This window comes from Phacochoerus africanus, chromosome 7 (assembly GCF_016906955.1).
Source record: "Phacochoerus africanus isolate WHEZ1 chromosome 7, ROS_Pafr_v1, whole genome shotgun sequence".
Classification (NCBI taxonomy): domain Eukaryota; kingdom Metazoa; phylum Chordata; class Mammalia; order Artiodactyla; family Suidae; genus Phacochoerus; species Phacochoerus africanus.
This window is the reverse complement of record NC_062550.1, coordinates 95600836-95672924: the sequence shown is the minus strand read 5'-3', so window position 1 is coordinate 95672924 and position 72089 is coordinate 95600836. Positions and strand designations below refer to the sequence as shown.

Below are 72089 nucleotides of genomic sequence, written 5' to 3'. Positions count from 1 at the left end.
TAGTCCGATTCATTTCTGCTGAGCCAGGACAGGAACTCCTATAGCCAAAATTGTAAAGATCAGTCTGGCAGATGTCTAGAACATAGATGCACTGAAAGGCAGGAAAATCCTGTAAGAATTCTCTCCTGACAATCCAGATAAAAAGTAATAGACACCTGGACTAACACAAAAACAAGGAAAGGTCTTTGGCATTTAAAAGCCATTTCCGCTACCCTCCAGCCTAATCTTCATCTTTCTCATTCTTCTTAGTGGGGAGGGGGCATTTAATTTTTTTTTTTTCTGATTTCTAAGTGAAAGACTTCTGTCTTTCCTTCTGTAACAACTGACCCACAGGATTATGCTGAGTCGATAAAACGGCACATCTGAACCCATACAGCGGCATATGCATATGCTATGCATTTTATATACTTTTCTACATTTGTAATATATATTGGTTGCTTTCACTTTCCGTGCAAAGATACTTTACTTTATAGGACCTCAGACTGTTCTTTTTTAAAGCAGATGGCTTGCAAATAACACTATTTACCAGTTTCTTCCATGAGCCACACCCAGTGTACCAGCCTCACACTCTTACATTTCCACTGAAATGTCTTTTGCTGGGTATATCTTGTAATGAAAGGGATTTGGTTGGTTGCTTCTCCTGAATTTCCTATGACCTTGAATGGTTCACATGTTCTTCTAGTGACTCAGGCTGCAAGGCTCAGCTTCCTGTGTACGAAACCTCCTTCCCACCTCTCCTGCCACCACTTCCACAGGCATCAGAATCTCTTAGGAACTCTATCCAAATCCCCTCACCTGCTCCATGAGTCCTGGAGGGTGGCACTTCCTAAAGTCAATGCTCCTCCTATCATTTCTCTGCTTAAAAACCTCCAATCACCTTTAAGAACACAACCTGGTTTTCAGTCACATTTGCTGTTTCTTACCTTCACCAAGTCTGTACTCAAAGCATGTTAGATGCTTTCTTAATATGCCTCATGTTTTTCAGACTTTGGATGTGTTCTCATGTTCCTTCCAAGCTCAGAACAAACATTGCCTTCCTTTGGAAGCTTTTTTCCGATATCCTTTTCCCCACTAGCAGGTATGGTCACCATTAAAACTCCATGGCATTTTAATCTCTCCCTTCTATGTCTGTTTACTGTACATTATACTAAATAATTGTTTTACCCTCAAAAATGGACTAGATTGTAAACTTCTTGTGGACAGAGGCTATGCTGTCTATAATTGATGTAAGCGCCGAGTCATGTATGGAGAAGCAGTTTACAAAACATCCGATTTATTTAATTATATTGAAGACACCCTCAAAGCATGTATTTTCCTAGCCTGGGTACAGCTGTCCCCTTTTAGGTGAATGTGAATGATTTGCTCAGGCACCTTTCTGCTTTTCATCATCAGCATCACTGCCAGTATATTCATTACCAAGGAAGAGCCACTGAATGCCTGCAAATGTAAGGGGTGCCCAGTTTGGTAGAATTGAATGTGGGCAGCACAGATCCAGTGCAGATAAATTTTACTCCTGGATTCCACTGGTACTGATAATCAAAGTTCAGCAAGGCTTGGCGACCATGACAGTGCATTGAAATTGAAGTGAGCGAGCTACAGCCACCCTTCACAGTGACGAAATGTAGAATTTAGGCCCTGCCTTGATTTTGTTTGGAGATGGAGCTCGTTTCTTTTTAGGTCAGCCTTTTTAATTGTGAAGCGTATCTAACACACTTATCTTCTCCATAAAGCGCATCGCAGCCTTCTCTTACCTTAGGAACACCAGACAGCACTTCGGCACTTTGCCTTGGGGCCATTTTAAGTAAGGAAAGCACCAAGACAAAACACAGCAATGCAAAGACACATGGCACTAAATAGACCTTGAAAAGGATACTTGTTTACAGGAAGAGAGCTAATGGAGACAGAGGAGTCCGTCGCCTCGTTTGATCACAGCCAGGAATGTGCAGGTTTGGTAATAAACTCTTCATCCCTGGACATGTCTAGATAAAAGCACCAATGTGCTGATGTGAGGGTTTCAGACAAATTTTCGTACATAGACAAAGTCACAAATATGGACTCTGCAAATAAAGATGTTCAGTTGTACTAAGGATGCTCCAACCACCAGGCAGCCAAAGGTCATATAATCTTTTCTTAGTTCCTTAAAGAAGTTGAAATGATGCTTATTAAGTTTCTCAGCTTGCATTTTATATTAATGTTAGGAAACTGTTTATAATCACCACACAGATTCACGGTTATAAGCCTCTAAACTTTTCTTACATAGCACCCTCTTCCTGGAATCCTGTACTATCTTCTTCAGTACTTAATTCCCATTCAGTCCTAACAGCTCAAGTTAGCATTATCTCCACCAGGAAGGCTACCAAGCCATCCCTTTCTGGACACATGCCGTCCTCTATCCTGATACATGGAATTTAATACATTTTTGTCACTTCTATTATGAAAACTTCTTCTTAAGACTCATGTTTACCTATTTTGTAGCATAATGCCTGGCACTAATAGATGCCAAGAGTGCACTGCATTGAACTGAACGAGGAAGGGCATAGGAAGAACTGCCAGTTTTAAAAAGGACAAGAATGTACCTTGAATATGTAGAAAAACAACTTAAAAAAACCAGGACTGAATGTAATCAGTTTGAATGAGATATCCTGTGAGGAACAAAAAATAAACTCAGCTGATTTAAGAAAGAATTTGTGTGCTCAAGTACTGGGGGGAATTGGCTTAATGCTCATCATATCATACACATTGATGACTCAGCAGCATGAAGCAATTATTTAAAAAGCTAACATTATGCTGGAGTATATATTAGGAGGATGGCAAGCTTATCATGAATAGTAATCTTTCTTCCATATTTGGCAATAATCAAGGCTTTCCTGAAGTATTTATGAGAGTTGTAGAGAAATTGGAGCTCATTCAAAGAAGATCAACAAAAATGAAAATGAGACCATTAGGAAAGATGAAAGAGACTCTGGGGACTCCAAGGAGGTCAGGGAACAGCAAGGAGGATCATGAATTAGAACTTGATATTAAGCCCAGGCCAAAACTTGGCCCAAGGCTCACTGAATAATTTGCTGATTAATTAAAGTACTCAAGTTGAGGCTCAGAAGACAGAGATCAGTGGTCCTGCGTTACTTTAGTATACTGGCCAAAATAGGGTGAAGTAGATTAAAATTCTAGAAATAGATTAAAAGTTATTTGAAGGTGAGTCTAATGATTCCGTGATTAAACCTGGAGCAAACTCCAGCAAAAGATCTTGAAAGATGCCTTTATATGTACTGTTCGTATCATTTAGATGACAAACTACCTTGAATGACTTAACTAAGTTCAGCCTAGGAACAGGGGGCTGGACTCAGTGACTTTTTAACCACTCTGACAGAATTATAATACTTACTGGTATATTACATTATTTTTCTGACCTAGAAATCTGTGACTCTAGTTTTATTGAATCTAAACCTGTGTCCATTATGACTCTTTTCATATGTCTCACTTTCACTCTCCCACATACTTTCCTAGGGAAGATAAAGTATTTCCATTTATTTCCTTTTTATTCTCACCTGGTAATAGATTTGAATCAAGCTACAGAAAAAAACTCTCGGTTTAGAAAGTTGTTTCCAGCTCTTGCACAAATAGTAACAATTGTAATTATTTTCATACCACCTATTAAGAATTTAAATGTACCAAGCACTAGGGTGGGGTTTACATCCTTTATCTCATTTAATTCTCACAAAAATCTCTGAAAGCGTACTTTTATAACCCCTTTCATGGATGAAGACTGGGCTACAAAAGTATAAAAAAACATGGGAGAGTACCTACCTTCATGATGCTTATTTGGTGGAGAAATGGGAGAAACTAATCCAAATAATATTTTCCCCCCTATGGCAGATGGTATACATTGTAAGGAAAAAAACAAAGCAGGGCAGAGAGAGTTCAAAGGTGAGGGCTGGATATGAAGCAATTTAGTTAAGCTTCACTACGCATTGGAGACATTTGAGCAAAGGCTGGAAGGAGGTGAGGAGGTACATAAGGACAGCTAGAGAAAGAGAGTTTATGTTGGAGAAAACAGGCCTGTGCAGAAGCCCCATGTAGGAGTGTGATGGCCATGTCTGAGGAATTGCGGGGTGAGGGGAGGGGGTGCCATTGGCCAGTATTGCTGAATCACAGTGTGCAAAGAACAGAGTGGTGAGAGATCAAAGCCAAAGAAATAATAGATATTGGAGCCCAAATAATGCGGGAGCTCCGTGACTCATTAAGGACTTTGGCATTTATTCTGAATGAATTTGGAAGTTATTTGAGGATTTTGAGCAGAGGTGTGAATGATCTGACAAATTTTAAAAGGCTCCCTCTTATGTGTTAAGAACAGACTGTAGGGAGACAGAGACAAAAATAGGAGAAGCGTTAAGCTATTGCAGTTGCAGAGGAGAACTGGTGATGGTTTGAACCATGATGGTTAAGAGTGAAGGTAGTGAGAAGTGGTTGGATTCTGGATACCCTTGGAAGGTGGAACTAAAAGAATTTGCTAATCAAGGTTCCACAACTTACTCATTTGCCCTTAAGCAAACTGCTTCCTTCCTTAGAGCCTTAGTATTCTTTCTTCAAATATGGGACAATGTGTCTACTCTACTGAGCAGACTGTGAGAATTAAGTGAAAAAATATATGTAATGTGCTTGGCATAATGCCTAGAACACAATGGATGCCCGATAAGTGTTTTTTCTTCTCCCCTCTCTTGTCTCCCACCTTTATCAACATGCTTTCACTTTCATCACTCCATTCAGTGTTAAAAAATATACTCTACAGTAGCACAGCAAACCTGATTAACTTTGATTTATAAATGAAGACAAATAATGCCATTAATTTAAATGATTTATATGAAACTACAGCGAAAGTTAAACTATCTCTGGACTTAGCATCTATGACAGTGAACCTTCAGGGGTAGAGAGAGGCTTCTTGGATGTTGATGTTTGAATCCTTCCAGATAGCTCATAAGTCTCTTAAGAAGCAAACTTCACCCTACTTTTGGTGGCTTTTAAGAGTGTGCTCTCCAAATTTTAATTTTAAAGGTTTCTTTTAAAGAAACATATGCTCTACCAGCTGTCTACATCTAATAAAGCAGCCACTGACAGAAGGGGGAAAAAGGAATGGAATAAAACATTTCAGGGGTTCTTCAGATACACCGAAGACTTTTGAATAATACAAATGCCATTAAATCAGGTTGACATGAAGTTTAGGGGTTGTGAAAGAATGAAACCCCCTATAATGCATATAGAATCTCAGATTTCCAAAGGCAATACTGTTTATTATAGATACATTATTGACTAGACAGAAAAATCACAGGTTATTAAACAAAAATAAGATGCTAGATGTTTCTGCCATTGATGTGTTTAAAATCACAATGTGTTTATTTGTAAAATGTTTATATAAAAATTCATTACAGGGAGTTCCTTTGTGGGGCTCAGCAGGATAGGGATCTGGCATTGTCACGGCAGAGGCTTGGGCTGCTACGGTGGCGTGGGTTTGATCCCTGACCTGGGAACCTCATATGCCTAAGGCATAGCCAAAAAATTAAAAATAAAAAAATAAAATGGTGGGTCCCCATTGTGGCTCAGTGAGTTAAGGACTCCACTTTTTCTCTGTGAGAATGGGAGTTCAACCCCTGGCTTTGCTCAGAGGGTTGAGGATCCAGCATTGCCCGTAAGCTGCAGTGTAGGTTGCGGATGAGGCTCAGATCCAGTGGTGCTGTGGTTGTGGCTGTGGCTCCAGCTGCAGCTCCTATTCGATGCCTGACCTGGTAACTTGCAAATGCTGCAGGTGCAGCCTTAAAAAAATTAATAAAATAAAAAAAATTCATTACAATAATATTTATAATGTTTCTCTAAAAATTTGTGAAACATAAGACAGTATAATTTGATGTGGAACAATTTAAAACCCTCAAACAAAATCAAAACCTAATTTGTATTCGAAGAACCTGTTCCTCTCCTCTGAAAACGGTGTCACTTTTTTTTTTTTTCTCACTGTTTCTTGGGCCTCTCCTGCAGCATATGGAGGTTCCCAGGCTAGGGGTCCAATTGGAGCTGTAGCCGCCGGCCTACGCCAGAGCCACTGCAACGAGGGATCCAAGCCGCGTCTGTGACCTACACCACAGCTCACGGCAACACCGGATCCTTAACCCACTGAGCAAGGCCAGGGATTGAACCTACAACCTCATGGTTCCTAGTCGGATTTGTTAACCACTGAGCCACGATGGGAACTCCTGAAAAACCATGTCACTCTTGAAGAGTGTGAGGAGTTAGTGAACCGAATAAGAGAAGAAAGCTGCCAAAGCACAGGAGGTTAAAATATAAGATTTCATTGGTCTGGTGGCTCTCAATTCTGGCAAGTCAGAGGCTGTGATAACACATTGGCTCGATGGACTTGAAGGCCAGTGGGGTTGGAGCCAAGGGCCTGTGAAACAGGGATTGTTATACAGGTTTCTAACACAGCCAGAGGGATGACAGGGTTTGGGGTGGAGAGGAAGGTTATGCTCTAGAGGTAGTAAATGATCAGTGGAAGGTGGAGCGCCTGCAGGAGATGCTGGATCAAGGGGAAGAGAGATGCAGAGAGGCTGCAGGGTCGTGATGTGTACCTTAATTACATGAGGTTGGAAGAGCAGTGGTTTATGAGTGAGGCAGCATTGGGAAGCTGGGAGTCATGCCTCCCACCCCCACCCCAGTTCCCAGGAGCAAGTGACAGTAAGCAGGGCATGCTCAGGCTGCTTTGAAGGAAGCCAAGTTCCTCCGTGGAGCACCGGCGTGAAGACTCAGTCTGATAAGGCTGGGAGTGGGGGAAAGCTGTTATGGCTGGCAGGGTCCACTGGCTTCTTGTGTGTGGTCCTGTGCCCTCGAGCGCAGCCTCAGTCTCAAAAGGGACTCTACAGTCTGTGGATATCCCCTTGAAATTCTTAGCAATGTCATTTCTGAATTTGTGTTTTCTGACTGAAATGTGGTCTGCTAGGATGATGGAGAAGGCACAGGGGCCTTAGACGCCCAGCTCACCTGTTGTCCTGCCCCCTTGGGTAACACCTCAGACATCTGCCTCCCCTGCACCCGCCCCACTGGCCAGAGACTGTTGCCCCCTCCAAGAGACCTAGATGGAGGCTTGGGGAGGGATGGGGATCAGGAAAACAGGCCCCATACGCAGATTTGTGGTGGGACCTGGGCTCCTGTGCAAGTCCACACTTCAAGTCCCTTCACCTGAGGGAGCTTGACACTGGATGATAACAGCACAAAACCCCAGAATGAGCAGAGAGAGGTCGCAAAAGAAAGGAAAAGGGTTTCTTTTCCTTTTCTTTTTGCACAAGGCTACCTCCATTTACATTGCACTGGTCCCTACAAATTGCATGGTTGGAGGTTTGCAAAGGTGACGAGGGAAAGATTCTAGAAAGTGGGCAATGGTCAAGAGAGGGATGGGAGCGAAGGGACATTACTGAGACTTTAGGGGAAGAGGGGGGAGGGATTGATACCCTGAGATAACAGAGATGGAGGACTTTGTATTTTGAGCAGTGGCCAAGGAGCAGAGAGACGTGGAAATTACTGTCAAAGATCCAGATGGAACTCAGGGACATATGTTACCGTGAGTGCACTGAACTCCAGCGCTCAGCTTTACCACTGATGGCTTCTGCCCAGGGTACCAAACAGGAAGTCGAAAGGATTTCATGAGCTGGTTCAATAAATCCTTTCCCAGAAGCCATTTAGCTAGAGAAACTGCCCTTCAAGATGGAATACAACAGTAAAATCACGGTATGTGTGAGCAGGTCGAGGCCCAGGGAAGGTGATGCCAATAGTACGTGGGTCTATTGTGAAGAACTGGATGTAACCTGAGTCCTGGCTTTTCAGTTACCGATTTTTAACTCTGACTAAAGACCTTGATTTCTTTGAAATTTATCTATAAATTAGGGATAGTGATAACGCCTGCTTTCTAACTGCCCAGGATTATTGAAAGTGTTAAAGTATGTAAGAAAAGGGAAGTTGCCTTTCAAATAGCTACATAAATATTCATTGGTACTTTAATTCGATCCCTCTCCCCCCCCCCTTTTTTTTTCTTTTGAAGGATTATAGGATACTTCAGATTATTCTGTGACAGCTTTTAGGAGAGTCATGCTTCATCATTGCCAGCCTACATCTCTTGAAGGTTAAACCTTGGGATGGGGCAATGAAGAGTTTAAACAAACAAATTAAAAACAAAAGGTGAAGTTCCAAAGCAGAGGAAAGCTTAAGTCTATATATATATTATATATGTGAATGTCGTAGATATATGATATATGTCAAGTGTGAATGATGACTGTCCTCGAAGACACATATCAGGGTAAGAAGAATGTGGGAAGAAAAAAGTTTGTGAATTTTAGAATATTTTTCATTCCATATCATTTCTTTTTTTTTTTTTTTTTACCTCTAAGTAGTCTCTTTTTTTATGTTATTACCTCTCTCTCTTTTTCAACATAGTATGAAAGTATAAGATGTAAGTGAGATTCGTTCTTCTTACTCACCTTCTCTCATGTGCTGGTGGTATACCCACAAAAGGGCAACTGTGGGCACTGCTCGGGGCTGGGGGCGGGGGGGGGGGGAACAGTTATCAATCTAAAGAGATCAATGAAGCATTTCATTAAATAACAATGTGAGAAATAATGTCCTTTTTAGAACAGGCGTTTTAGACAGTTCAGAAACTACAATTTGAGTAAAATGTCTTAGTCACCTTCGGAAAACCCCAGCTCAATTCAAATCAATGTCTTTCAGTCTCTTTTCTTAAACGTGTTTACATTTTAAGTAGATAACACCCATATCTTCAATTTTGAGAGATTTTTGAGCTAGTGTTCAAAATAATATCGTGTCCCAAATTGTATTTTTCTTCTCTGGGTGGAGATGAAAAGAGCAGCTGGAGTAGGGTGTAAATATTAGGTGCTGATCCAGCTCAGTTCTTTTAGGTGGAGGTTCAAGTGACGCTTCTTTGAAAAGATTGCCACCTAGGGGAAATTTTGAGTCAAAGCAACATCTGCAATGCACCAGATGTGGGACACAGTACCTGGTTACATATTTCAAATTAAAAACACAAAATGTTCTCATATTTCAGTACATGAACTGAACTACCAATGAAACCCATACTAACTTGTGGGCCTGGAATGTGTGTTTGTGTCTACTTTTATATTTTTTTCCTAAGTAACATTAGAAGTGTATGTAGATTTTTCTTATGCATTAGGGCTTGACTTCTTAATTTTTTCCTCCATGTCTAGAAATACTTTCAGAAAATATACATCCCGACATTTGACTACAGGGATAAAAATTATATTTGGGGCAAAGTCTTCGATTTTAAAATAATCAGAGATTTTAGTTAGGACGCTGAACATGTTTGAGCCTAACATGTCAAAGATTTCTACCTCAGTTAAGTCTTAGAACTTAAGAAAAATTTTTTTCTCCTAATCTCATTTGCATCTGAGCATTTCTGCCTAGGTCCCAAATCAAAGAAAATGGCATGAGAGATAATTTAGTTGGCTGATTCAGATTAAAGTGGGCTATTTTTCTTTGCTACAATTTCTGATGTTTTTGAATCACTGCATTTTTCTGAAAGCATATTCAACATGTAATATGATTCATGTAGTAATCTTTACATGCTATGTTAAAATATGGGAACGTGAAAGAAAGTAACAAATCTTTAAGGTGGTTTTAAATAGATGATTTAGCAGCTGTGAGAAATTTATGTCCTGTTCAAAAAGCAAAAAAGAAAAAAGCTGCTGCCTTCAAGTTAACTCTCTCAAAAAATCCATAAAAAATAATTTTGAATCAAATCATATTCTAAAGATAAAAGCTTTTGGTTAGTTATATATACCTCTGGACTGTGGATTTTTTAATGCATCAAGAATTTGTGGGATAGGAGACGGGATTAAGATGGAAAAGTAGAAGGACTGGAGCTCATCTTCTCTCATAAAAATAACAAAAATTACAACTAACTGCTGAATAACCATAAACAAAATAGACTGGAAACTACCAAAAAAGATATCTTACACCAAAAGACAAAGAGGAGGCCACATCAAGATGGTAGGAGGGGCAATTAGTTGTTATAAGCAACCCCACACCTGGATGGGCAGCCCTGAGATGGAAAGTAATTATGTCACAGAGGCTCACCCACAGGAGTGAAAGTTCTGATTTCCACATCAAGTTCCCATGCCTGGGGAGCTGGCATTGGGAGGAGGAGCCCCCAGAGCATTTGGCGTTGAGGGCTAGTGGGGCTTATGCAGAGGAGCCACGAGACCAGGGAGATGGTGACTCCACTCCTGAAAGGCTTACACAGGCTGTTGTGTGCACTGGGTCCCAGGGCAAAGCAGAGACTCCATAGAAATCTGGGTCAAACCTGCATGCTGTTCTTGGAGGATGACTGTGTCTCATTGTAGGGGAATGACATTGGAGGCAAAAATCTCAGGAATAATAATTAGTGTGAACTCCCCTGGAGCTGACCATTTTGGAAAAATCTGGCCCACCCATCAGAGCTGAGAATCCCCAAGACAAAACAACAAAACTGGTGGGAACACAGTCCCACCCATCAGCAAACAGGCTCCCTGAAGACCCCTCAGGCACACAGCCACCCCTAATCACATCCAGGGACAAAGGCCCACCCACCAGAGGGATAAGAATCAGCTCCACAGACCAGTGGGCAGGTACCAGTCCCTCCCATCAGGAAACAGAGCAAGCCTCCCCTCCAGATTCAGCCACAAGGGGGTCAGACATCAGAAACAAGAGAGGCTACAACTCTATTGCCTGCAAAAAGGAGACCACACCAAAAATCTATACACAATGAAATGAAGTCATAATCCTGTAATTATGACTCAGATAATGGGACAAGGGAAAAAAAAAACAGAAAAACATCTAAGTGATCTGGAGATTACCAAACTCCATGAAAAAGACCTAAAGATTTTAGACTAATGATAGTATAAATGAGTCAAGATCTTGGAAATAAACTGGGGGCACAGATTGATAAATTACAAGAAACACTGAGCAAAGAGAGAGAAGATTTAAAGATTAAGCAAGCAGAGATGCAAATACAATAAATAAAATAAAAAATTCACAAGAAGGAACCAATAGCAGAATACAGGAGGCAGAGAAATGAAGAAGTGAGGTGGAAGACAGACTGGTGGAAATCACTGACATGAAACAGAAAAGAGAAAAAAAGATTGAAAAGAAATGAAAACAGTCTAAGAGAATTCTGGGACAACTTGAAATGCACTAACATCCATATTATAGGGGTGCCAGAAGGAGAAGAGAGAGAGAAAGGACCAAAGAAAATATTTGAAGAGATAATAGCCAAAAACTTCCCTAACAAGGGAAAGGAATCACTCACTCAAATGCAGAAAGCATAAAAAATGCCTTATGAAATAAATCCAAGAAGGAACACCCTGAGACACATATTAATAAAACTGACCAAAATTAAAAAGGAGAAATTACTGAAAGCAGCTAGGAAGAAGAAAGCAATAACATACAAGGGAATCCCGATAAGGTTGTAGGATGATTTTTCAGCAGAAGCTCTACAGGCCAGAAGCGAGTGGCCTGATGTACTTAAAGTGATGAAAGGAAAAGCTTCCAACTGAGATGACTATACCCAACAAGGCTCTCATTCAGACTTGAAGGAGAAATCAAAAGCTTTATGGACAAGCAAAAGCTAAGAGAATTCAGCACCCCTAAACCAGCTTTACAGCAAATACTAAAGGAATTTCTCTAGGTGGAAAAGAAAAGGCCACAACTAGAAACAAAAATATTATAAATGGCAAGGCTCAACAGTGAAGGCATACATACAGTAAAGGTAGGAAATCATCCACACACAATTATGCTACCAAAACCAGAAATCATGAGAAGAGGGTACAAATGCAGGATACTGGAGAAACATTTGCAATTAAGAGACTAGCAACTTAAAAAAATCATATATATATATAGAGAGAGAGAGAGAGAGAAAGAGAGAGAGAGAGAGGGTTCCATATCTAAATTTCATGGTAGACCAAAAATCTACACTACATAAAAACACAAATAAGGAAAAGCAATCCAAACACAACACTAAAGGTAGTCCTCAAGCCACAAGAGAGCAAGAGAAGTAGGGAAGAAAAACGATTAATAAAAGCAAAACCAAACAATTAACAAAATGGCAATAAGAACATACATATAAATAATTAGCTTAAATGTAAATGGACTAAATGCCCCAACCAAAAGACACAGACGGGCTGAATGGTTTCAAAAACAAGTCCCATACATGTGCTGCTTTAAGAGACCTACTTCAGTTCTAGGGACACACACAAACTGAAAGTGAGAGGATGGAAGACAATATTCCATGCAAACAGAAGTCAAAAAAAAGCTGGAGTAGTAATACTCATATCAGCAAAATAGACCTTAAAATAATATTAGACAAAGAAGGACATTACATGATGATCAAAGGATCAATCCAGAAGAAGATATTTATAGGATATTCCATCCAAAAGTATCAGAATACACATTCTTCTCAAGTGCACATGGAACATTCTCTAGAATAGGTCATATTTTGGGCCACAAAACAAGTCCTGGTAAATTTTAAGAAAATTAAAGTCATATCAAGCATCTTTTCTGAGCACAACACTGAGTAGAAATCAATAAGAAAAATCTGCAGAAAAACACAGACACGTGGAAGCTAAAAAAGCATGATACTAGACAACTGATGGATCACTGAGGAAATCAAAGAAAATACCTAGAAGCAACTGACAACAAAGACACAACAATCCAAAACCTGTGGGATGCAGCAAAAGAATTGCTAAGAGGGAAGTTTATAGCAATACAAGCCTACTTCAGGAAACAAGAAAAATCTCAAGTAAACAACCTAACTTTATACCTGAAGCAACTAGAGAAAAAGAACAGACAAAGCCTAAAGTTAGTAGGAGGAAAGAAATAAAAGAACAGAGCAGAAATAAATGAAATAGAAACAAAGAAAACCATAGAAAAGATCAATGAAACCAGAAGCTGGTTCTTTGAAAAGATCAACAAAATTGATAAACCCTTAGCCAGATTCCTCAAGAAAAAAAGAGAGAGGGCAAATCAATAACATTAGAAATGAAAATGGAGAAATTACAACAGACATCACAGAAATACAAAGGATGATGAGACTACCAAAAATGGCTATATGCCAATACAGTGGACAACCTAGAAGAAATGGACAAATTCTTAGAAAAGTACAATCTTCCAAGACTAAAGCAAGATGAAATAGAAAAGATGAACATAGCAATCGTAAGTAACTGAAATTGAAACTGTGATTTAAAAATTTTCAACAAACAAAAGTCCAGGACAAGACGGCTTCACTGGTGAATTCTATCAAAAAATTAGAGAAGAGTTAATACCTATCCTTCTGAAACTATTCCAGAAAATTGCAAAGGAAGGAACACTTCCAAACTTATTCTATTAGGCCACCATCACCCTGATACCAATCAGGGCAAAGATACCACAAAAAAAAAAAAAAAAGAAAATTACAGGCCAATATCACTGATGAATATAGATGCAAAAATCTTCAACAAAATACTAGCAAACCAAATGTGACAGTACATTAAATAGATTGTACACCATGGTCAAGTGGGTTTTATCCCAGGGATGCAAGGATTTTCAATATCCACAAATCAATCAGTGTGATAAACTACAATAGCAAACTGAAGAATAGAAACCGTATGATCCTCTCAATAGATGCAGAAAAAGCTTCTGACAGAATTCAACACCAATTTCTGATAAAATCCCTCCAGAAAGTGGGCATAGAGGGAAGGAACCTATCTCAACACAATAAAGACTATATATGACAAACTCAAAGCTAACATCATTCTCAATGGTGAAAAGCTTAAAGAATTCCCACTAAGATAAGGAACAATACAAGGATGTTTGCTCTCACCACTGCTATTCAACATAGTTTTAGAAGTCCTAGCCACAGCTGTTAGAGAAGAAAAAGAAATAAAAGGAATCCAAATTGGAAAGGAAGAAGTGAAACTATCATTGTTTGCAGATGACATTACAACTATACCTAGAAAATCCTAAGACACTGCTAGAAACATGTTAGAGGTCATCAATTAATTTGGTAAAGTTGCATGATACACAACTAATACACAGAAATCAAATGCATTTCTATATACTAACAATGAAAGGTCAGAAAGAGAAATTAAGGAAACAATCCCATTTACCATCACATTAAAATAAAATAAAATAAAATAAAATAAAATGCCTAGGCATAAAAATACCTAAGGAGAAAAAGACCTGTACTCTGAAAACTATAAGATGCTGATGAAAGAAATCAAAGATGACACAAATAGATGGAACTGTACACCATGCTCTTGGATTGGAAGAATCAATACTGTCAAAATGACTATACTACCCAAGGCAGTCTAAAGATTCAGTTCAATCCCTATCAAATTACCAATGGCATTTTTCACAGAACTAGAACAAAATATTTTAAAGTTTGTTTGGAAGCACAAAAGACCCAGAAGAGCTAAAGCAGTCCTGAGAAAGAAAAATGGAGCTGGAGGAATCAGGCTCCCTGACTTCAGCAAAACTGTATGGTAGTGGCACAAAAACAGAAACAAAGATCAGTTAGAAAGCCCAGAATTAAACCCACACATCTATAGTCAACTCATCTATGACAAAGGAGGCAAGAATATACAATGGAGGAAAGAAAGTCCTTTCAATAAGTGGTGCTGCAAGAACTGGACAGCTACATGTAAAAAAACACCATACCCAAAAATAAACTCAAAATAGATTAAAGACCTAAATATAAGACCAGCTACTATAAAACTCTTAGAGGAAAACATAGGCAAACCCTCTCTGACATAAACCACACCAATATCTTCTCAGATCCACCTCCAAGAGTAATGACAGTAAAAACCAAAATAAACAAATGAGACCTAATTTAAAAGTTTTTGCACAACAATGAAACCCTAAACAAAATGAAAAGACAACCCACAGAATAGGAGAAATTATTTGCAAATGAAGCTATTGACAAGGGATTAACCTCCAAAATGTCTAAACACCTCCTGCAACTCAATACCAAAACAAACAAAAAACCCCATCAAAACAGAAGATCTAAACAGACAATTTTCCAAAAAAGACATACAGATGGCCAAAAACCACATGAAAAGATGTTCAACATCACTCATTATTAAAGAAATGCAAATCAAAACTACCATGAGGTACCACCTTATACCAGCCAGCATGGCCATCATCAAAAAGTCCACAAACAGTAAGTGCTGGAGAGAGTGTGGAAAAAAGGGAAGCCTCTTACACTGGGGTGGGAATGTAAATTGGTGCAACCACTGTGGAAAACAGTATGGAGGTTCTTCAAAAAAATAAAAATAGAATTACCATATGATCCAGCAATCCCACTCCTGGACATCTATCTGGAGAAAACCATGACTCAAAAAGATACATGTACCCCAATGTATCAGCACTATATACAATAGCCAAGACATGGAAGCAACTTAAATGTCCACTGACAGGGGAGTGGATAAAGAAGATGTGGTACATATACACAATGGAATATTACTCAACCATAAAAAGTAATGAAATAGTGGAATTTGCATCAACTTAGATGGATCTAGAAATTATCATGCTAAGTGAAATTAAACAGTAAGACAAACATCATATGGCATCACTTATATGTGGAATCTAAAAAAAAGATACAATGAACTTATTTGCAGAACAGAAACGGACTCACAGACTTTGGAAAACTTATGGTTACCAAAGGAGACAGGTTTGTGGGTGGGAAGGGATGGACTAGGGGTTTGGGATGGAAATGTTGTAAAATCAGGTTGTAATGATTGTTGTACAACTATAAATGTAACATAAAATTCATTGAATTAAAGAATTTATGGGGTAGGCAAAAGTATGAATAGGGAGAAAACAACTCTTTGGATTATTTGAAGATGTTTTGTTGTCCTTTTTTTATCCTCATTAAATTAGATCAGTCCTCATACTGTACGGTGACTACCTCTTAACTCCTCAATCTTCCCCACTAAATGGTAAACTCCTTGGTGATAGAGACCCTGTTGTATTTTTTATTTTTTGTTTTATCTATCTATTTATTTATTTATATTTTTGTCTTTTTAGGGCTGCACCTGCGGCATATGGAGGTTCCCAGGCTAGAGGTCTAATCAGAGCTGTAGCTGCCGGCCTACGCCACAGCCACAGCAATGCCAGATCCGAACTGCATCTGCGACCTACACCACAGCTCTCGGCAATGCCAGATCCTTGACCCACTGAGTGAGGGCAGGGATCGAACCCGCAACCTCACGGTTCCTAGTTGGATTCATTTCTGCTGTGCCACGACGGCAACTTGGAGATGCTGTTTTATATGCAACCATTTCCAGGGTGCTATTTGGCCAGTACCTGTTCTGATTAATTGGTAACCACAGTATCAGTATTTAAATATTTTGAATATAACCCATAGATGTACCTTTAGCACTGAGAATATATAGAATGCCTGACATTTAGGAGGGACACATGTAATGAGTAAGTGAATGAATGGCCTTCAAATTGAGACCTACCCACTGCTTTAAGTGTATGTTTATTGAATGTGCCAGTTGCCACAAACAATTTTAAAAAAGGAAAAAAAACATGATGATGAAGTTAATCTACTGTTGAAGGCATAATTAATATTTGTAAAACAAAGGCAAATAGAAATTATTCTCCTCCCCTTTTAGGTTATCCCTAGCCTAAGCCAAACTGACTAGACAAATCCATGCTAATATATTCATCAGGCATTATTAATTGCCAGCTGTCTCCTGATATATTCAGAATCTAGTAGTTGACTTTTGAGGATAAAATTTGTTTTACCTGAAGGAGTGGTGGGGCTTACGGGGGGATGTTTAAGCTATAGAGAACATAAACATGTCACTGACCAGCAGCAACCATTTTAAAGGAAGTAGATTTTTAAGATACACCAAGATCTAAACGTGTCTTTCGCCCAGATGTGTGGCTGAGTCTGTTGATCATCTTTGGGACTTAGCAGTTGTAATACCTTACTTGGCATTATTCCTGGCTAAGTTCTTCTTTTAAAATTGCGTCCTTATTTCCTATTTAGATTCTTAATTTAATTCCCACTGCTTTCCTTATGACGAACCTGTCTCAGCATTTACACTTGGATTCTTCATTAGACCTACGTGCTTTCAAATGACCTCCTAACATTGGCTACTGCCTTTACTTTTCATACGGTATTTAATTTTTTTTCTCCTCTAACTGTGACTGCCATGTGGCAGCCCTTGGGCTCTTCTCCTGCCAGCACTAGCAATTTTTCATTTCCACCCACCTCCATTAGTGACAGCAGATTCCTAATTTAGAGAATTAGCATTCTGAAATCAGAGTGAGCTTTATACTTTCACCTTAGAAGCAAGAGGCCAGGAAACCTCTCTAATGATGTGGCCATTCCAGCAGTTTTGCACTCGGCTTCTTTTCTGTCTTTGAAATTTCTCATCCCATGAATAATTTATCCCAGAACCTTTGGACATCGATTACTGAGACTCAGCATTTTTCCAAGATGTTATTTCAATGTGCAGTATGACTGCAAAAGTTTGACTTTGAATATTGACTCAGAGCTGTATCCTTGAATAATCTGAACCGAATTTAAAATTTCATCATACTCTCATCCATTTCACAGAGTAGAGTTCATGATATATGGAAACAGACTGTGTGGCTTCTAGCCTCTGTCACCTATTAGCTGTGTGACTTTGGGTAGGTTGCTCAATAGCTGTTAGCATTGGTTTCTCACTGGTAAAGTAGGCACATCTGCTTAGCCCAGGCCCTGGCACAGTGTAAGCGTTCAGCAAGTGCTAGTTCAAACATGAAATAAAATAAGTACTGGCTGTTTTAAATTTCTAAACCAGGAGAGTTCCCACTATGGCTCAACAGGTTAAGAATCCAACTAGTACCCACGAGGATGCTAGTTCAATCCCTGGCCTTGCTCAGTGGGTTAAGGATCTGGCATTGCTGCAAACTGCAGTGTAGGCTGCCATGCAGCTGGGATCTGGTGTGGCTGTGGCTGTGGTATAGGCCAGCAGCTGCAGCTCCGATTCAACCCATAAACTGGGAACTTCCATATGCTGCAAGTGCAGCCTTAACAAGAAAAAAAGAAATTTCTAAACTAGGGCCTTGAAGCTGTAGAATTTCAATAGTAAACTTAATATGCATTTTCAAGTGCAGTTAAGAGGAGAATTGTTGCTGTGAGCTTTGTCAAGGAGGTTCATACTCATGATTCTGTGGCCCAGCAAGTTGGAGCCAAGAGCTCCCTATTTATATTAAAGGATTTTGTATTTAGGTCCTATGAGGCTCTGTCTGTCCATGAGGACCAATCTATTGTATAACAGAGAGTTGATTCTGCAAGAGATGTGGTTGGGTACCTGCTGCACTAACAGCTCCTTCCTTGCTCACTCTTCTTTATGCTTTCCTACTGAAAGTGGTTTTAGTCCACACAGCATGAATAAGTCAATATGCTTCTCTATTAGAACTACCTAATCATCGTAGTTCATTTCATAAATTTAGTTTTATTTTTTCATAATATTAAAAATGTTTATTGAGGGCTTATATTCAAGATTCTACTCTGGCAATACAGCATCAGTTCCTTGACCTATAGGATTTTCGAGGCAGCAAAGAACCACAGACAAGTATAATTTTTAAAAGCATAATGGAGTTATTTATGGAGTGTGAAGGAAGTACAAAGAAGGAGTACCTACTCTGGGACAATTGATGAATGCATTACTACAAAAGTTGTAAATCTGGAAACTGTTAGTCTAAGGCAAAGTCAGCCCTTAGCACTGATTTATGCTCCCAGTGGAAGTGGTTAAGCAGCTGGGAAGAACTGGAAAAAAGGTCAGTAATAAAAATATAAATTATCCTCTAGATACCAGACCAACAAATAAATAGGTTTGTCTCTTTCCTTAACAAATTGTGTTCTAATTAGTGGCTGTGGTCCTTAATAAATTAAATGACGGTCAAGTCCCAGGAGGTAATTGACTATTACAAGTCCTGGATTTAACCCTAGGCCGGTGGACATTTATTCTTATTTTTAGTTATCAGAATTAAAGTATTAAGCATTATTTAGTTTAGCAATTTGGATTTAAAACTTAAGCATATAAAGATAAATTCAAATTTTCTAATTTTCTTCTCATGTTAAAAGCAAAACACACAAGGTGTCAGTGCCAACTGCTAAGGTTAATTAGTGTAGTTCATGTCAAAGGGAATTCAAAATAGATTTTTTTGTAGTAATGCCTTTAAACTCGTTAACAGTGAAAATTATTGTAAGTATAAACATAAAAATCCATGGAAGTTCAAGGACTCTTATGTATCTGTTTTCCCTCTTTCCTTTACAAAGTTTGGTAGTTTATATTTATGGCTTAATATCATAGGGCAAAAAGATACTATTATTAAACACTACGGCATGTGGCAACACATTCACATAAACAGTATAAATATTTTAATATGATTCTTTGTGCCAACACATTTCAATACTCCTTTTATATGGATCAGTGTATTATGTGTCCCCAAAAAAGCATCTGTTAAATACAACAGAAACACCACGATCATTAATGTTTTTATTTAAATATTCTCCCTTTGCCACCAGGTGGCACCTAAATATTAATAGTTATAAAGCATATGTTCTGCCTAAGAAGGCGATATAGAAAGTAAATGAAAGTTAGCTATATTAATTTTGTTTTGTGTATAAATACTTGCACTAATAAATATTTTGAGGTCATGGGTTTATTGCAGAAAATAGGATGGAATACATAAACTTTTTTTAAGAAAAAGGCAAACAAAATATTCCTTTTTTAAGGAATAATAAAAAATCAACATTGACTTTGGAAAATCTACTGGGAGTGAGGGGAAGTGTATAGCCATTTAGTCTTGACCTCAGCTTGTCATTTTATATTATAATTTCTCAGCTCAAGGGAATGCTACAATCAATGGGAAAGTATACAAAATACAATTATATTTAGCAGCATTCTAATTTTGCTTTTGCTATTTAATGATGAATGTCATATAAATTACCTGACCTAGTCGTGAGCTTTGTGAGAACTGGTAAATTAACACTCTTAAATTACTGGAACTGAAAGTGACATGCTAAAAGGCTAAATATACTCAGGGAGGAGAGAACATTCATATATATCATGATAACAGAAGTTATAAAAGGTTCAAGGGCCCCATGAAAACATCAGAAGACGCTACTATCAAGAACTTATCTTTAGGTGTAGCACAAAACAGAACCTTCAAAAATGGGATAATATTTTGAATGTTAACCAGATATTTTATACACCTATAAAATTACCTCCAAATTTTTATAAATATTTTTCTAAAGTAAAATTTTGGGGCATTCCCGTCATGACTCAATGGTTAACGAACCCGACTAGCATCCATGAGGATGCAGGTTCGATCCCCGGCCTTGCTCAGTGGGTTAAGGATCCGGCATTGCCGTGAACCGTGGTGTAGGTCGCAGATGTGGCTCGGATCCTGCGTTTCTGTGGCTGTGAGGCTGGCAGCTGTAGCTCTGACTGGACTGGGACCTTCCACATGCTGTGAGTACAGCCCTATAAAACAAAATAAAAATAAAGTAAAATTTTGATTTTACTTTGGAGATGAACAGCACCACAAAAATATTGACTAATTTGTTGCACTCAGTTATTTTTTCCCACTAAATAGGTATTTATATTGGTACACATATACATAAAATATTATTTGTTAGTTTGCCATCATATGAATTATATAAGCTATTAAACTACTACTAAGAATTACAAGTGAGTCACAGATAACAGTATTGCTTCCTTGGGTGTCATCGTTACCAACCCCACACTGAAGAGACTAGATTTTTTTCTACCCACTTTAGAACTCAGGTCAAGCTTATTAAGGGAAATTTCATTCCTAGAAAGGTTGTTTTCAAATAAAACAGCAGGGAGATATGTTTCAGTGATGCAGTAGACCCATGAATTTTAACTCAGAATAGAGGATTTTTAGGTCCCAAAACAATTCCTTTGAATTGCAGGTCCTTCCTCTGTAAAAGGAAGATAAAACATTAGTTCATAGTGTGGCTATATGTGATAATGTAGGTTAAAATCTTGCATACACTTAAATGTTCTCTGAAATATTAGATCTCCTTCTAATAGCTTAAGTGTTCTGCATAAGTGGCTTATGGCAGGTATTTGATATTGATCGGAATTTTCACTATCTTCAGGTGTTGCATAAGAGAGAACCTTCCTTTTTAAGCATGATGATATATGCATTTTGATTTTGAAAAGATGCATTGCCTGCATGGGAAGGAATGATCTTGAATTGAGTGGGTACATCTTACAACTAGCTGTTAGGGTATTCATGTCCACCATAAAGGGAAAGGAAACAACCTGGGAGGATAGAAAGGGCAGAAAGTATATTTGGGGAATTAGTCCAGCTCTAGAAACTTAACTGGTTTTCACAATCCTGCGCAACAGTCTGTGCAGCCCAAAATAGTGTGTCTGATGGCAGTAATCCAAGAGAAAACAAGACAATCATTTTGTTAATTATCTCATTAGTTATTACATTTACATTAGCCCTAATTATTAACAAGTGACTTTTAGATACCCCACAATATTTCAGTGGTCTCATCTATGCTTTTATGACTGATATTTATAAATAGTTATAGATATTGAATATCACTGTTCTGGGTGTTTGGTAAATATTGACCCATTTAATCATCATAATCCCATTTAATCCCATGAGGCAGATCCTGTAGATAAAGAAGATGCGAAGCCAAAATTTTAGGAATATGCCTTAGGTCACACAAGTAGTAAATAACTGAAGTTCTGAATCTACAAACTATAGTCTTAATCATTAAATTCCAGAGAGGGCTCTGCAGTGGATAAAACCCCTAAATCCCAGAATTTCTAAGTCTTTAACATGTGTGCATATCACTTTGATGTCTTTCTACAAAGGTGATTCTAACTTAATAGGTCTGGATGGAGCCTGGACAGGGGCGTTTCTAACAAGCTCTTAGGTGCTGCCCATAACGCTGGTCTGTGGACCGTTGTTTCAGTATCAAGGTGCAAGCCCCTGCATTCGCTTCCAGGACAAACTGATTTATGTTCAGTTGGTAACATCAAAAATATCTAGATAGCTCAGTCCAACAAAATTGCAGTGAGATGAGATTTCCTGAGCCTTGTGACTTAATTTCAGAAACTGAAATGGTTTTGATTACAAAATGTAGTTTCACGTACAATAATTAAAAGTGACTTATTGTCTGTAATGAAATTCCTCTTTGACATTTAGTTTTGGGTCTTCACAAAAGATATGAGTGATAATGGGGTCTGACAACTATGTTTGAGGAAACAAAGACCCAAGACTCCCACCACTGATCCCTTAGGCAGAAGTGACAGTACACAGATGCCCAAACTCTTCTCTTCCATCTGCTGTCTTTGAAATTGAGATATGTTCCATTAATTGGCTAAAAGTTAAATAGATGCAGAAAAATGCTAGTAATGAAAACAGCTGAGATGCAACCGCATTCTGATTTTGCTTTAAATACACAGATACTTAAGGCCAAAATGATTCAGAAGCATTAATATTTTCAGTTGTGATTACATTAATTTGAGCCTTCCAGATTCAAACAATTTAGCCACATATATCATTTTATTATGCTGCTAAAATCAAAATTAAACTAAAGAAGCTGTTTTCTTATCCTATTCACTCCCTCACCCAAGAACACCTTGGAGGTGATATTTGTGTTATTTTCTTCCCAGACTCTGTGTTTGGTGTAGTTGGGTTGTTTCACCTTATTTTAATGGAACCAAATATGTTGGAATAACTCTTTTCTTCATATGCAGCAGTTATAAAATTTTATTAAACCATACTCAGAATTCAGAGTTGATCTCTAAATGTCAAGTGTATTTACCATCCTTAGAAGACTAATATCTGTACAGAAAAAAAAAAGCCTCCCTTTAAGTTACTGTGGAGAGAAATTAATGGCATAAATCAAGAAATGCTGTCAGTCACTGGAAAGGAAAATACCAGATATTTTGATGTAAAAACACCTGCAAATAGACAGCAAAGATTTTTATCAAGCCTAGGCCTTCTAAACACATTTATGATGTTATTATTCTTACAGCTGACAAAGGAAATAATACCTCCTTTCCGGAAAGACATGGTTAAGTGGCACCTCATTAGCATGGTGTCCATTCATCAAGTATGAAATGACTTTAAGAATGAGAATTTTTGAAAAGTTGTGACATTTCATCAAGTGTACTTACCTCTAAGATACAGTCAGGGTTTATCCTGAGCCGTACAAACACAGGTACTCCTGATTTGTCATTAAGTGGCATGGAGGGTCTCCACAGAGCTGAGAACCATGGATCTCCAATCATGCTGAGCAGCAGTTCCCAGGACCTGGGTACCACATGGTAGTTGGTGGGCAGGTCTCTGAAAAGTGTTACTGGGATGACCAGCCCTCCCATCACCCAACATGATTTAATCACTTCATATTGACCTTCAGGGTTAATAAAGGGACCCTCACGGTATCTGGCTAATAAAAAAATGAGTTCAGGTAGAGAATCATTAATGACTAATTGTTTTCTTCTTTCCAAATTTTTTTGCTGGGGTCTATTGAGGAGACATGGATAGTGTAGAAGTGAGCAGCTAATGTGGTTTCTGCCCACCTCTCTCACTTCTCACTGGCTGCTCCTTCCAGAAACTCTGGTCCTTGGGCCCTCAGTTCCTAAAGGCATCACATTCCTCCTAGCTCCTGGCCTTTAGGATCCCTCTGCCCACAGTAAACTGCTCACATTTGCATCCCTTACAATGACTAGTGGATAAGGTCTTGTGCATGTGGAGGCAATTAATGTGTTCTGAACTTTGTAAAGTAAAAGTGGAATCTTTGGTAAGAATAACTTGAGAATGGTCCAGATATGACTGTGAAGAAACACTTTCCTAAATGAAAGTGTTTCTTTAATGAAAATCTACTTGAGACTTCATGATTGAGTATTTTCGATAACGGAGTTTTGGACTAGGACTTGTAAGGACTAATTAATCAATATCAGCAGCAGGATTCTTGGTTTCCCTCTACATATTAAAAATGCACATGGGTGGCCAATTTTAAACTACTTGTATAGCTCACCCAAAAATTGCATATTGCAGAAAGCAATGATTTCTTAAGAGTATAATTAAATGTTTTGTTATTCACTGCTCTCATTTGGAGTGTTTGGTGTCATTTTAAAAATCCTGCCCTTTGGGAGTTCCCGTCACGGCTCAGTGGTTAACAAACCTGACTAGGATCCATGAGAATGCAGGTTCAGTCCCTGGCCTCGCTCAGTGGGTCAAGGATCTGGCATTGCCGTGAGCTGTGGTGTAGGTCACAGACGTGGCTTGGATCCCATGTTGCTGTGGCTGTGGCTGTGGCATAGGCCAGCAGCTGTAGCTCTGATTCAACCCCTAGCCTGGGAACTTCCATATGTGGCCCTAAAAAGCAAAAAAAAAAATTCCTACACTTGGTGTTAGTTTTTCTTATGTCCATCCTGTTGGCCACTGAAGTATTGCTGAATAAGAGGTCTGATGTTTTAAAAAAATAAGTGAGAAGCAGAGTAGTTTAACACTTTAATTCTTTTATTATTTATTTTTTTAGCAGCTTAGGGTTATCACCCCAAAAGCTGCAATAAGATCAGCATCCAGGTAAGATATCACCACAGTCTTCTCTTCACTGAATAAATACTGAATTGTGATTCAAACTATACTTGGATGTACAGTTTGTCAAAAGATGTAATTTTTGAGGAGCCAGGCTCAAATTCTGCCTCTAGGGATATTCTGGAAATATACTGGAACCTTTGTTAAGTTATGAGAATTAAGGGCCCAAGAAAAAATGTATTACTTCCTCAAAATGTCTGAATAAAAGCTGTTATTTCTCATGATGAATTCTCCATAGGTAATTTAGACATTAGAAACTAGCTCATGCAGGCTTACATTTAAGCATATGTTACTCTCCCTTATAAGGAAGAAAACTGGGAAATAAATTTTTTAAAAAAAGATATTCCACCCCCGAAAGGCCAATCATCTTTTTAAAAAATCCATTCTGCAAAACCTATTGTTATTATTCCTGTGAACTTATGACAAGGAATATATCCAGGAACAAGGCTTCAAATTTAAGCTCTGTTCCACTGTTTGCAGTTACCTTGGATTTTAACTAGGTGTGCAAGTTGACTTCTGACCATGGGGAATCCTCTCCATGCATGGATTTATGGATTGTTGAGGCCATGGCAGATAACCAGTTCCACAGAAGCAACTTCATGATCTTCTGAGGAAGATCCATAGCACTGTGGAACAAGGAATATAAATGAGCAATGCCACAAGAGACTGCAAATGGGGTTACCAAAATACAACCCTCACAAATGAACTCGGAAGGCGGAAAATCTTTAAGAAAAAATATTAAAATATGCATTGTAAAATGGTCAGCTAGCATGTTAACAGCACTGACGGACATTCAGTAGACAGGACGCATGCTTCTTAGGCGTGTAACTCAAAACAGCTGTAGATTCCAGGCTCATTAAGATGTATAAAATTTTTATAAAAAGTAACATCTTCAGCATTGCCAGAATTAGAAAGAAAAAAAAAACTCGACCATCTAGAGGGAGAAACACCATATGAACATATTCGAACTGTAGTAATAAAATATTTGGCCTTTAATCATTTCCAGTTAAATTATATTTGAGAGCTCTCCTTCCCCCTCCCATAGTCATACACAAACACACCAATTTTTAAACATTTTATAGTGGCCAAAGAAGGGGTTTACATAGATATGTTTATTAATGGAACTCACTTTTTAATTAGTTAATAAGCTAATTCATTTTAGCTTCAAATCAGTTCCATCCCATTCCTCAACCCCTTCCTGATGTCTAACAGTTAATGTCCTGTAGCATGAGGAGACCTTCCTGTGGCACTTTGGGGATTATCTGTGTGGGGCTTAAATAAGTACAGTTTATAAACTTCTCTCTCTCTTCTTCAGCCCCCACTAGGATTGATAAAGGCATTTCCAGAGGCAAATGATTCTCTTCCTCTCTCTGCTCATCCTCCTCCAGCCCCTCCTCTTCCTCTTCTGTCTCTTCTTCCTCCTCCTCCTCTTCCTCCTCCTCTTCCTCCCCCGCCTGCACAGAGTCAGCCTCTTCCACCTCCTCTTCATCTTTGGCCTCTGCCTCTTCATCCTCCTCCTCCTCCTCCTCGCTCTCCAGCTCCTTGCCATCACCCTCCTCCTCGTCACACTCCTCTTCGTCATCATTTCTCTCCTCTCCCTCTTCCTCCTCCACTAGCTGTGGAGGAGACTGGTCTTCCTCCTCCGGGTTAGGACTGAAGACGAGAGAGGGATTCTGCGCGAAGCTATACAGAGGTTCCTGCTGCGCCGCATCTTCCTCGCCACCGCTAGGGGGCGCATCGTTTCCGAAGGAGCCGGAGGGCGAGGCCGTGCCTCCTGCCTGGGCCTGCTGCGCCCGCAGCGCCTCCTGCTGGCGCTCCAGCTTCTCCTGCTGCCGCATGTCCTCATAGATCTGGTTCATGATGAACTGGGTGGTGTTCTTGGGCGCCCGCATGCCAGGTGCCCGCCACCCATACAGGTTGACTGGACGCAGCAGCGTGCTCAGATCCACGGGGGGTCTCCTGGGGAAGGAGCGGCGAGAGTGGCGGCGCAGGGCCGCGGCCCCGGCGGCCCCAGCGCTTCTTCCTGCCCGGGGGCCTCGCCCAGCCGGGGTTCCAGGGCCCGCGCCAGCAGGAACAGCAGCAGAGACAGAGTGGGTGCAGGCCGTACACCCGTATCACTTGCACTCGGCCAGGCGGCTTTCGGAATCTTGCAGGAGGTGGACGCCAGGGCCCTCCCCAACGCCCCCAATTAGAATACACGGCCCAAGAGGGACGTCGGGGTGGATGGAACCAAGGGCCTGGGCCGTGCTGTTGCTTCTGCTGTTTCCACGGGGGCTCATACTCGGCCTTGGGACCATAGTGGTGCCGCCGCTTGTAAATCGGGGCTCCCCTGCGCCTTCGATGGCAGGAAGACCAGGTGCGTAATGGGGCCGAGGATGACCAGCCGCCGCCCAGGTTAAGAGGGTCCTCTCTTGTGTCAAGGGTCTGGGTCATGGTTCAGGGAGCTCCGAGAGGTCTAAACAAAAGCCTCCTAGAAGCTGTCATCAAGGTTGGCCAGATCTGACGGTCTAAAGGGCCTCGTCTCCCTTTGCAGCACCACGTGCCTGCCCCTGGGATGACACCTTTTTTCTCTGAAAGGACCCCTCTTCTCTGCTCTCTCAATCGCTCTTCCGCGTAGTCTCTGGTCCTTCGCACCCGGGTTGTCTCTCCCAGGTAAACTGGTGGGACTGGGGCTGGGTAAAGGATGGTCGGGGAGGAAGGTGGTGGGCGACGCTCAGTGAGACCCGCTCCCGGGTCCCACACACACCCGCCTCGACGGAGGCGCGGGCTGGGACTGGGGAGGCAGGGGTTGCGCGTTACCTTGCTGCTCCCTCTCAACCCAGGTGCTTCACCGTCTCCGTCCTGGCCAGACTGAAGCGGCGCGGGCAGCGGCAGCCTTTAAATACCGGCCGGAGCCCCCGCGTGCCCACTGCATCCTTGGTTGCCCCGGGAGACAGCCAATTGGAGTCGAGGTCGTTCTCCCAGGGCGTGGAGGTGGGGTTCCGGCTGGAACGAGGTGCCCCGTGAACGTTCTCAGGGGGCTTGTGACGCAGCATTTGAAGGAGGCTGAGAGGGCGGGAGGCTGGGTGGAGCTGCGCTTGTTAGGAAACGATTGAGGCCGTGAACTTGAACCCTTCGCTTCTCCTTGAGGGGCGGGGTTGGAGGAGAGGGACCTTTGGCTGGATCTGGAGACGAGGGTTGTGGGGGAGCTTGTGTGTTGAAAAACAATGCCCTGCATCTTGGGGCGAGGGTGGGGGAGGCGAGGGGTAGAGAGAAAGCCCCTAAAAGTCAGAAAAGTGGGCCCCACTCCTTACCTTGGGGCCGGTATCCACTTTTCTAACTCTTGGGAGCTCCGTTAGATCATACATGAAACAAGACGGGCAGATATTTATTGCGGGTGCTGACTGCACGCAGGTGGACTCACAGCTACACTGTGAGGTAGGCACTGTTACCACATCTCATGGGTTAGGAAGCTGAGAAATTAATTTACCCAAGGTGCGGGCCGATGAACTGAAGGGCTGATGTTTAAACCCAAGCCTATTTGACCTCAAAGCCCAAATCCTTAATGAGATTACTGACTACACTGCCCAAACTCCTTAAATAGGACTCTGGTGATGCATGCACGGAATCTGTATGGGCAAGCACGTTCTTAATTGTAATATTATTGTAATAATTGTCATCAAATTCAATTGTAATCAAATTCCTATTGACTAAACATTACCAGGACGTATACAGTGGATTTGCTCTTAAGAATGCTAGTATGCCAATTACGTTTTTCCTTTAGTTAACCAGACAGTGGTAACTTGGGAGTCTTTATAGTATTATAGTTAAGGATATGGGCTTTGATTTATTTTTTTATACAATGATTTTTTTTTCCATTGTGTCTGGTTTACAGTGTTCTGTCAGTTTTCTGCTGTACAGCATGCTGACCCAGTCACACGTACATGTATACCTTCTTTTGTCTCACATTATTTTGCTCTATCATAAGTGATCAGACATAGTTGCCAGTGCTACACAGCAGGATTTCGTTGCTAATCCACTCCAAAGGCAGTAGTCTGCATCTATGAACCCCAAGCACCCCATCCATCCCACTCCCTCCCCCTTGGCAACCACAAGTCTATTCTCCAAGTCCATGATTTTCTTTTCTGTGGAAAGGTTCAATTGTGCCGTATATTAGATTCCAGATATAAGTGATGCCATGGGCTTTGATTTAAATAGACAAGAGCCTACCCTGACTGATACTATAGGGCGGATCCACGCAGTTATACATTTGTCCAAATCTTTAGAGGGGACAACATCAAGAGTGACCTCTAATGGACACTATGGACTTTTGGTGATAATGACGTGCCAACTTAGGTTCATTAGTTAACAAATGTGCCACCCTGTGTGGGATGAGATGATGTGGGAGGCTATGGGGAGGGTGGGTACATGGGGAAATCTCTGCGCCTTCTGCTCACTTTGGCTGTGAATTTAAAACTGCTACCAAAGTACAAAGTCTATTAAAAAATAGCGGTACTTCAACCTCAGCTCACCCGTTATTAACCTCTGGAAGCCTCCAGTTCCTTACCCATACCCTAAGTATATAGTACCTGTTCTGTGGAGTTGTGTTAAGGATTGAATATAAAGCTCTTCGCACAAGTACCCTCTGAGCACTCACTCAGTGTGACCTGTTGTCATTGTTACGTTTATGTGCTTTGGGACATTTAAAGACCATGGTACAGTATATGTAAAGATAACTAACCCTGTGCCTGATGTGAAAATAGACATCCCCATGCATGTGTCCCTTTCTTGTCCCACTTTTGGAAAATGTCGAGAAAGTGCTACCAGCCGTGATCCCACAGAAAACCATTAAGTATATCTATCCCTTTATTACCTTCCTGTGGTGAGTGTAATTGTGCAAAATGGAACCTGAGTCTGCACAAGCATCCATAAAATGACAGAGAAGCAAAATGTGGGGAAGCCGTGATGCTTGCAAAATTCCTCTATGCTCTCCTGTTGCAAATTGAGAACAGTATGGGAGTTTTTGGATCAGCGCTCCACCCTTTGCTGTGGGACCCATAGACTCTGCAGGCCTCATTCAAGTTCATTTGCTCTGTGGTTTGCTGAAGAGAGGAACCTACTTGACTCCAAGTGCAGAATGCTGACATTTTTAGTCTCCAGTGTCCCTTTTTGGAGGTAGACTCACACATTTTGTGGTGGCTCACCCCCTGATCTGTGTAGCCTGAGGCAGCATGGTGATATTCCAAATTTATTTTTCTAAGAACATATGTGGTATATGATGCTGAGTTTTAATTAAGAGCTCTAGGAATTGAACATGTTCCTGTTGTGAAATTCCCATCGACTTCTTCTTTGTTGAAAGAAAGATTAACTCACAGATAATCAAGGACATTTCTTTTTATCAATGGTGCAAACCTTATGCAAATAAGAGTGGCTTTACACAATTTTTCATGGTGAAATATTACAACTTTCATATTTATTCTTCCTCTTAAAAAAAAAACATTATTGCAGGGTTGTTTTGCCTCACTCTTCTTCTTAAGAGAAATGTGATTTTTTTTTCAATAGTTTGACACTGTAATACAGATTACTCATATCCTGGTAAATCACCCAAGAAAATTAGCACCAGCACATGTTAAACACCACTGTCAGACATGCAATTAAGAAATTTTTAAGACTTTAAAAATTGACCCACACTCTTCACATACTGCAAAATGAAATGTTTTGATTCAGCATTAAAATACAGCAACCATGTTTTTATGTACTGCATTCCTTTATATTGCTACATAAAAATTCCCACAAATGCAGTTACTTAAACAACATACCTTTGTTGTCTCAGAGTTTCCAAGGTTCTGGGATCCAGGGACAACTTAGTTGTGTCTTCTGCTCAGAGTCTCACTGGGCTGTGATCACAGCCTTTGGTCGTTTGGGTTCTTATCCTGGAGCTCAATTCAGGAGCATTTTATTCCCAAGATTATTCTTCTTATTGGCAGAATTTGTTTCTTGTGGCTGTAGAACTGAGGGCCCCTCCTTTTAGCTACCTGTTGGCTGGAGGAGGCCTACAGGTTTTGAAACATGCCGGTCGTAGAGGACAATGGGCCTTCCTAGAGGCTGACCAGAGATCCCTGCCGTGGGTTCTGCCCACATGGCTACTCCCTCCATCAAGCCAGTCCAGAGCATCTCCTTAGTGGTTCCTAGCACAATTTTTCTCTCTCTCACTCACACACACACACACACGTATCATAATCAGGGGGCTCGTTTGACTTTTGTGACCTCCATCACCTCTGACAAATCCTATGGGTTAGAAGCAAGGCCCATGTCCTACCAGCTCTGAAGGAGAGAGGCTTACGCAAAGGCATGAACACCAGGAGGCAGGGAATCGTTGGGGGTCATCTTAGAGTCTGTCTACCACCCACTTCAAGTAAATGTGGTAAAATCTGTCCTTTATATGATGTGGTTACACCTTTGGGAGAGTTTAATGATATTGCTGTATTTTGAAATGCTGACAAGTGCTTATGACAGCATGGGTTTTGTTCTGCTTTATGTTTTTTCAGAGCATTATGTTGTTAAATTGAAAACTGCAGTCTTGGTGTTAGTTTTTGTGCATTTGGGTGACTTGAAAAGAGTGAATTCTAACACTTGATGGCAGTAGTAACATTCAGAATTCAGTCAGTTGACGTCCTTATACAAAAGAAACTGTGTGAAGTTAGATACTTTATAAAAAATGTTTCATCAAAAATGCCTTATTTAAATTAATCCAGGTTGCCAAATTAATTATTCTTTTACTCTAGTGTGGTGAAATTAGGTATATTTATTAGATTTTAGTATTTTTTGATTGGCTTATGGAAAGTAAACCTCAGCTAATTAAACTTGTAAATAAAATTCTTTAGAGAAATTTGAATGTATCTGATACATTCGGTCAGAGAAATGAGCTGCAAAGAATATTTTTGTAGCCAGTACAGCGTCATGATGTACAAAATGTAAATAGAACTCATTTTATGCACTCTCAAACACCTGCCTTTTTCCACCCCGAGGTGTAATTTAAAACCAAAGAGGTCACCACCATCTAGTGGTTACAAAGCTAAATGCAAGGAATTAAACCTTACTGACTTTTTGAAAGTGAGATAAAGAGATTCTCAATGACTCACTGCTGAGTTCCCTGGTGGCCTAATGGTTAGAACTCGGCTTTTTCACCTGTGTGCAGTCTGGGTTCAATCCTTGATTTGGGAACTGAAATCAAGCATTGCCTCAGCCAGAAAAAAAAAAAAAGACTCCTTGCTTTCTCTTTATAATTTGAGAAGTTGTGGGGTTAGTTCGCCATTTAGTGAGTCATGTTTCACACCAGAGGACACCACGTGATATTTTCCATTTATGCATTATCCTAATATTTAAGCAAATTATGAAGAGAAAGTTAACTTTGTAATGAGATGACTACCAAGGCAATATTGCTGCAGATTTAAAGAAAAGGATGTGAATTTTATATTCATAATAGTCCTCTGTGTATGTATTATTCACTATCACCACTTGAAAATTTTACTGACCCTATAACAGACCCTGTGACTCTCTTTCTTTCTTGTTTGTTTTGCTACAACTCCCTGCCCTACCCCTCATGATTGTGTAATGATGGAGTCCTGAGAAGGGTGGGAGGACAAAGCGGCATTTCATGTCATTTGTGGGGAGATCGGAGATCATCGGTAGTTTGGATAGGCAGGGCATTAGAAATGCACGGGCCCTTTTCTCCATTAAAAAATGAAAATTAGAGTCTATGTCTTGTTGCTGTAAAGACGAGTATAATCCAGGCTGGCTTCTTTATTGTGTGTTTATTAATATTATAATTAGGTTTTCTGGCAAAAAGAAATGAAAACATGCAAAGTTCCTAAAATTATCTCTGGCCCCAGGCACTGTTCCTGCTATGTCTAGTGAGTTAAGTCAGCCCTGCCTGCTGGGAGTCATCTTCATCCTTGCTGGAAGACTTCTTTAGACCCCAGAAATGTTTCCTTGAATGTGACTCGAAGGCCTTTGGCTGTTTGGAAGCCACTGTGGCATACAAAAAAGATAACACTGAGCTTGATATCTGTATTAGTCTGTGTCCATAACAAACTACCATAGCCTGGGTGGCTTAAACAGTAGAATTTTCTTTCTCACAGTTTTGGAGGGTAGAAAGTCCACGATCAAGGTCTTGGTTGCTGTGGTTTCTGGTGGGAGCTCTCCTCCTAGCTTGCAGATGGGGGGCTTCTTGTAAGGCCTTTCTTTAGTGTGCGCGCGTGTGCGCGCACACACACACACACACACACACACACGCAGTTCTTTTTCCTTCTCTTCTTATGCGGCCGCTAATCCCATCATGAGGGCTCTACCTCATGACCTCATCTAGCCCTAAGTAAACTCCCTAAAGACCTGTCTCAAAGCGTCATCACCTTGGAGGTTAGAGCTTCAACATGAAATTGGGAGCGAATAAACATTGAGTTCGTAATGGCTTCTCTGTCCAGTCTGTACACCGTTTCCTTGTATTACAAAACAGGGAAAAGGCCTGTCCATGGTCTTTGAAGCAGGACGGACTAGAATAGGCCTTTGGAGTCAGTCTTAACCCAGGACAAGTTATTTAAGCTCTCCCTCTGATCTGTGACTTGGAAGAGTCATTGCAATCCCCAGCTCCTAGGATGCTGGGAATTAATACATGCAGAACACCTTCGTAGATGCCTGATACACATAATGCGTCCATGAGTTGGTTCCTATTATAATAATATACATATGTGTCATGGGCTGACATGCGGTTTGCAGAATCAGTAGAGCTGTATGTGCTGATATGGCAAAAATCACCAAGAAATCTTTTCGAGCGAAACAAGCAACGTTCACAATAGTGATTATTTTTTGTGCTTAAAAATACATGTTTACACGTACTGATACATCCATAATGGTGATATGCATATACCTGAAGCATTTACCCATACATATTTGTGTAAAAGAGGGTGAATTACTTATATACAAGGTTTTGTGTCTCATGGAAAAGTTGATAAGAGTATGCAAGAAACCATTGACTGTTTCTAAGGAGTGGTACTCGGGTTTGCTGCTGGAAGGGAATTCACCTTTCATTGTACACTCTTTTGTTCTCTTTCAGTTTTTAACCAAGTGCCTGTGCTATTATCACACATCTCAGAAAGATCAACCTTCTCTAGAGGGTATTCTTTTTTTGTCTTTTTAGGGCCACACCTCTACCATATTCAGTTTCCCAGGCTAGGGGTCGAATCAGAGCTACAGCTGTCGGCCTATGCCACAGCCACAGCAACACCACAGCCACAGCAGCACAGGATTCGAGCTGCATCTACGACCTACACCATAGCTCAGGGCCATGCTGGATCCTTAACCCGCTGGGCAAGGTCAGGGATCCAATCTGCGTGCTCATGGATTCTAGTCAGATTCATTTCGGCTGAGCCATGACGGGAACTCCTCTAGAAGGTATTCTTAACCTCTTCCCTACTGTCCTTTTCATATCCTTGTCTATATTTTCTATTTTCTGTATTTTATTTTATTTATTTTTTGGATGGGCACAAGAATATGCCAAGTAACTAGTTGGTTTAGCAAAGGTCAAAAATGAGTTGGCGGGAAATTAAATTGTTAACATATTATTCAACAACCAAAGCTATGTGTATTTTTGTTATGATTATTTGCATGTTGTGATTATAATGACTATTTTCCCACAAGGCCATTATAATTTTCAAATATTTTTATTCATTTCTTCATTTTCCTTAAGGAATTTAAAAACAGAAACATGCTTTAGTGAAAAGAAAAGAATTGAAAAGTTTATTTAAAACAACTAAATCTTGGCAATATACCTAAAGGTGTTCATTTTTAATTTTTATTATATGATTAATTTAATATTATATAAGCTGTGAATCTCTAAAACTTGCATGTTACATGTGACTTATAAGAAATATCTGTGAAATATTTTCTATCTTTTAGTTTTGCTCTTCTGTCTATCTTTTGGTTTATTCTTGATTTATTTGGTGTTTTTTTAATGATACTAAACTGGTATTAAAACTTTTAGCTGTATTTTATGTAATTATATCGTCTTTCAGAACACATTTTGAAAGTATCATGCTGAGTTTTCTTTTTGAAGAGAACAGTAAGAATTGTTTTGTTATAGGAAGCATCCTAATGCTAACCATCATCTGAAATTAGACAAGGCTCCCAACAGGCAAACGAGGTAGGCACATATATGCTTGAGGAGTTTTGCTGAGATTGATAGGGTTTCCATCCAGTCGAATATCCTCTAGTGCCTTACGAATATAAGTCAAATTTTTAGCATTGCAGAAGGTATCTTCATGCATCTCCAGAATGTTGTTATTCTAAAATAGATTAAAATATTAGACAGATATATTATTAGTATTGATTAATAATATAATCTATTTTCCTTCACCCTGTTTTTCCTCTTTCATTCCTTCTCTCTCATTGAAAAAAAACATGCATGGTATGTGATTATTATACATCAAGCGCTTTCTAAGCAATGGGATTCAATTGATCAACGTAATAGACATGCTTGTCCTTATGGAGCATGCACTTCAGAATGGGAATATAAGATGACAAAACAAATTTAAAGAAGACAAATTATTTTCAAAAATTATGTGAACCAAGAAGAAAGGATGGTGACTGTGAGAAGTTATCCTAAGAGATGGCAGTGGAGTTGAGGATGGAGTGACAAGGAGCCATGGACATAGGAAGACCCAAAGTAAGAATGTCTCGGGCAGAGAGAACACCAGGTTCAAATTCTGAGCAATTAGCATGGAACATTCAAGAACAGGAAAAAAGTCAACATGGCAAAGTGAAGTGAGGGAGAAAGTGATCAAATAGGAGGAAGATATAGATCTGGCCAAGGCCTAGAACTAGATTTTTAAAAATAGCTTTATTGAGGAAGTTCCTGCTGTGGCTCAGTGATAGCAAGCCTGACTAGTATCCATGAGGATGCGGGTTTAACCCCTGGCCTCACTCAGTGGGTTAAGGATCTGGTGGTGCTGCAAACTGTTGTGTAGGTCACAGATGCAGCTCAGATCTGGTGATGATATGGCTGTGGCATGGGCCAGCAGCTGTAGCTCCTATTTGACCCCCTAGCCAGGTGCCACAAGTGCAGCCCTAAAATCAAAAAAAAAAAAAAAAGCTTTATTGAATATATTTATTTAGAGTTCTTTCTCCTCAGCTTTATTAAGGTATAATTGACAAATAAAATTGTATGTATTTAAGGCATACAGCATAATGATTTGATTTAGGTATGCATTGTGGAATGGTTCCCACAATCAAGCCAATTAACATTTTCATCGCTTTACATAGTTACCTTTTGTGTATGTGTCTGGTGAGAACACTAGAGATCTACTGTCAACACAGTATTACTTGCTACGGTCACCATGCTGTCACCGCATCTCTAGAACTTACTCATCCTGAATAACTAAAACTTTGTACCCTTTGCCCAACATCTCCCCCATCTTCTACTCCCAGCCCCTGATAACTACTATTCTGTTGTCTGCTTCTGAGTCTTAGATTTTACACATAGTTGAGATCATACAGTATTTTTCTTTCTGTGTCTGGCTTATTTGAGTTAGCATAATTTTCTCCAAGTTCATTCATGTTGTTGCAAATGGCAGGATTTCATTCTTTTTAAAGGCTTAATAATATTTCATTTTATACCTATGCCATAATTCCTTATCCATTCATCCACTGAAAGGCACTTGGGTTGTTTTTCTATCTTGGCTATTGTTAAAGTGCCGCCATGAGCATGGGATGCAGATCAGTTCAAGATACTTCTTTCAGGAGTTCCCGTCGTGGCGCAGTGGTTAACGAATCCGACTAGGAACCATGAGGTTGCAGGTTCGGTCCCTGCCCTTGCTCAGTGGGTTAACAATCCGGCGTTGCCGTGAGCTGTGGTGTAGGTTGCAGACGCGGCTCGGATCCTGCGTTGCTGTGGCTCTGGCGTAGGCCGGTGGCTACAGCTCCAATTCAACCCCTAGCCTGGGAACCTCCATATGCCCACAGGAGCAGCCCAAGAAATAGCAACAACAACAACAAAGACAAAAAAGCCAAAAAAAAAAAAAAGATACTTCTTTCATTTCCCTTGGACACATACCCAAAAGTGGGATAATATGGTAATTCTATTTTTAATGTTTTTGAAGAATCTTCATACTCTTTTTCATAACTGTACCACCTTACATTCCCACCAATAGTGTACAAAATTTTCCTTTCTACCACATCCTTGCCAACACTTATCTTTGGTCTGTCTGTCTTTTTTTTTGTCTTTTTTGCCATTTCTTGGGCCGCTCCAGTGGCATATGGAGGTTCCCAGGCTAGGGGTCTAATCGGAGCTGTAGCTGCCAGCCTACGCCTGAGCCATAGCCATGCAGGATCCGAGCCGCGTCTGCGACCTACACCACAGATCACGGCAACGCCAGATCCTTAACCCACTGAGCAAGGCCAGGGATTGAACCCGCAACATAATGTTTCCTAATCGAATTCGTTAACCACTGCTCCACGACGGGAACTCCTCTTTGGTCTTTCTGATAACAGTTGTTCTAACAGGTGTGCAGAGACATATCATTGTGGTTTTGATTTGCATTTCCCTTATTATTAGTCTTGTTGAGGTCTTTTTCACATACTTGCTTGCCATTTGTATGGCTTCTTTTGAAAAATGTCTATTGAACTCCTTTGCCAATATTTTAATTATTTGTTTTTTTTTCCTACTGCTTTGCTTGGGTTCTGTATATATTTTGATAATTAACCTCTTATTAAATGAGTGATTTGCAAATATTTTCTTCCATTCCATGGGTAATCTCTTCTCTCTGTTGTTTCCTTTGTAGTGCAGAAGTCTTTCAATAATACATATAGTTTTTAGTATACAAATTTTGCACTTCATTTATTAATATTATTCTCAGGTAATTTATTATTTTTGTGACTATTATAAGTAAAACTTTTTAAATTTTATTTTTGTATTTTTCATTTATTTATTTATTAAAAAAAATTTTTTTTTGGTCTTTTGCCCTCTTTAGGGCCCCACCCATGGCATATGGAGGTTCCCAGGCTAGGGGTTGAATCAGAGCTACAGCTGCCAGCCTACGCCACAGCCACAGCAACAGCAACGCCAGATCCGAGCTGAAAATGCAACCTACACCACAGCCCACTGCAACACCGGATCCTTAAGCCACTGAGCGAGGCCTGGGATTGAACCCACAACCTCGTGGTTCCTTGTCAGATTCATTTCCGCTGAGCTTATTTTCGTATTTTTCATTTCTAGTATATACATATACAATTAACATTTATATATATTGAATTTTTATAATCTATCATAATTGCTGAACTCATTTATTAGATTTCTACATTGACCCATTTCTTATTAAGAAAGTGTTAATATCCATATATTTGTGAATATCCCGTTTCCTTTGTAGTTTATTTCTATTTTAATTTCATTGTAATGAAAAATACTATGTATGATTTCAGTTGTTTTCAATTTGTTGAGGGCTGTTTTGTGGCTAGGTATACTGTATGTCCTGGAGATGTTCCTTGTGCACTTAAAAAGAATGCATGTTTTGCTGTTGTTGGGTTGATTGTTCTGTAGATGACTGTTAGGTCTAGTTAGTATATAATGTTGTCTAAATCTTCTGTTTCCTAGTTGATCGTATGGCTAGTTGTTCTATTCATTATTAAAAGTGGGGTATTGAGGAATCCAGCTATTATTGCTGAATCTGTTTCTCCATTCAGTTCTGACAGTGTATTCTTCATTAATTTGGGGGCTTTGCTGTTAGGTGCATATATGTTTAGAAGCATTACATCTTCCTGACAGATTGACTCTGTAGTATTACGGAGTGTCATGAGGAATATTACAGATTTAGTGCATTTGCCCTTTGATAGGTAATAGATACATATTGTTAATAATTATTGTACCTCATTTTTAAGTACTGATCATGTATCAGTAAATGCAGTACCACTAAACTGAGATGCAGGGAGGTTGAGATATGTGTCTAGTCATTAAATAGCATCAAGTAGAATTTCAGCTCAGGGAATCTGCTTTTGCCAGAACTGTCATTCTTAATTACTATACCATATATTGGAAAACATTTTTCAAATTTATCAAAAAGGAGATTTTTATGTGACTAAAAACAAATGTAAAATCAATACAATGTAAATTAAAAATAGTTTTGTGGGGGATATTGGTGAAGTTTGTGATTGTGAAAGAGAAATATTTTGAAAGGTGCACTTAATGCCTTTTTAACTCTTAGAATAGGGACTGTAAAGCCAATTACTTCAAAAAAATCTTATACTGTATATGCAACCACATTATGTTTAAATATGACATCAGAGACCTGGTTACTCTGTTGAGTCAATATCACCAAAGACAATAGTAATAACATTTAATTCAGGATTGAAAAAAAAAATCCAAAATTTCCTTAAGGAGTCCCTTGAAAATCCTCCTTCCAATCCTAAACAAGGCGAGAAATTTTCATATACATAGCAATTCACCACCAGAAAAAGAGAGACCAAGAGAGGGTCATCCGGAAACAGGATGAAGGCTAGAAAAGACATGTACATCAAGGAAATTAACACAGCCAGAAAAGCTCAAAAGTGACAGGTATCCAAAGTTCCTGCTGTGGCTCCCTCTTGGGAGTGCTAGGACATGGGTTTGATCCCCAGCCCGGCACAGGGTTAGGGATCTAGCCTTACTGAAGGTGTGGCTTAGGTTGCAACGGAAGCTCAGATCTGATCCCTGGCCTGGGAACTCCATATGAAGCGGAATAGCCAAAAAAGAAAACAAACAAACAGAGAAACGTATCCAAGATTCATACACAGATAGACACAAAAAACCACCCCCAGGAGTTCCTTTCGTGGTGCTGTGGAAACAAATCTGACTAGGAACTGTGAGGTAGTGGCTTTGATCCCTGGCCTCGCTCAGTGGGTTAAGGATCCGCATTGCTGTGAGCTGTGGTGTCAGTCAGGTCACAGACGCGGCTCCGATCTGGCGTTGCTGTGGCTGTGGTGTAGGCCGGCAGCTACAGCTCCGATTAGACCCCTAGCCTGGGAACCTCCATAGGCCGTGGGTATGGCCCTAAAAAGACAAAAATAAATAAATAAATAAATAAATAAATAAATCCCCAAATGTGGAAAGATATGAATAGGAGTGAAAGAAAAGACATAGAGGTAAATATTTACAGAATCCACAGAGAAAAACATAGGAATCAAAGCCTGTCTCTCACATAGCAAAGTCACTTCTTGTGGTGGTTTCTAGTTTTTCCGCTAAGAAATTGTAATATTACACCATGATATTGTGTCTTTGAGCACACAATGGTTGTATTCTCTACAGATTCATTCCACAGAACAGCTGAAATTATTACCAAAAATTGATTATAGCTGTAGACCAAAAGTTAGATCCAAAATAAGAAGTAATCTTTCTTTGTTTCAACAACCCAAAATGTTTGTTTCAATTAATCAGACTTTAATATATTTAAATGAAATATATTTAGAAAAGATTTAGATCATAACTTTTTTTTTTTGTCTTTTTGCTATTTCTTGGGCCGCTCCCGCGGCATATGGAGGTTCCCAGGCTAGGGGTCGAATCAGAGCTGTAGCCACCAGCCTACGCCAGAGCCACAGCAATGCAGGATCCAAGCCGCGTCTGCAACCTACACCACAGCTCACGGCAACGCCGGATCGTTAACCCACTGAGCAAGGACAGGGACCGAACCCGCAAACTCATGGTTCCTAGTCGGATTCGTTAACCACTGCGCCACGACGGGAACTCCTTAGATCATAACATTTTGAAAATATATTTTCACTCATTACTTCCAAGATAAAATATAGGTTAATGGAGTTTAAAATAATGCAAACTTTTGAATATGTTGGCTTAGAAAAAAATGCATTTTCTTAATCCCGTGAAATAGAAGTTTCTCATCTCTCAGCAGATAGGAATGCCCTAGGGTTGAATTTAATTCAATATATAAAACCTAAAAGCAAGAGCTAAAACTGACATTTTCCCCCTAAAAGTTTGAAATCAAAGTAGATTTCTCTTTCCCTCTTTTTTCTTCCATTCCTAATCTTTACACATTTCTTCAGCAGATAAAGCTTTCATTTTTTTTAAAAGAAGCTTTTTTTTTTTGCCAAGAAGATGCATTATGACTTGGCATAGAATGAAAATAAAGATGACAGTTGTCATAAATAAATCAGTATAGAAAGAATCACGAATGCACAAATACCTTGCACTTGGATTGAGAGAGGATGAATAAGAGGAAAAAAGAAAAACTGTCACAGTGTGTCAACAGGCCATCCATTATAAAAAGCTTTTTGCACCCCACCTTCTTCCTGTTTGCTTTTGTTCCATGGAGGTGTTGGCCATAACTTACTAGGAGACGCATACCTGGAGGTGAAGGGCCCGTAGATTTTCTGGAAGAGGCAGAGGGATGTGGTCCAAGTTGTTATCCGTGAGGTAGAGATGACGCAGATCATACATATCCTGTAAACATTCCAAATGCAGGGACTCAGTAGGAATTAGGAACGTTGCAGTTGTAGTTTTCATCCCCTGTCCATACAATTCATAAAATAACACATTCCCGTTCAGGTCTTATTTTGTAAAGTTGAAGCAAATTAGTTTTCTATGTTATTGGGCAATTCAGATGAGTTCTGGAAGAACTGATAGCAAGCAAATATCTCTCAATGCCCATGAAATATGTTTTTTTAATCTGTAGGAAGAAGTTTGCTTTGGGAAGAATCTCTGTCTCAATTTAAGCAAGGCAACGATTTCCCACATAAGACATTCCACAGTAAGATTTTGAGGGTTTGGGCAAGACATTAGCAAGAATTTCCTTCATGTTATAGGAACGGAGAAATGAGAATTTCTCAACAAAACCCTGCTCTCTCCAGCCCAAGTACCAGGAAAAGGGCAGCCTAGCAAGTCAGAATATGTTTAGATGATAAAAGGTCTCCTCTAGCCAAACATCACAGGATGACCCATGACACACCGTCACTCATGTAATGGGTAGTGTCGTAAAGTTTATTTTAGGAGTTAAACGTCTCATCAAATTGAATTCCCTTGTGGAAATAAACAGCCTAGTCATTGATAGCAAGGGAGATAAACAGATGAAAGTCTTTCAAGCCTAAAACTCACTTTAAATGCTTCTTGCTTTATTCCTTTCCTTCCAAGTCTATTGTTGCTAATATCAATAAACGTCAAAGTCGTTGGCAATTCTGGCAGCTGCCTTATCTTGTTGTCACGAAGAACAAGCTCTTGGAGTCGAGGCAGTTTTCGGAATGCATCTTCATCAATCTCGGATATTAAATTTGATGTCAGATCAATCCTTCTTAGATCATCTGGAAGAAAAAATGGGGGAAGTAGTTACACAGTCTTGAATACGTTTTGCTCACATAAAAATATGAATATAAATTTTCCCACATATAAGCAAATATATATGACTTTAATTAGCAACAGCTAATGAAACAATTATTTCTAACAACTTTATAAAAATTTAATGGTTTACTCCAAACACTATTCATAATTATGCACTTATAAGAAAGTGTAACTTTAGAAAAAAACAAACCAAAAAAACCCCCAAAAAACCAACTGGCACCTTATATTTAAAATAACTGCTCTTTTCCCTATGATCTTCATAAACTTTATCTGGCTTTTACTATTTAAAATATTTTTTTCAGTGATGACAGATTGTTGTGCTTTTTAATAGTTTATAATGGAATTCACATTAAAATATAATGGCATTAAAAAGAAATTTTCCAGTGATCGAAACACTTTAGGAAGACAAGTACCAAAATTCTTGGACTTTGGCAAAAATTATAAAGTCAGAATTTAGGCTTGCATTCATCAATCATAAAGCAATTGTGCTTTAATGGACGTCTATTCAGACAAGCCAGATCCTAGTAAATATATGACAATGACCCTCTACTCTTACTGTTATAACATGATAATGAGGGCTAGCCTATAAAACGTAATTATTCCCGACTTCTATTTAGAGACTATCAACAACTATATAGTTTCATAAGGACCTTAATTATTCATCATTTTTACTATCACAAAACAAACCTTTAAATATATACATAAGTAACTGATTGATGTTATATTTTGATATTCAAGTTTCATTTTCAGTACCAGCGTTTTATAGTGCAAATATTTTAGGAAAAATCAATAAAGAGAAGGATATTAGTGTCATCATCCATACTTAGGTTTGCAAAATCATTTTTGTTGATCTTTTTAATTCTGTTAAAGCGGGAGTAGAAATAAGCGGTGGTCTTGGGCAGGGGAGGAATAGCATCGAGCTCATGGTCGTCACAGTACACGGTGGTGCTTATACAGGTACACAGAAGGCAGGTTGGAAAGTCTAAAAGACAGAAGCGAATAATTATATGTAAGGAATGGAAGCAATTTCTAACAAATGATGCGATTACAAATATTTATTAAACACGATTAGACTCCCAGACTCTTCGGGCATAGTTCATATTTTCTTGTATAGTTTTCTGCAAATGGACCATTAAAGTCAAACGTACCAACTAAGGCTGCCCCAATAATTAGTATATTCTTTCTAATGTTTTAAAATTTTATTTTGAACTATTGAGTGGATACTACCTGGTTGTTGTTTTTATGTTTGTTAGACATTCTATTTTTACATGTCAATATTAGGATTTTGGTTTTTATAAATTTAAAGCACCACATGTAATACTCTTATTAGGGTTTTCAGTCAGTATTTAAACACCCCACTGAAATACAATCAAGGAAAAAATAGGGTAATAATCTTTCCTATTAATTCACTCTATATGTATTTATTGATTTTTTTCTATGTAATGGCACTGTGCCAGCTGGTGAAACAGTAGTCTGAACAGAGAGAGACAGTTCTGTTTTATGATCCGCTATAAAAGATGAATGTTAACCATGCAAATAAAGTGACGCCTGTGGTCAATGTCACGAAATATCATATAAGTGTAAAATAGGAGAATCTGATCCAGTCTGAGAGGCATGGTTCTCTGAGGAGGTGACGATTGAGTTGAAATCTGCAAGAAGAGTAGGACTTGACCAGGCAGATGAAGGGAAGAGTATGCCGGCAGAGGAAGCAGCAGGTGCCAAGTCCCTTCACTTTGCAGGAACCAGCACATGGTCCCCGTACTCCAGCCCAGAGAGCATCGGACTGTGTGGGACATCACGCACAAGGGACTGTGTTACGGGTTTTGTTCCTTATCCCGAGGATGGGCAGGGGTATTATGCCATCAGACTCACATGTTAAGATACCGCTCTGCTTGAAGATAAGCTGAATGACTGAGGGACGGCCTGTGGGCAGAGAGGAGATGATTGACCTCCCTGAAAGAGGATGGCTGTTTGGCTGGGGTAAATGATAGAAAAGGAAACAGATTCAGGAATGATCTGTCGGGCTGGATTACATCTCCATTTATTAATCTGTTTTTTCTCTATATATCTCTCACATACACATGCACACACTTCTACCTCTCCTTCACTTTTTTTTCTTTTTTTCTTTTTTGTCTTTTTGAGGGCTGCACCTGAGACATATGGAGGTTCCCAGGCTACGAGTCTAATCGGAGCTGTAGCTGCTGGCCTGCGCCACGGGATCTGAACCATGTCTGCGACGTATACCACGGCTCACGGCAATGCCAGATCCTTAACCCACTGAGTGAGGCCAGAGATCGAACCCGCAACCTCATGGTTCCTAGTTGGATTTGTTTCCACTGCACCACGACAGGAACTCCCACTTTCTGTTTATGTTTGTGTCTGGTCATGTAGAGGGCAGTGAGCTTCCAAGGGAGATAGAGCAGCAATGGCACAATGGCCAGAAGGAAAGAAGGACGATAGATTGGGCAGTGTTGTGGAGGCCAAGTGGAGAGAAAGTTTGAAGGAGCAGGAAGTAGAAAATAATCTCAGGCGGCTGAGATGTCAGTTAAGGGCTACAGAGTGTCTCTTGGGTTAGTGAATGTGGTGGTTATAGGGGCTCCAGCAGGAGCGTGGAGGTGACGAGGCTGGAAGGCAGATTGCAATCCCTGAAGGCAGAAGCGGGAGGTAAGGAAAGCGTACACCACATAGAGACAGTTCTGTTGAGATGTCAGACTGTAAAGTACAAGGAAAGAGAGAGGATGACAACTATAAGAAGACATGTTTGTGGGGTGTCTGAGGAGGGGAGTGGTCTAAATGGGGGAACCTTTGAAGAAAAGAGTCCTGAAGGGGCAGCAGGAAATGGGACTCAAAATACACTGGGAAGAATTTGCATCCCACGCGTTGGAGGCCAGACAGCTCCTCTGTTGTAACAGGACGAGGGGGAAACAGGATGCATGGATATAGAAGTACTTAAATTGTCTGAAAGCAGAAAGACCAAAGAGCTGCTGGCAGGAAGACCGCATTTTCTGTGTGAAGTAGGAGGCTAAGCTCTGTGATGCGCTTGAGAAGCAAAGGGAGGAGGCGAGCAGGGCTGTGAGACTTGAGATGAATGGAGAGAGTGACATGGTCATAAATGAGGGAAAGAAAGCGATGGAGGACCTTTCTTAGGATTGCTCAGTGATCGCTTCATCCCGATTTAGTTGAGACTCCACTAGTTTTAGCATTGGAAGCCCCCTCTCTTGGGATCTCCTCACTCCCAGGCAAAATCAGGACATGTTGGTTGCTTTCATTGAAGGATCCATTCGTGGTTTGAGTAGTAAGGTCTTATTACTGTCATTAAATAGAAAAATCATTTACAATAACTTCAGGAATGAAAACTGTTTTAGGAACAGGAAGCTAAGAAAAAAATTTTAAGGGAGAGCTATGAAATATTTAACACTTGCTAATTTCTCCAGTCATTATAAATTAAAATGTTTTGTGCTTATCACAACATTTTTAAAAAGTAGAGCGTTTCATTCTTCTATATATTCATGACTGCTTATTTAGTAATAATCACTTAGGGTAATTATATAGATTCACACCAGTTATCATTTAATTCTAGTTTTTCCACTCTACGCAAGCCTACTTTATGGGGCTTGAGACTGTTATTTCTAGAAATTGGTATTCAGAATAACAAACAATGTTTTTATTTTTAATGTTTTAAATATTTCCAAACTATTTGACTTTAATTAATTTATATTTAAATTTAATTTGAAATTTTAGAATTTCTGGAGATGCTTCTTCTCTGGAAAGTAAAATGTGAATTAAAATTTTACCTTCATTACTTATCCTCAGACTCCTTTAGAGATAACTTTTTTTTTTAAAGTCATAGCTTTTTTAAAAATATTGTTTCAAAAAAGACATTGTTGAGCCATAATTTTTACTAAAGCTTTTGAAAAGGTTGGACATTGTTCTGCTTTTCTGTTGTTCCTGGCTCAGCAGAAAGACCCTAAGGACAGGTAATGATGCCAGATCTGTCAACTTTTGAAGGACCTGAAATTACTTAAAAGTAAGTAATGTTCTCGAGATGTTTAACATTCCTATTTTGGGTACTTTCTGAGGTGTACTTACATGTCCTTCTCATTGTGTATGTATCGCCCTGGTTCTGTCTGTAGCATGTTCTACTGCCCCGTAGAAAGTTGACTATGTGCAAAGAATGTCATCATTAAAGACAGGATCTAGTGGGCTCTGTGTGCATCCCAGCACTGCCAGGTACCACCTGCATGATCCTGAACAGCTTTTATAGTACGTTAGAATTTTCGTTTTCATGTTTATAAAGTGAAGATAGTAAACAATAGCTCTTACATACTTAGTATTGTTTTATCTCTTCAAAGAGTTAATGTACATAAAACACTTGCGTGGCTGGCCTATTCACAGCATTTCATAAAAGACAACTTTTTTACACTACTTATGGGTAAATAGTTAAAAACTCACAGATGTTGAGAGGAGACTGGTGGTTACCAGGGACTGGTGGGCAGGGGAAAATGGACAGTTGTTCAACAGGCACAAAGTTCCGGTTGTGTAAAGTGAATTCGGTTCTAGGGATCTGCTTACAAGCCAGTGCCTATAGTTAACAATACTGTACTGGACACAGAAAGAAATTGCTGAGAATAAATAAAAAAGATACACTTCTAAAAATAACCAAATGAGAGTGACTCACATGGATGATGTTTACAGTGGACCAGGCAGTAAATTCATTCATTTAATCCTCACAACAACTCTATGAGGTAAGCTCTATTATTCATTATCCCATTTTTTAGGTGAGGAAACCAGGGCAAAAAAAAAATATTGAATGCCTTGCTCAAGTCTGTATATCCCAAGTCTCAAAGCCGGAATTTGAATGCTCTTCCCTCTCTTTTGTTCTTTCAGTGTGTTCTGTACAGACTTTTCTGATATTACCTGTAACACATTATTGTCTCTTAAGTTGGTTACATGTCCATCTTTTTGTACTAGGCAGAAATATCCGTGAAAGTAATCGTCATTTTAAGATAGGCTTTTTTTTTTTTTCTTTCATTTCCACAACTTTGAGTACAGAGACACCGAGATACTAACTAAACCTTGACGATGGGACTCCCGTTCATTTTTTCGGCCCCCCTTCGCCACGCCCTTCTCCATGTGTGTAAAAGTATTCTGGAGTGTGTCCACTTGACTCCCTCAGGGTTGACACTGACAAAGTCTAACATGAAATATAGAGAAATCAGAGGATCACATTTAGCTCTAGAAGTCTTTCCAGGCCCCGGATTACACTGCCTTCTGGCCCTAGACGATGGAGTCCAAGGTCACAGAACCCTCTCTTCCCGATCCTAGGACTGAGTGAAAAGAATCCTGTTTTCCAATAGGTGCCCAGATTGGAATCAGAACAGGCTTGCTTCACACCCAGTGTGTGAAACTAACAGTTACGTGATCTCTGGAAAGTTCCTACCCTTTCTGGGCTAGTTTCCTTGAATAACGAAGAAAATAATACTACTGCCTTCACAGGGAGGTTCTCATAGTCAGATGAGATCATGTGCAGTGCTGAGCATTATGACCCACGGGCAGCGTGGGCTCCATCCAGGTAAAGTATTGTTACTGTTACCATCCTAATCCGTCATCACTTTATCCCCTTGAAGTGCTGTGGCCTGACCTCTCAGACATGGGATTCTGATCTTATTAATAGGGTCTCCTTTGTTCTCAAAATGCATTCCACCACAAAGCTTTTGAGGAATGAGAGCAGACAAGTATCTTCACCCCAAATCTTTGGTGATTGGATCGTTTCCATCATGCCAGAGCTGAATGCTAAAAATTGCTTTATATTTTAATACAAAACCTCCTGCTTCAAGCCTCATCTATTGCAAAGCGTTCTCCTTGGGTTGCATGGGTTCTCTGAGGAGTGGGAGCTTGGCATTTTGAGGAAAGAACAAGTGGACTGCATTACAATTCAGCTTTGATGGACCTGACCTTCATTGGTGTGTGGGCCCAGAACCCCAGTGAATTCAGGCTCCTGTGGGGAGGAGCCGTCGATTAATCTAGGGGTGGACTCCTCCTCCTCCTCTTCAGCCTCCTCTGGCTGTGGGGGCGGGGTGAGGAGCTCTCTGTTTCCAGAAGGCATCACTGTCGCAACATCAATCTGAAAAAGAAGCGGGATTTCATCAGGCGACCTTCTATCACGTTCAGTGGCAGACACAAATTTAAAATGCATCCATCTTTGCCACCAGAGGTCGCTGGTGTTCTGAAGTTGAACATATGTGAGGTCTGCTTGCCTGGGAAGGCTCAATCATTTCTAGTTACTGTTAGTTACAGTTTTTAAGTAATTTTGTTCCTCAAATCTTAGCAGAGGTTTCCAATCCCCACCCCCACCCCCCTTTTGGTCTTCTTTGCTCTTTTAAACACCCTTGTTTATTTGATAGGTTTAAAAATAACTTCCTTCAGTGTTTTCTAAATACTTAGCATTGCAAGAATATGTTATTGTTGTGAAAGATTACAATTAAAAGTGAACAGCATAAAATCCAAAAGTCCCCTTCACCTGACAGCCCTAATTCTACTCTCCCTGAAGACAATAACCAATAAGAAATTGATATGCCTTTTCAAGCCCTTTTCATCCTTGGTTTTCTAGATTAAAATATCCTGTTCCTTGACAATGACTTCCACTTCCTCCAATTGTATTTTTAGTGAAAAGTATCCTTTATACTAAAAGAAAATATATGGAGACATGAAAACTACACAATTTAATTATGAAATGCCATTTCTCACATATTTTCACTATTATTTGTGTAACCGGTATTAGCCATGATATTTGGGTATATTAAAATTGACCTTTTAAGGGGTTTCTCAATAGGCTTTTTTTTTTTTGTCTTTTTGTCTTTTTAGGGCCACACCTGCTGCATATGGAGATTCCCAGGCTAGGGGTCCAATTGGAGCTATAGCTGCTGGCCTACACCAGAGCCACAGCAATGCCAGATCCGAGCCGCGTCTGTGACCTACACCACAGTTCACAGCCACGCCGGATCCTTAACCCACTGGGTGAGGCCAGGGATCGAACCCGCAACCTCATGTTTCCTAGTCAGATTCGTTAACCATTGAGCCACTATGGGAACTCCAGGAGGCATTTTTATAAATTGAAAAAAAAAAAAATCTGCAAAGGTTTTTTTCAGGGATTTTATTTTAAATTACACTGGCTTTTCTTTTCATCCTTGCATATCTATGTAATGAATTATAGCTTTTAAGCATAGCATGTTTAGAACAACCCCTTACTCAACTTCCTTCCCTCATCTCAATATCTTTTCCTTTGTAGCCCTTAGTAAATGCTTACCTCCCTAGGCCTGCCACCCTCAGGATCTTGTAACCTCGGGCAGGAAATCCGCTCAAATCTGCTGTCTATGTGTAGGAACCACTCTTTGGGGCCCGGTTTCCTCATGGCATCCCAGAAATCCCCAGTTCCCCCTTTCTCCCCTTCATTTGCTTCTTGATTCTTTCCACTCTCAAACAACACACAAATTACTTTCTAACTTAATGTCAACATGATATACAAGCTGTGCCTTTTCTGTGCAAAATAAGTACACAATTAGGCCAGATATTTTCTGAATATTTTAGAAGATGTTTTGGATAACCATAAGATTTTAGGATAGACTTATGAAATCATGACCCTTGAGTACAGTTGAATACATTGCTTTACAAATGAAAATGCTCCTTTTAAAGAAACACTACACTTGGTCGGTTTACATTTCTGAGCTGTGATCGCCCGCTGTGTCTTTGTACTTTCTCCATTGTCAGCCACTCCTACATTGTGTGGTATAGGTTCCATCCGTTTTCTGCCAGTCCCAGCCTCCTCGAGGGTACACTTTGAGGTATATCTTTTATCTTTGCACCTCATGGCTATAGCATAGTAGATAATCAACAAGTGCTTATTGAATATAATAAAACATTTTACTTGTCGAAATAGATCCAATTTGCTACTCTATGCTTAATTTTAGAGATTTTGCTGAGAAAAAAAAATCAATGAACATATTCATGCTTATTTTAATGCATTTAAAGCCTTTGTGTGAACACAAACCTAAAGCAAAATGTTTGGTGCATTAGGAAGCCATACATGAAGATATTATAAAACTGTACAGAAATCTCTGCTTGCGGAGACTGGGCACACCTCCTCGAACAGAGAAACATACGGTTTCCATCTTCAGGGTCAGAAAGAGGCAGATTCAGAAGAATGGATCTGCAGAGAGACCAAAAGGAGGCTCCAGGAAGAGCGGAAATTGAGACAGATGTTTCATGGAATGGAGGCAGCCTAAAGGGAGAGACACATTCCAGACACGTTGCCTTGAATCTTGAGCTTTGTAGGAAAAATGTTTGCACATACTTTTTACGGATAATTGTTTTTCCACTGATTTGATGCGAAGCTGTAGGATCGCGCTTGTCATTCACTATAATGAGGCAAAACAGCTTTTGTGTTTATCAAAAACTGTTTTGTTCAGCCTCTCTTGCTAGTAAAACGTGAATGTCGAACAACATTTAAGACCACGGAAAAGGAAGGCCTTTGCAGTTCAGCGAAATTGCAGAACCAGAACCTCAAAGCGCTGTCGCCTGGAGAGCCTTTTGCCTTGCAGCCCCATCTCGTCTCACCGTGGAACAGAAGTGATGTAGGCTTCTGTCTTTTCCTCTTTAGCAGTTTTCATACTGGGATGTGCAGATGTGAGGCCAGGCCTGCAGAGAAGTGGGGCCCGGGTCGTGTGCCACCTGGTTCTCCATGCAGTAGATGTTTGTGCTCAGGCGGCAGAAACCTAAATTGCGGAATTCACACCAATGGCCAGAAGATATCCCTGCCCCCCTCCTTTCTCAGGCTACAATCGGTGCCACTCAAAGGCCAATGTAAGTGAGGCTCTGGTGTAAACATTCATTCTTTTGGAGTTTTTCTCTACTTTTTCCCCTCTTGCTGCCTTGTTTTCCTGTGTCTTGCTCCCTACTGAGTTGATTTTTTAATCCGTTCATTATATCTCCCTCAAGTCTAAAAACACAACACAAGGTCACTCTCACACATGACCTTGAGCTTACTCATTACTGCCCTTGCTTATCTTCTTGACCTAGTACCAGCAGGGTACATCTCTGAGTTGATTGGTTGTCTATTCCATTCTCTGGTTCGCTGGCCTTGGACTTGTAGATAATCCGCGCCACGGTAGGTTTTATGTGGAAGCACCCTCCATGTCCATGAAAGAGTTAACTTTCTACGAGAGATGACAAATGCCTACCCCACAGACAGTGACCTGGGTTGAGTGATGTCTCAGCATAGGTCAGACTGGAGAGATGCCTCACCATCACACTCAGCATGGCCTTGACTCCGCATAAGTAACCCGGCACCTCCAAGCAATCGCAGGGAGAAGAAGACTGAAATGACCCTCAGGTGTCAGACCAAGTTTCTGCTCCCAAGAGAACAAAGGATTCTCGGCAGCAAGTGGTTCAGTTATGTTTCTTGTACCAGAATATGTATGCTCAGACTTTTATTGGCAATACCTATACTGTCATGAATAATACTGCATTGGATGTGAGATTTTCATCTTCCAGCCATCAGCAGAGTTCCCTTGGAAGGCTCTTTCTCTGCAAGTGCTCAGCACCATTTACATGACCATAACATTTGCTTAGAAATCATCTTACTCACATCCATCTGTCCCTTCGCAAAAAAAAGGCCATCTAATTGATCTATGCCACCATAGTGATACCGTTAAGCCCATTTAATTTTGTCTTAACTTCAAGGTAAAAATATGATAAATTGGTAGACTCAGAAACCATAGTCACGCTTCTTCCTGCCTCATTTGCCGCTGAATCCCTTCACAGAGACTTCTTGCTGCACATGTGGATCACACCTGTTCAGAACAGTCACAAACCGTTTGCTGCTGTTAAGCATTGTGTTTGAATTAATACAATTTAATGTATTTTGTTTCCTCCTATTTTAATATTTTTAAAATATTTTTGTTTCCTCATATTTTAATATTTTTTCATCTCTGCGCTGAATCTGCTCGATGAAAATGTATGTGTGGTGGAAAGACTATTATGAAAGAAGTCAAAGTTACTCGGATTGATTCCTACCTTCATGAATGAAACGTCTAAATATGGAAGGATCGGCAGTCTTTATAATCATCTAAGCAATGAGAGCGAATGTCTGTGCCAAGCATTGCACTTAAGATTAACTCTCCACGTGACCTGTCATTAATATTTTCTGAACATTTGTCAATACCATTCTTTTTCCTCCTTGTATGTTATCATCACCGCTATCTAGGTTACTGTGTTCTCGTGCCTGAAATACAGTAACAGTCTATTTACAGGAAGTTGTGATCACCTTTACTCTGTATTCACCCTGCAGGGAGAATAAACTCTTAAAAATACAAAATTGATCATGCCCAGCCCTGTTTAAAATCCTTCAGTGGCTTTTTATTGCTCTTGATAACCACCAGAACAATGGCTTTGCTGAAGCACCATAACGCAATGATTACAAGGAAGGATCCAGAATAGATGCATTTGAATCTAGCTTCCTGTGAGATCTTGGGCAGGTTACCTTATCTCCCTTAACTTCAGTTTCTCTATTTATAAATCCTAATATGGATAGTACTGCTGCATTAGGATGAAAATGTTAATATGTGTAAAGTACCTGGGATAACGTCAGACATGTTACATGCCAGGAAAATGTCTTCTATTATTATTATAATAAATGTAAAACTCTTTGACTCACAGAGCCCTGCATGGCTGGCCCTTCCAAGGTCCCCTTCCTCCATCTCCTGCCAATTGTGCTCTTTTGCTGCACTGACTGTCTTCAGTTTCTTATACGCTCCATGCTCCTTCTTCTATAGGACATTTGCATGCACTAGTCATTCTGCTTGAAACCTCCACCACTCCTCATGTCTTTTTCCATTATTTTATTCTTAACAGTTTCATTGAAAGTATATTGATATACAAAGAACTTCACTTATTTAAGGTGTACAATTTGATGAGTTTGGACATAGGCACATATCTGCAATGCCATCACCACAATCAAAATAATAGAGATATCCAGCACCTCCCCATGTCTCCTTGTAATTAACTTCTTATTTGTCTCTCATATCTAGTTCAAGTCTTACTTCCTCAAGGAATTATCTCATGATCTGCATGACTTAGACAAACACGTCTAATGGCTATCAGAGTTTCGTGTACCTCTGTTGCTGTATCCGCCACTGAATTTGTGGTAGGTTGGGGGGGGTGATTTTGGAGTTATTCCCTTCCTTAGATTGTTGGCAGCATAATGTTTCAACTCTTACTATCAAGAAGTAGAGGTTAATTTCTCATTCCGTGAATTTTGAATTGAGACTGGCCCTCTGATTTTTTTTTAGTCAACAGAATGCATTGATGTGATGGTGTTGAGGGCATGATTTCATTTGCTGTCTAGAAAATCTGCCAGTTATTACATGAACAAGATGGCATCTGCTTGTTGGAAGATTGAAGAGTTCATGGGTAGAGAAGGGTCATTTAAGTTGAGACCAACCTAGACCAGACAGTCCTGAACCAACCCAGTAGCTGGTAGAAACTGTGAGGGAGCCCAGTGCAAAGTAGAAGCACAGCACAGCCCAAATTGCTGAACTGTAGAATTGTGAGCCAAGTAAACGTTTGTTTTAAGCCACTCAAATTTGATATTGTTTGTTACACAGCACAAGATAACTGGCACCAAGTTTTATGTTGTACATGTAAATATTTGACTATATTTTCTGATGAGGGTTAATATATATCTCCTTATTTTTTAAAAAAGCCATTATGTTCCCAATGTGCCTAGCAATTATTAGGCCTCCTGATAAATCCTATTGAATTATTAAAGGCAAACACTGGCAATTTTTAATACTTTAAGATTTATTTTTTATGGCAGAGTAGTATTCCATTGTGTATATATACCACATCTTCATAATCCAGTCACCTGCCAATGGACACTTGGGTTGTTTCCATGTCTTGGCTATTGTGAATAGAGCTGCAATGAACATGAGGGAGCATGTGTCTTTTTTAGGGAAAGTTTTGTCCGGATGTATGCCCAAGAGTGGGATTGCTGGGTCGTAAATTAGTTCTATGTATAGATTTCTAAGTTACTTCCATACTGTTGTCCATAGTAGTTGTACCAGCTTACATTCCCACCAACAGTGCAGGAGGGTTCTCTTTTCTCCACATCCCCTCCAGCATTTGCTATTTGTGGACTTACTAATGATGGCCATTCTGACTGGTGTGAAGTGGTATCTCATGGTAGTTTTGTCAGAAGGAGAAAGACAAATACCATATGATATCATTCATATCTGGTATCTAATATACAGCACAAATGAATCTTTCCATGGAAAAGAAAATCCTGGACTTGGAGAATAGACCTGTGGTTGCGCGAGGGAAGTGGGAGGGAGTGGGATGGATTGGGAGCTTGGGGTTAGCGGATGCAAACTATTGCTTTTGGAATGGATTAACAATGAGATCCTGCTGTGTAGGACTAAGAACTATGTCTAGATGCTTACAACAGAGCATGACAGTGGGATGTGTAACTGGGTCCCAGTGCTGTACAGTGGGGAAAAAAAATTGTGTTGTGGGAAATAACAATTTAAAGAAAAGGCTTAACAAAATATTTCAACCTACTAAAAGTGCACGAGAGAGCAAGAGATTGTGGTAGTTATGACTCAGATATCTCTACATCTGCAAAAAGACCTTCATTCATTGTAGGTGCAGACATGGTGTAAAAGGAAACAAAAGGAGATGTGCTTTGAATTCACTCAATGATGCTGGTTTTGAATCTACTGTTGATCTAAGGGTTTTGGTTATATATTTGAGGGAAAGATGGAATCATACACACAGAGTCAGAGCCACTCCATTGCACTACTCCAAAAACCACTGTTCATTTGGTACTCTGTGTAAATGATGCTCCCTGAATTTGAGGAATGTAATGACTCTGTCTGAGAATCTGTTAACTCTGAGAGATCAATTAACCAATCTTGAACCTTTCCCTGATCTTTCTTCATATCCTCCTTATCTCAATTGCATTCTTTATAATTTTACACCTCAATTTAGGTAGAGATGAAAATCTTATTAATCTTTTCTTTGCCTGTACTTGCATTTGAGAAACAGGACAGTGCAATAAAGGCCTGAAGAAAGAGAATGTAAAAATGTGTGTGTGTGTATGTGTATATATATGTGTGTATATGTATATATATATATGTATATATGTATATATGTATATATATATATATATATATATATAAAGATCCTTGGTGTCTCATTGATATTCATCCAAGAATGAAAATATAATTGTCTCTATTGGAATAGAAAAAATAATGCAAACTTTAGTAAAAGTGAGTCAAGGGTAGGGTCACAATGAGGTCCTCCACCCAAGAAATTGAAATTACTTTATATTGTTCTTATGATGTATAACTGATCTTAAAAATGCACAGCAAGAAGAGACTGTCCCTCTCTGATAGAAGGAGCAGCTTCTTGATTCATTAGTGATGACCATACAGCTAAAGAAAGAAAAAGAATACTGAAGTTTGTTATTGTAGCCAGCATTGTTTGGAGGAGAGTAGTATTAAATTTGTTGGACATTAACAATAGTCAATAAGATATCATCTCCAACATGGAGAAGAGAGGATTCATTGGATATCATCATGGGATAGACAAAAATAACTGGCATGGATTGAATGCACAATAGATGAGAGACTGTCTTGCTCTTTCCATCGACTTACAGGTGATTCTGTGAACAACCCTTTGGAGAAGGTTCAATAATGGTGCACATTTCATAGATTTGTAAACTGAGGATAAGAGGAGGGAGGGCTAAATAAACTGCCTGAGGTCACACAGCTTATATGTAATGAGACCAGAACTTGAATCTGCCACAGAGCTGCACAACTTCCTTAATACTTACTGATTTTATACTCACTCCCCCCCCCAAAAAAATCTACTGAAATCTAGCTCCTTGAACATCTGCTGAGAAAGAGGAGCACTGGATAGGAAAAGTGAGTGTTGTCATCCCTGGAAATGACTTCACATTATAAATTCATAAATGGACTTTCTTGTGCATATTTTAAGCCTCATATAACTTTTTTTCTTGGTGTTACTTAGCAACCTACAATCAGATCTGACCATGACTGATTATGTTAGTCAGGTGCTGAATCTGAAGGTGGAAGACCGTACCAAGGGCGTGTTGCCCTGTGGGAGCACGTGGCAGCCAATCAGTCTTTCCCTGAAATTGACAAGTATGAAAAATATCATGTAACACTGATGTAGGTAGATTGTAAAATTCAACCAGCATTTGTTATAATTTTCTCTGAGAAGTATTATATAGCATGTAACTCTAGCCTGGTTTAAGCACAACGGCTGAGACAATGTTATATATTCATCACATTGTTTCCTTTTCCTCCTGGGCATTCAGCTAAAATACATCTCCTACTTCCTTTGAATCTAGATCGGGTCATGTGGCTAGTTCTGGCCAATTGATGGGGAGAGAAAGGTATGTGCAACATCTGGTCGAAATCATTGAAAAGTAAGTATACTTTTTTCCACATTTTCTTTGCTGTCAATCTGTCAGCAGAAGATCCACTGTGACCTTGAAGTCCAAAGGTTAGAATGGTGAAGTCCTAGCATGAAAGATGTTTGAATCCCTGAATAATTGCTTGGAAGATAGTAAAGCTGTTGACCTGCTTTGGGTAGTCATGTCAGCAAGATATAAATTTTTATTGTGTTAAGCCATTGGGACTTTTAGTTGTTTGTTACAGCTGCTGTTATAACTTGCCCTAATATAGACCTTTACAATTTTTATTTTCTTATCCATTTCCTTATTATATTGATGGAAGAATTTTTAATATTTTGGGTATTGATTTATCTAGCACATATCATTGACATTAGAAAAAAATAAATGCACATTTTTGGTTTCTCTATCCTCTCTGATTTCTCTCTTACAAACAATGGTTCTTTGATCTTGGTTATTTGGTGTAGTACTTACTGAAATATTATATCACTGAATTTTAATGAATTTGCCATTATTTCAATTTACTTATTTTTAAATCTCAGTCTTTTATTAACTTAAGTCAAAATGAATAAGTCTATGTAGTAAATAAATATCTGCAAGCCAAAATCAAAGTTAATGGGTTTTTGTTTAGTCAAAATGATATATAATCATGATAACATTTGATACTGACTTAAGTTATTATGTATGTATTTACACAAACATGTAAGCGCTTCCTTTGTTTTTTTTTTTTAAATCTATCCTAATGTATGCTATTCTTCATGGATTCATAATTCCAAATGGTGATGCTCGGTATTCACTGAATTGTTTAAGTGAAAAATTTAATGCAAGAGAAACAAAAGCTGATGATCTGAATGTTCCATTTAATCCTTTCCGTTCTAGTCTGTGTCTCTCCTGGGACCTCAGCATTTTTTTCTTTGTTCACGTGTTTATTTTCTCATTTCTTTTCTTGTTGTCAGAAAATGGCACTATTTCATTTTTTGCTTGCCAGAATGATTTTTTTACTTCAGTTTTATCCCCGTTTATTCCACACTCCATTCACCATCATCCCCGTAGGCTCCAGAAATTTAATAGGTTTCCAATATCTCAGGTCTCACAAAATGTATCATCAGTACTAATTGAATGTCTCCAAATAATATTGGTAGAGAATTTTGGCAAAGACTTTAGAAACATTATCAAATAACAAAGTCAGTTCATGTTCCCTTTCCCCTCATTGCCCTTGTTCTCCAAGTAAGGATGCCAGGAGGACAGTTTCGTGTGGGCTGAAATCAGTAATCTCATGAGGATGGGGGGAGGGGGAAGTAGTCAATCACGGTAATTGAAAACAAAGAAGTTGGACTGAAAACCAAGATATTTGGAACCTTTCAAACTCTAGCTCTTTATTTGATGATGGAGCAATTTAGTTTTTTTTTTTTTTAAGTTTCAATCTTTCCCATCTTAACACAAAGCAAACTGTTCCTTGTAACACAGCCTTTATTGAGACACAAAGTATTACAAGCCATGCCTTCTAATATGTAGAGTTTCTCTGCATGCACCTGGTACTCACTCATGATGATGGCTATGATGGTGATGGTGTATATATTATCAGAGGTAATTAAGGCATTTTAAATAGGAAAGTGTGCATTTCAGAAGATGTTCCAGCGAGGAGCACCAAATAGTCAATTACCTTCAAAATAGATAATTATAATACTACAGGGTTGTTTTTTTTTCTTTTTCTGTTGCACAAGATCAGTGGTAAAAACCTTGCAAATTTTACAAATTTAGAAACCTGGCTTTATCTCTCAGGGGCAGAATTACTTTAAACAAATTCAAAAGACTATACTAAACCAGTATGCTATTCTGCACACTGTCAGTACCACCAGTGTGTTCTTTGGAGTCTCTGTAACCTCACATGGGGCCTTAATTATAATCAAGTGTTTGTTGATGGTCATAGAATGAGAACAAAGACCCTAAGTAAGTCAGCTCTATAATAGCATAAGGTAAAGAAAGGGCTGCCTTCCAAGGGTTCAGAATCCTTAGATTTGTGGACACTCTTAAGGTTTGAAGTCTTTAGCACGATAGAAATCATCCTGCCAATAGGAGACGGCTGCTGAATGGTAGATACTAGGCCTTGGCAATATTTGACACTATGATCTTCCTTCATAATCTCAGCACCAAAATGTACAGGTCCCCTTCAATCTCCATTCTGTATATGTTATGGATTCATTCTGTATATGTTATAGGTGCTGTGAAGGATTTTTCTCTCAGATGTTCTGAATTTGATTTCTTTCATATTTTGTCTTTGATCAGAGTTTTGATATCATAGCTCCAGAGCTATCACACTTATGCAAAGATTTGATCCAGCCTCAGTATTTTTTAGATATATTTTACCTGTTTTTCTCCTTATATGTGTTAAGAAATGGAGCATTTGGTAATATATTCTCATATATACCATTTACCTCTTTAAAGCCACATTGAATGTTAGCAAGATATAACATGCTGTCACTGTGATTATTCTTTGGGGCCCACCTATCAGCATCTTATGCAGGGTACGTTGATATCACAAGCCATGATCGTACGTCCTGATGAATGACAACATTGTCAAGCAGTAATTCTTGGGTTATTTCAATGTCTGTCTGTCTGTGTGTGTGTGTATGTGTGTGTGCATGAACCTTAACAGTGTAAGCCTCTCTGTTCCTAGCAAACTCAAGACAAAGTTTATCATGACTTGCCATAAGAGGGTTAGAGTAAGAAATTTCTGGAATTAGGGACAATCCAATGAAAATTAGGCACATTAAAATATGGCTAGGCAGGATAATAAGAGGTCAGGCCCAATCCTGCTTTAGAAATTAGTATGGTGGGAGAACATGTCTAGGGTAAGATTATCCAACCCAGAAATGTGAAGATTTCCAATACTTATTTGAACAATAATACTTTTGGCAGACTTTGAGCAAACCTATGTTACAGCAGAGGCCCCAGCCATTGCAGTGACAATGCCAGATCCTTAACCCACTAACCCACTATGCCACAAGGGAACTCCAAGGTATATTTATAATTTAGCGCTTCTTTTTTTATATTATCCTTGTGGAAGATGGCACAAGGCAAAATCTAGAGGACTATGTCAGTAAAACCAAAGTCTGGACCACAAAGAAAAGAGAAGGCTCTCATTTAGCACACAATACTAGAGAAGTAGAGACCAAATTAAAAAGTATATTAAACTGGTTAGACAAAAATAGTAACTGACTCACAGTGAAGGAATAGCTGAGGGACATCCAATGTTCTATCTGGGTCGTACCCCCAGAGATTCTGGTTTTAATAGTATGGGGTGTGGTCTAGGCATTAAGATGTTTTGAAACTCTAGGGGTGACTGAAATATCTGGTGATGGTCAAGAACCACCACAGTGGAGGGAAAATTTATTCTGCAAAATAGGTCATAAGAGACAGAAATGCTAATGAAGTTGTAGAACTTTGAAATATTGAGTGAAGTCTTGGTGAGACTATGGTAGAAGGATTGCTTTTCACTAGCATCCCAAAGACCAAAGGCATCAGAACATCAATGGCAGTTTCAGTTCAAGAATCCGCTGAAGTCAATTCTCCCAATAAAACAACAATAACAACAACAAACATGGGGAAGAGACTAAAATTCTTAGGGAAACAGACTTCTTGAATTCCACAGCAGGAAGCAAGAGAAAACCCCTGGGGCACATTGCTTCCAGGCTGGAGAAACCCCTGGCTGAATATCTTTGCTTACTAGAGAGTCTACCGCTTAACAGAACTCATACTCCAGGCAGTACCAGGTACCAGAAACCCAGGGCTTTGCAGGAAAAGGCTTTGAGCATGCAAAAAGAGAAGCTCCAGGCAAACCTGGAGATTGGGCTTGTCATCACGTGCCTGTGCTAGAAAAAAAGGATGTTAGAAACTGTGCTAAGAAACAGGAGTATCTCCAGTGATACTCTGAGAGAAGAGACGTGATATTTGGGGATGTTTCTAGTTCAGCGCTGCTCATACTACAGGTGCATCAGAATAACCCGGAGGTTTGTTAAATCGCTGATTGCTGGGACCCCCTCTAGAGTTTCTAATTTGTTAGGCATGGAGAGGGACCTAAGAATTTGCATTCCTGACCAATCCCATCTTGTCTGTTGCTGTCAGTTCAGGAATTATACTTTGAGAACAGCTGCTCTAATAATGATAAAACAGTGCCATAATTTAACTCCTGGTGGGAGATTTCTCTAATTGTAGTTGAACACAGATTTGCAGACTAGAGATAATGAACAGAAGCTGACCAAATCTGGATGAGGGTAAGCCAAAATATCTTCCATCTTCTGACTTCTTAAGTACCATCAACTCTCTTCCTGGGTCTCTGGCAACAGAATGTACTAGTTTGGGGAATATACTTTTGCCTAGAATAGCTGTTTTAGGGATTCAGTATTAACTTTTTACTTTAATCTGATAGGGTTAGGGTCAACATTGTGGTAATGTTGTGTGTGCAATTCATGCTTCATTCTTTTTAAATATCAAGGTCATGGGAAACTTGGTAATGAAGGAATGACAGTTAACATACCTCTGGAGGAACTACACCTGTGGAGAGTTGTAGTTAATAAAAGAAGCCAGTTTGGCCCAAGCTTGAATAGTTGATCTACTAGGGATGAAGCAAAAGGAATTAAGAAAGGGAGATTTTGGACTGCCTATTCTTTGGACTTGTAGAGTACTAGGCGAGCAAATTTGATTTTATGCTATAATCTCTTTGGATTGAAATAATTTTAGGCATTAATATACAAGAGACATTAATGTGCAGTTTTAAATTTTTCCTCAAAAAATTTATAGATGTAGGGGAGCTATATGCAAATGTGTGTCCTCTTTATGTTTCTGATAGTGTCTTATTGGAGTCTATTTACTTAACATTTCATGTCATTGCAGAAGCTCTCTGAAGCTCTGTTGTTAGATAATGTGGCTTGATATAATTTCAGGTAGAACTTGGAATTGAGTGAAATCTCAATCTCAGGTGCAGAAAGATCTTTGAGATAAATTCACTGATGTTCTTGAATCCACTTCAGAGCCTTCTGAGTCAAAACCTAAAGATTTTCTGAGGATGCCTAAGATGGGTAGTTGGCATGAGGACAGGCCTCATGAAGGTAGAGAGCAACTATCCTAAAAATGGCCTCATTGTTCCTCTTGACAAGGAAAGCTCTGTTGAACTTAATGGCCAAACCCGATGGCTTGAGAAGCCACCATGCTGGAGAGTGGGGCCATCCTCTGTTGGCCCCTCCTCCTAAGGGAGGAAGAATGAGCAGGGTAATTGACGAGTGGGAGAAGGAACATGGTCTGAGTGGTACATCATCTTTTTTAGGGGAAGTTGCCTGCCTGTTGGGAGCATATGTTCCTTTTTGTGCTCCCCACCTCTCCCCCCATGCATGTACTCTGATTTATTGTATTTTGAGGCCTCTGGTTGACCAGCATTGCCTATGACTGATGACCTAGCTGATTTCTGGAGTTTTATAATAACAAGGCTGCAGTTGCTTCACATCTAAGTCATGTATTCAACTTAGCCTTTATAAGGGGGTTATTTTGAACTCTATTTGTCTGAGTCCCATTTCTGTCTTCCAGTTGGTTATGAAGTCAGGTAGGGCATGGTTGGAGTATGCTTGAGGTTCCTTAAAACCAAACACTATTACTCAGAAAAAAACTTCAATGCTATACGTATCTATTGGTGTCATAATACAAAATAGTATGCATTTTCAAATATGTAGTTGGCTCCTGGCTTCATATTATGTTCTTAGCTCCTATTTTTTCTCACTCTCATAATTCATATTTTTATACCATAAGGTAATACATAATTAATAATATATGAGATGTGATATTGTAGAGAATATGATACATCTTACTCTATATTATATATTTTTATAAACTATTTTATGAGATAATGTAATTGTAAATAGCTTATATTTTATCTAATTTTTCTATACAATGTTCATTATATATGTTTACATATATTTCTGTAATCCTTATAGCATTTATTCATATAAATAGACTTACATACTGTTCAAAAAAGTGGTAGATGATCACATAAGTAAGGTAATTTATATCTCAGATTTTTTGTCAGATCCATGACTGATAACAGATTTGGGGACATAATTTCTCAGTGTATGCATGTATTTTGTGACTGAACTCATAGAAATCTTATGTCCCAACAGATGGCTATACATATTATTTATACTTACCTTTTTTCACTTCCTTTATTGTGTTGCAATTGTGTGTTTATAAGACGACTAGTCTGAGAGATACTGAGGGGCAGGGAGGGACTTTGTCTGATTTACCTGCTTCCATTCCTGGCTCTCAGTGAAATGTTGGTAAGTGGATCATTTAAAGTGAACCTATGCCCAGTAGGCTTAGTCTTCGTGATAGCTCAACTCCCATCCCTTCCATGAAGGCTTCCCTGATCACCAGTGGTGCATAAGTTTCAGTGGCTCTAGATTAAATAGTTAATTCCATGGTTAAAGATAACATGTATTGAGCATCTGCTAGTGCCACACTCTAAGTTGAGCTGCTTTTTATTTAATTCTTACAAGTTATCTTGTAAGTAGGAAGCCAAGGCTCAGAAGGGTGGTATGACTGTCTGAGGCCACAGGGTTGGTGTGACAGACTTGGGACTCATGCATGGGGAGTCTGACCCCATAGCCCGTGTCATTCAACACTGTGAAAAACTGTCCCACGAGGACGAACCGGGTGTAGACATGAGCAACACCCAAAGCCAGTGGTTTCTTCCACCATTCTTTGTAGTGTGTGTGTTAATGGTTTAAGTGACCAGGCAAAGCCGGACTGAGGAGCAAATGTCCTTGCTTGTTTATTTCCTTACTTTAGATCCCCACTATTCCAGGCAGTGCTTAACCAGTAAGTTCAGTTCCTCAGCAAATAATGTTTAAAGTATAGGTCTATCTCATTAAAAACAGACAAACAAAAAAAAAGGTCTTCAAAATCCAGAATGTTGTTTGGATTTTTACTCTAGCACAAACTAAGATTTTTGCTAAAGAATATAGAAATTTAAATTTGTCTTTCTCCCAAATTATCCTGCCAGTTGATACTAAATCTTAAAAAAAAAATAATTCTTTGTTGTGATCATTACATCAAAAGTTGCTTTCCGAACATGTTAAAAGGACCTGGGCTGTTGAGGCTAGGTTGCTAAACGAATATTCTTATGGGTTCCACACACTGGGATGTAGGTATGTGAAGCGCTCTGGAATTCTGCTCTAAGCATAAGTCTGGTACTCACATTTATTTAAGTGATTCATATTAATTATCAAAAAGGTTGTGACCAGAAACACTGGCAATAAAAGCTGTATCTTATTTTCTACTTTATCTTGAAAATGAATGAGGAAGAAATGTGTTTGGCAAAGATTGCTCAATCCCCATATTTTTGACAAAGCTGCTTTCAGTTTAGAAGGATCATCTTTCCCTCTCCCTTAAATACTTTGACAGCTAAAAGAGATGCTTAGATAGTATGTTAACTATAGTATGTTAGTTGTAATCACTTGAAAATGTTTATTTTCCTGATTCCTAATAATTAAATTACTCAATTTCAGATAAAATAAACCTCAATATTGGACAGAGCTAAAAGAAGTAAAGATGAAAGAGAAGCAGCAGAAAAATGATGGAGGTTTTAGTGCCAGAGTCTCTCTAGTTTGGCATTAAAATAATCTGGTTTAAATTTTGCTCTGAAACTTACTAGCTGAATAACCTTGAGCAACATTCTGATCCTCAGTTGTTCTTAATAATAATGATGCTGCTGCTGTTGCTGTTTTATATCAAGGGACAGTTATGAGAATTAACTTATGTTTGTGGTCTCATTAATAATGTATAATACCAATACAAACACAAACAAATCACTGGCAAATACTATCAATGATTTTTTTTTTCTTGATGATCCTACATGATTGTACATTTTTGTTGCTTCGTTTGTTAAGGTTTTCAAATAGCTTAAAATAAGAATCAAATGGTTTAATACTGCTTTTGAAAGAAGCATTTGGAAAGTCAATCAGACAACCATATTAAAAGATCATCAGCGAAATTCTTTCCTCTCATCCTTCAGAGCATCTTCAGTGAAAAAGGAGGGTGAAGAGAAAGATTAGCTTTCGTTTTTTTTTACCATATCCTAAAAAAGAATATTTAATGCGGACTGACTGAAACTTTAACAAGTTACTTCTTCCAATAAAAGGCATTTTATATGCCAACCATATGCTTGAAACTTCAAAACATAAATTGCCGAAGTGAGACATAATTCTGAATATAAAGATAAAAATATTGCATGCCTTTTTTCACTTAAGGAAATAGTAGAAATATGTCTAATTTAATGCTTTTATCCATAAAATATAAAGATGAATTTTTGAGGCAAAGCAGCTTCTAGTATTTACAAAGTTCGATACCAATTTGTAGTATTTAGATAACCTAATTTAACGATCCTTCTTATATGTTGTTATCTAAAGTGGATGTAGGTTTCTGTGAGTATTCTAAAATCAGATTGATTCTGCTTAGGCAAATTTCAACATATATTCTAAAAATTGTTTGCATGCCACCCTGTTATTGCAGTGGTACAGCAGTCTTCACTGAGTGCTGTCTCACTCCTGTAACTCCACTACATTTAATTTTCATTCCTTTGATGAAGCTTATAGCTTCACCTATTCCGCTATTTTTGAAGCTGAATTTATTTGTTTCAGTGGCAGTTTTCTTTATAGAGGTAGTTTTAAGCAATTAACCACGTGTACTTTCTGTAAAAGAGTTCAAAAATGGCCTTACTTTTAAGATCAACAGAGGGTAATAGCAAGAAAAGCATTCCTTATTCAAGAAATTTCCTTTTGGCTGGTTATCACAGATAGTCTTTTATTAGTCAATGTTATATACTTTTGAATGCCTCTCCTATCTCATTCCAGAAAGGCATTTTTAAAAGCATACATGGTAGTACCTCAACAAAATCTACATGAGATTAGGGTGACAGGAGAATAAAGGTGGGGGAAGTAATATGAAACCAGGGAAGAATGAGGCAAAAATGAAGATCTTGTTTTGTGAGCAAAACGACAAACACGCTTAGTGACAAATGCATGATCCAAAACAAATTTCTGGAAAATTGCAACCCATTCTGACACCGAGGCCTAGAATCCTCCACACCTCATGAAAAAGTATGGTGTGATGTCTTTGCACATGCCCTCCACACGATCCTACAGTGGATGCATTCAAGTTCAAGTACTTTATGGGACTCCGTGGTATAACATTCTTGGAACAGTGCAGGTGCAATTAAGTAGAAGTAGTTATGGTATAGGTAGGAGAAGTCTAATTATCTGATGGAGCCAAAGAAATTTCCTGGAGGAATGAAAGTTCATATAGTTCAGCAGAACCTCTGTAAATATTAATGTGGCCACTGAGTACTTTTCTGAGCAAAATAAGTTACTCATGGGCAAGACCAAGTGTTTTTTTAGACCTAAGAGAAATGGACATTCAACCACCCAAAAACCATATCATGAAAATGGAAACACCAAATACCTTCCTTGGTCAAAAACACAATCTCAATTTAAGCCACTCAAAGATACCAAATTTTGAACTATGTAGTTTTTTGATGATCCCTTTATGGAAAATAGAAAAATGTTCCCCTGGGTCCCAGACTCCCAAATGTGTGAGTATATGTATTCAAATTATTGCCCATATGTTGAAGGACACCTATTCACAATTATTCTTTGAGGTATTTTAAGCCATTTATTCTTACAGTAAGTAGATAAGTCAGTTGTCTATAAAGGTTACTTCCAGTTCACATTATTCATCCACAGAAGAATTTTTTCTTTCTCTTTTTAGGAATTCAGTGTAGAACATACCTGGCATTCAGTTCAACCAAAACTGATTCAAGTTAAAAGGACAATTAGAAAACGGCAGAAAAGGGAAGGAGGATGGTATAATCTTCTATTAGTCTGCTGGAAATTATTTTCTATATGAGAACATCACTATGATTATGTATTATGAATAACTGTAATCTTACCAAGTTACTTAACTGCTTTTTGTCCAGATAACCCCATGTCTTCAATGGGAATAACAACGGTACTTCATAGTTTTGTTGTGAGAAATAGATGAAATAATACATGGGATAGTCCTAGTACCTGACCCGTAACAAGTGCTCACAGTTAGCTATTAGCCATCAGAAAGCAAAAAGTCGGCATTTGATCTGATGGCTTCTAACCAGTTGCTCTTCATATCGTTAAAGTAAAATGAAAGACCAGTAAAAGCTGCAACAATATTATGTTATACCAGAAATTTATTTATCTGCTGGGCAATATAGACATTATGACAGAATTTCTGGATCTAAAATCTTTTTCAAACATAATGTCCGGTGGATTCTGGATATCCTAGATCATAAGAAATCTCCTAGGTCATCAGTCTGAAATACTGTTGCTGTGTATAATTTTCAACAACAAATACTTTCCATTACCCTTTCTTAATGAATATTCTACCACCAGTAGAAAGCAATAAAGCTCTGTTGAGATTCTAACTCTGGGAATCAGGAGTGGTTTGGCTCACTGACTAGATAAGTCATTGGACTAATACATGCAAGCCTTGCAGCAGTATAGTAATTCAAATTTGGTTTTCAGGAAAAAAAAGTTTAAATCATTACGTGTGCACTAGATTTGTATTGCCGCGTTACTGATTGCTATAAATTTAGCAGGTTAGGAGTTTCCGTTGTGGCGCAGGGGTTAAGGAATCCAACTGGGAACCATGAGGTTGCAGGTTCGATCCCTGGCCTTTCTCAGTGGGTTAGGGATCTGGTGTTGCCATGAGCTGTGGTGTAGGTTGCAGACACTGCTCAGATTCCGCGTTGCTGTGGCTGTGGCGTAGGCCGGCAGCTACAGCTCCGATTAGACCCCTAGCCTGGGAACCTCCGTATACCACAGGAGCAGCCCTAGAAAAGGCAAAAAGACAATACATACATACATACATACATACATACATACATACATAATAAATTTAGCAGTTTAAAACTATATGCATTTTTAAACTCATAGTTTCTGTGGGTTAGAAGTCCAGGAATGGTTTGACTAGATTCTTAGCTTAGAGTCTCAAAAGGCCAAAATTAAGATGATGGCCAGGGCTGTAACCTCATGTGGAGCTTGGAATTTCTTGTATCCTTAGAACTAGGGTCCCCACATGCTTGCTAGGTGTCGCTTCTCTCAGCATCTAGACACTTCCTGCATTCCTTGTTACGTAGACACGTCTATCTTTAAAGCCAGTAATGGACAGTTTCTCTTGCACTGAATTTCTCTCATGCTTCACATTTTGCCTCTACTCTCAAGGCAAGTATTTAAAGGGCTCATGAGTTTAGGTCAGGCTGACCAAGATAATCTCTTTTTTAAATTTCAGCTGAGTCATATAACATAACCTATTACAGGAAGTGATGTCCCAATATTCTTGATGTTAAGAATGACAAAGACCATGGATACGCCAAGAGATGGGCCCCTTAGGGAGCATCTTGGAATTCCGCCTACCGCATTTATTACGGCCTTAAGTATTAATCATTCAAAGTTTAGACCAAAGAGTCCATCATATTAGCATAGGATGCCAAGTCTTAGAATTTCTAAGAAAGAAACTGGAATTTAAAGCAGTTATCCTATACATTTACAATTTTTTCAATTGTAATTATAAAAGGCTGTCTCTTTTACAGATGAAATAAAAGCTAAATCTGGCAGAGCCATATTCTTGGCATCAAGGACAAAAAGCTGCAGCATCTGATCCCATCATTCTTCATGTGCATCATTACTATGAATTTTTTCATCAACCGTACTTTATATGGGTGTGCTACTCCTGTTCACTTAAAAAGTGTCATATAAGATAAAGAATATGGGGAACCACTGCCTTTAATTTATAAAGATGAGATAAATAAGCTTATCTGACCTCCCTGAATCTGAATTTGTAAGACTGCATTCAAGAAATGCATAAGTTAGCCAAATTCTAGAATCTATTCCCATGACTGGAACTATTGACTTTATTTCACATTTTCCCATAGTGAATTATATGCTAGTTCTTTGTTTGTAAAGAAATACGTAGTCATAATTTGTTAAGATCTAAAGTTCTTCTGAATTTTGTTCTTCATGTTATTTTATTTCTTTGGGAATTTTTTTTCCATAGGTGGTGATTAAGGGGGTTAGTTGATTGATTTTTGCCACTAGACAAATCCCTTGTGAATTTCTTTAAAAGATTTATGTATAGCTTATGTTTTAAGATATGTTATAGTTTCATTATAGCACATGCGTATGTGTATCTCTATATAGTATCTACCTAAAACCAGTTTTCTGATTATGATTATACCACAAAGGATTATTTCTTCTTCTTCTTCTTTTTTTTTTTTTTTTTTTGTCACATATGGAGGTGGAGGTTCCCAGGCTAGGGGTCTAATTGGAGCTGTAGCCACGGCCTATACCAGAGCCACAGCAATGCCAGATCCGAGCTGCATCTGCGACCTATACCACAGCTCATGGCAAGGCCAGATCCTTAACACACTGAGCGAGGTCAGGGATCAAACCTACAACCTCATGGTTCCTAGTCGGATTCATTAGCCACTGAGCCACGATGGGAACTCCCACAAAGGATTATTAACTCAGGGCTGACTTGTACATTTTGATCAACTACAAAGGATTATCAGTGGCTCTCTGTAACTTTAAGTTGTTAAGGTTTCTGAGGGTGGCTAGGCCATTGTAAAAATTAGGTTTGCATGAAGTGAGGACAAAGGTGGGTAAGGATAGGATGCCACGGAGTCAGTACTTTGCAGGAAGGTGGTTATTTTAGAATAACCAAATCCTGAGGGAGGTTGTATACTCAATTGTCTTTGTATAGATCTAGCTATTAGCTTAATTTTCTTGATGAGAGGAAGAACTTTGGAATCTCACAAGAATTTCTGGGCCTTCTTGCAGCAGAAGGGATCCTGACAGCAAGGAATGACTTAAAAGAGGTCTACAAAGCTCTTTTCCTTCACAATTTTGCCTAGGGCTACCTTGGTCTCAAATGGTATTCCCTCTATTATGCATTTGGTATTCCGAGGGCATAAATAATTCCTTGAATCCACATTTCCCAGCCCTACTTAAAATAGAGAATCCATTATGGTACTCACCCATCCTGTGAAATATTTTTTTGGAGGAATGACCAAGAAGCTTAAATTAAAATGTTTAATTTGGTAGATAACTGCAAATATGCACTGGGTTTTTTTTTAATATTTATGCAAGATAGGAAAAGAAGCAGGGCAGATGACTTAAGGACTAAAAAAGTGTCTTCTGTACAAAAGACATTGATGCACTAGGTTAGAGATATAGACAGCACATACAGCAAGACTGGTATTGCTGACTATAAATTTTCAACGGAAAACCCCCTTAACATAACAGAAGCCACACCATGAAATGAATCAAACAGTGAATATTAATAAACACTTGGAAAACAGAGCAATAACCACATGTTCAGAAGGAAAGTGACCTGCTGTGAAGTCTGCAACTTTACTAAAAATAGGGGAAAGAGTGAGAGAGTGTGAAAGAAAGACAGCGAAAGAAGAGGGTAGTGGGAGGATTTGTGAAAACCGTTGTATCGTGAAAGTCTGATTCTTGAATTTCATAATGCAACATCAACAAAAATGAGAGTGTTTACTATCTTAATAAAGATATACCTAAGTCCCATACAATTCAAATACATGTTTTTGTCTAAATATTTCATTTCCCTAGTTATCAAAAGAGGTTATTCTAAGATTTACACTTGAATGACTCCCTCGAATATGCTGTGATTCTGTAAAGGTGATGTAATTTCCCTTTTGGTTTATTTATACTTAATTAGTTTTTGTCAATGCTGTGTATTAGTTATACGCCAGCATCTTAAGATCTGCTTGTTTTCTGATTTAGAAAAATTAGTCTGTGTCCCTTAGTTATGTAAAAAGGCTACCATTTAATTAGGAACATGTCATATTAGATTTAGGTAATGGGCTCTAACCTTTTCCAACGTCTGCATTACTGCTGAGAGTAAGCAGTCATTTAGGGAAGACTATTTGCTCTTGGAATACATGAAGTTCCAAACCATTGTCCTTTTTCTGAAACCTCTTTGTTTTCTTCTATTATATTTTAATTTCACATCTTTTTTTTCTTTTTTTTTAATTACTCAATGAATTTATCACACCTGTATCTTTTTTCTTTACTTCAAACTTCCTGAACTTTCTTATCATCATATGTGTACTACTTGTCTTTTTCTCACTGATTTCCACCTTCTCTGATATTTTTCTGATCTAACTTGGTAGAAACGCCTATTTTTCAATTTTGTGGGGAGATGTAAGGAAAATGAGGTGAAGTGTAAGAAAGCAAGACTCTCCCAGTGTTAACCACCAACAAACAAACACATTGACCAAGTTCTAGAGAAAAAAGTTAATATGAAATGATTAAGACAATAAATAAAAATCTATTTCAGGATAAGAAATCCCAACAATTCCTCATCCAATGCTTTAAAAAAAAGTCTTAAGACTAGGAGGAATCAGTTACCTCAGCTGGACCCATAGGTATGTTTTCATAGTTGTATAAATTATCCAGATCTTCTAAGGTGGCATCGTAGGTTTCAGAGTCATAGTTGATGGACTCTAGAGTTGGGGCAGTCACAGCAGCATCCAGGATGACAAATCCCAGAATGAATCTTGCTAGTGTTTTCATTTTTCAAACCTTCCTAGTTATAAAATATTAAAATGTATAAATATTTAATGGATAGTAACTTATGAATAGTTGGCACTAAAAAGAAATGCTAAATCACCATCAATGCTAAAAATCTCATGCTGGTCATTTTATTTCCATGGATAATTTATAAACATAACACATGAAATTGTGTGGCTTCTGAAGACTGTTGATGCCAGATGTTGAAGTTCACAAGCCAATCCACATTTTTTTACAATAGATATTATAATTACAGTGAAATCGATTTTATTTTCTAGAGGAACATGGAGAAAATGGAATGCAGGAAGACTGGCATATACTTCTTCATGAACATTTTCACATTATCCAGGAGTTTCACCACTTCTTAAGCATTCAGATTCTTTCCTCGACTCTGGGGTACAGGGACGATGCTAATGATGACAATCTCTGTGACTGTCACAGCATTTTACAAACGAGGAAACCAAGGTGGAGTCGGCCAGGAATGCAAATAGGACTGTTTCTTGTACATTTAAGCCGAGGGCTTTTTCCAGACAAAATAATGAATTTTTTTTTCCCCTTTTACTTTTTTGTTGCCTCTGGGTTTCATTAATACATACACAATTTAATATTTACATACATAACATTAATATGTCATGCAATATTTTCAAAACTTGTCCTTAACTAAATGGAGCAGACAAGAAAATCATTTTAACTTTAGTCCTTAGTATTTCATTTCAATTCTTAATAGCTATCTAAAGTTTAAACTCAGAATCAATTGGAATACATGACTTAACCGTCACCATTTAGCAAGATTTCTTTAGAGGAGGATTTGTCCACACGCAAGAATAGAGAGATCTTTGGTGATTCTTTAATAAACACAACACTTATTTTCCGTTGTCACATTATGCTTTGGGGAATTCAATCA

At 39.0% G+C, this 72089-nt stretch overlaps 2 protein-coding genes across 2 annotated transcripts; both read right to left on the bottom strand.

The window, feature by feature from the left end:
* Window positions 1-25886: 25886 nt before the first annotated feature.
* On the bottom strand, window positions 25887-27114 carry CCER1 (coiled-coil glutamate rich protein 1). The gene is given in 2 exon segments (XM_047787858.1): window positions 25887-26672; window positions 26674-27114. Coding segments are annotated over 2 exon segments (1227 nt in total).
* Window positions 27115-34363: 7249 nt separating this feature from the next.
* Window positions 34364-71201, bottom strand: EPYC (epiphycan). The gene is made up of 6 exons (XM_047788602.1): window positions 71024-71201; window positions 47981-48149; window positions 42849-43007; window positions 41786-41988; window positions 41039-41134; window positions 34364-35000 (listed from the first exon to the last, which is right to left on the bottom strand). Exons 1-6 carry the CDS (start codon window positions 71186-71188, stop codon window positions 34830-34832), a joined length of 963 nt encoding a protein of 320 aa, XP_047644558.1. The 5' UTR covers window positions 71189-71201; the 3' UTR covers window positions 34364-34829.
* Between the last annotated feature and the right edge of the window lie 888 nt (window positions 71202-72089).

Coding starts and splice junctions, on each gene's coding strand:
- EPYC (XM_047788602.1), bottom strand. CDS start 71,188: ATGAAAACACTAGCAAGATTCATTCTGGGATTTGTCATCCTGGATGCT. Junction 48,150..71,023: donor TACCTATGGGTCCAGCTGAG/GTAACTGATTCC, acceptor CTTCTTTTTCAG/ATTGATGTTGCGACAGTGAT. Junction 43,008..47,980: donor GGGCCCACACACCAATGAAG/GTCAGGTCCATC, acceptor TCTGTCTTTTAG/ACTTTCCAACCTGCCTTCTG.